The sequence below is a fragment of the Lycium ferocissimum genome, unplaced genomic scaffold, assembly GCF_029784015.1.
Source record: "Lycium ferocissimum isolate CSIRO_LF1 unplaced genomic scaffold, AGI_CSIRO_Lferr_CH_V1 ctg4748, whole genome shotgun sequence".
NCBI lineage: Eukaryota > Viridiplantae > Streptophyta > Magnoliopsida > Solanales > Solanaceae > Lycium > Lycium ferocissimum.
In genome coordinates, this window is record NW_026725762.1 from 663 (window position 1) to 72,751 (window position 72,089).

General features: G+C 38.1%; 3 protein-coding genes across 6 annotated transcripts; 2 read left to right on the forward strand and 1 right to left on the reverse strand.

Annotated features, from left to right (window-relative positions):
* Positions 1–27,840: 27,840 nt before the first annotated feature.
* LOC132044548 (protein TRIGALACTOSYLDIACYLGLYCEROL 3, chloroplastic) lies at positions 27,841–36,944 on the forward strand. Of its 2 annotated transcripts, none has more exons than XM_059435050.1 (10): positions 27,841–28,368; positions 30,520–30,648; positions 31,520–31,615; positions 31,737–31,814; positions 31,922–31,983; positions 32,142–32,217; positions 32,522–32,629; positions 35,720–35,895; positions 35,980–36,064; positions 36,469–36,944. In XM_059435050.1, exons 1-10 carry the CDS (start codon positions 28,144–28,146, stop codon positions 36,508–36,510), a joined length of 1,077 nt encoding a protein of 358 aa, XP_059291033.1. In that variant the 5' UTR covers positions 27,841–28,143; the 3' UTR covers positions 36,511–36,944. The 2 variants fall into 2 exon arrangements, with proteins under 2 accessions (XP_059291033.1, XP_059291032.1); XM_059435049.1 differs by having other exon boundaries at positions 27,842–28,368; positions 30,517–30,648.
* A 1,179-nt stretch (positions 36,945–38,123) lies between these two features.
* On the reverse strand, positions 38,124–40,842 carry LOC132044549 (receptor-like protein CLAVATA2). Its single transcript, XM_059435051.1, has one exon. The coding sequence runs from the start codon at positions 40,663–40,665 to the stop codon at positions 38,455–38,457; it is 2,211 nt and encodes a 736-aa protein (XP_059291034.1). The 5' UTR covers positions 40,666–40,842; the 3' UTR covers positions 38,124–38,454.
* A 7,114-nt stretch (positions 40,843–47,956) lies between these two features.
* LOC132044551 (CBS domain-containing protein CBSX6) lies at positions 47,957–55,606 on the forward strand. 3 transcript variants are annotated; one of them, XM_059435054.1, is made up of 3 exons: positions 47,957–48,889; positions 49,035–49,396; positions 54,459–55,606. In XM_059435054.1, the coding sequence occupies exons 2-3, from the start codon at positions 49,053–49,055 to the stop codon at positions 55,357–55,359; spliced, it is 1,245 nt and encodes a 414-aa protein (XP_059291037.1). In that variant the 5' UTR covers positions 47,957–48,889; positions 49,035–49,052; the 3' UTR covers positions 55,360–55,606. The 3 variants fall into 3 exon arrangements, with proteins under 3 accessions (XP_059291037.1, XP_059291036.1, XP_059291035.1); XM_059435052.1 differs by having other exon boundaries at positions 47,960–48,911; XM_059435053.1 differs by having other exon boundaries at positions 47,958–49,396.
* Positions 55,607–72,089: the final 16,483 nt, after the last annotated feature.

Below are 72,089 nucleotides of genomic sequence, written 5' to 3' on the forward strand. Positions count from 1 at the left end.
AACAGTGGATAGACTAACGAAGAGCACAAAGTATACGATATTTCAATGAGTAAGAAATAGCATTTGATGATCCTAATTGAGATTGCAAAGACATTTGAGGTAAGAGAAGGAAGTTTGCTAAGGAAGGCAAGGTATACGTTATGTATCGGAAAAGATTTACGAGCAACATGTTAATGATGAATTAGTGATGTTTCGTAGAAGAGTTATACCATCCCATAGATAGTTAATAAAGTGTTAAAAAAGTGTTAAAAAGGTTCCATGAGGATTGGAGATCAAACGAACGATGGAGATCATTTCAGGAAAAATGGGGTTGTACGACCGACTTATACGGTCCATATAACATTATACGGTCCGTATAAGGGTCCATATAACATTATACAGTCCGTATAAGGGTCCGTGTAACACCCAGCAGAGATGGTGTTTTCCCGATTGTGAACCACGACCACTTATATGGGCCGTACAATGTTATAAGGACCGTATAAGTGTCCGTGGAAGTCCCGGCGGGCTGAGTTAAGTTCAAGTACTTAAATGTGATCCTACTTCATTCATTTCATTTTCCACACTTCTCCATCTCTCTCAAGATTTCTAGAGAGTTCCACACACTTCTTCCATAAGAATTTAAGAGATATTAATGATCAACTTCATCAAACCAAGAGAATCAAGTGTAAGAAACTCATTAAAGTTCATCCAAGACAAGGAATCCAAGTGGAAGTGGAACTAGGGTTTTGCTCAAGTGAAGTATTACCACCCAAGGTCCATTCCTACACCATCTAAGGTAAGTTTTATGATATTTCCATGTTGTTTAAGGTATTGAGAGTTTGAAAGACTTGGATTGTAGAAGGAGATAGGAAATGGGGCATGAATGTGAGAATAGTTTCATTTTTGAGTAGTAGCTTGGATTGAGTCATGATTCTTGATATGTTACGATTATGATTATGTTATAAATGAAATTAAGAACATGGGATAAACATTTCATATGAGTGAATGTAATAGTATGTTATGACCATGGATATGGATGATTTGAAGTGAATTTAGGAATATAGATAATGTAGGTGAAGGAAGACTATTGCTATGATTTTGTGAATGTTATTATAGATGTTTGGGAGTTGATATATGATATGGGGGAAGTTGTATAAACAATGGGGATGCTGGCCAATTTTCTCTAGCTTTAGTTTAGTATGCAAAGCTATCGATTTTCTAATGTTAGTATATACTCTAATGAAGGTAGAAACGTGAGAATTGAAGGAGAACGTTCAAGTGATAGAATAGTCGAACGAAAAGGTATGTAAGGCTAACCCTTCTTTCAATAAGGAATGGTTCCTTGACCATATATCTATTCATTCATGAGCGTATGATGTCCTCCAAATGATTCTATCTTTAAAAATTACTAAAGCTCATGATTCTTGTTATGTTACGATTCTATGAAATTCCTTATATGATGAGTGATCCTCTACGGATGGATGCAATGAAACGATGATAGTAATGATGTTAAAGATGTTTATGAGTTTTTATGTATATATGTTATGTATGACTATTATGTAACACAGAGCTTATATGGCGGGTATGATATGTATCGCGCGCACGCCCACTACAGTTGGGTACGGATAACCCTGAGCCTTGGTAGGGGCAGGTATGTATAATCACCGAGCCTTGCCATGGCCGAGTATGTGAAACACCGATCCTTCATGGTCCGGTATGCTATGAATATGAATATGTAAACGAATAGGAATATGAATATGGATACGAAATGTAAATGAGTACAGATACGAATACGAATACGGATATAGATGTATGTACACAATCACGCACTAAAAATGGAAGGCCCGTATGAAAAGCAAGTAAGTGTTTATGACGATGGTTCTACTACCTCTCATCTTATGCTATTTCTTATGTCGTCTATTATGCTTTTATAATGATGTTGATTATGCTTTACGTACTCAGTACATTCTTCGTACTGACGTCCTTTTGTTTGTGGACGCTGCGTAAAGAGAGACAGGCTTGATCCATAGCTTTATTACTCAGGGACTACGTAACGGAGCTCCATCTCATTCGGAGCTACTGCTTTTGGTATCTGTTCTTTTGTGTACATACTTATGGGCACGGTGGGGTCCTGTCCCGCCTATATGATATGACATACTCTCCTTAGAGGCTCGTAGACATGTATATATATAGTTAGATGTATTTGGCCTTGTCGGTCTATATTTTGAATATCATTTTTTTAGCCTCGTCGGCTTATGTACATTGTTGTGGGCATAGTTGTCGATGGTAATATAAATGTATTGTTGCCTAATGGAAATAGTATGAATGATGGATAAAAAGTATGATTTATCTATGTGGCTCACCTAGATGTAATGTGAATGTATGATAAGGGGTGCCCAGGTGGAGTTATTGGGTTTTGTCATAGCCCTCCGGTTGGGTCGTGACAAAAGTGGTATCGGAAACGGTTACGTCCTAGGGAGTGTCTACGAGCCGTGTCCAGTGGAGTCTTGATTATGGGTGTGTTGCGCGCCACACTTATAAACAAGAGGCTGCGGGCATTTTAGGAATGAACAACCTTCTTTCTTCGTTAGATCGTGCGATAGAGCTATGATATAAGAACTTCTTTTTCCTTAACCGTGTGTTATGTATTTCAGAGATGCCTGTAAAAGAAAGACTACGACAGCCCAAAAGGGCAAGACAGTGGCAGGAAAGGGGGATGAAAGAGCACCGCCAACAGTTGTAGAGGAAAGTGAGTCCCAGAATGCGGCTCAATCTCAATCCTCCCACTCAGTGCCTATTTTCGAGAAGCATGAGGGAGCCTCAGCCCCAGGTCCAGCACCCCCAGCTCCTCCACCGGATGCTTCGGGCCAAGATGTAAAAGAGAACATTCATTTGCTTACTCAATTGGTTGCCGCTCGGACTCGGCGGCAAGGTACGGAAGCGAGGTGATAGGTACATTGTTAGTGCAAGGGCCGTGATTTTATTGCTTGATTCCTACGGAATTCTTTAGATCAAAGCCGAATGAGGACCCTCAGAATTTTATTGATGGAATGTTGAGGACACTTCGGTTGATACATGCTTCGGACACCGAATCGGTGGAGATAGCATCCTATAGATTGAGGAATGTTGCGGTTCATTGGTACATGGTATGGATGGCTTCACGGGGAGCTAATGCGCCTTCCCCGGTGTGATAAGAATTTGTAGATGCCTTCCTCCGACATTATTGGCCTCTAGAGGTTCGACGAGCTAGAGCCGATAAGTTCTTGAATTTGAGGCAAGGAAGTATGAGTGCTTTAGAGTATAGTCTCCACTTTAATTCTTTGGCTAGGTACACTTCAGCCATAGTAGCGGATATGGGTGACCGAGTGTACCGGTTTGTGAGAGGCCTAGGGCCACATTTGATGGATAGGTGCTTGACTGTGTCCCTTCAGGACAATATGAATATTTCACGCATTCAGGCCAATGCTCAAAATTTAGAAGAAAGCCAACAACAACAAAGAAGTGAGCGTGAGCATGATAAAGGGTATAACAAGAGGGCTAGATCTTCGAGTCCGATGAATGAGTTTAGAGGCGAGCACAGACAGCAATTTTCAAGACATTCAGGCCATTCTATGACTAGTGCGCCTCCACAGTTTACAGGCCAGAGATTTGATAGATCTACTTATTCCGGCCGAGTTAGAGTTTTTCGGGATCTCAGTTTAGGGGTGATTCGGGTCAGGCGAGGCCACCCATACCACGATGTTCCCAGTGTGGGAAGTTACATTAGGGCCAGTGCCAATTGGGTTCAGAGGTTTGTTATTCATGTGGTCGGCTAGGCCATATTATGCGTGATTGCCCCTCTGTTGGTGGTAGAGGTAGGACCCAGCCTTCAGGGTCGGTGGCTGAATCTTCATCATCTACACGCCCTATGGGGCAAGGTTCACATGTGGCAGTCGTCCATGGTAGAGGCAGAGGGAGAGTCCCCAGTTCTAGCGGCCCTCAGCACCGTATTTATGCTTTAGCTGGACGCCAAGATCTTGAGTCTTCTCTTGATGTTGTCACATGTATATTATCGGTATTTTCTTATGATGTATTTGCTTTGATAGATCCGAGCTCCACATTGTCATATGTTACTCCATATATTGCGGGTCGATTTAGAGTCGAACCGGAGTCGATCAAACCTTTTGAGGTGTCTACACCCGTTGGTGAATCGGTAATAGCTAGCCGAGTAAATAAAAATTGCGTTGTGATTTGTGACCATCGTACTATGGTTGACTTGCATGAGTTAAAAATGGTGGATTTTGATGTTATTATAGGCATGGATTGGTTGGCTTCTTGTTATGCCAATGTTGATTGTAGAATGAAAATGGTTCGTTTCTAATTTTCGGGAGAACCAATTTTAGAATGGAAAGGGAATCTTTGCGTCACCAAAAGGTAGGTTTATGTCCTATCTAAAGGCAAGGAAGATGATCACAAAAGGTTGCATTTATCATCTAGTTCGGGTTCAAGATAGAAGTTGAACCGCCAACTGTTCAGTCAGTCCCCGTGGTAAATAAATTTCCGAATGTGTTCCCGGAAGAGCTTCTAGGCCTCCCTCCAGAGTGGGAGATTGATTTTTCTATTGATGTGTTGCCAGACACCAAGCCTATATCTATTCCACCTTATAGAATGGCTCCTGCAGAGTTGAAAGAGTTGAAGGAACAATTGAATGACTTGCTTGAGAAAAGCTTTATTAGACCTAGTTCTTCCCCGTGGGGAGCACCCGTATTGTTTGTCCGAAAGAAAGATGGCTCCTCGCGGATGTGTATTGACTATCGACAACTGAATAAGGTGACGATTAAGAATAAATATCCTCTTCCGAGGATTGATGACTTATTTGACCAATTACAAGGCGCCAAATGGTTTTCAAAGATAGATTTGAGATTCGGGTATCATCAGGTGAGAGTTAGGGAGAAAGATATCCCTAAGACAGCCTTCAGAACAAGATATGGCCATTTTGAGTTCTGGGTGATCTTATTTGGGCTAACTAATGCACCGGTAGTATTTATGGATTTGATGAACGATGTGTTCAGGGCCTTTCTAGATTTATTTATGATTGTATTCATCGACGATATCTTGGTATATTCTAGATCCGAGGCAGAGCATGCGGATCATTTGCATACTGTCCTTAGAGTTCTTCAGACTCGAGAGTTGTTAGCAAAATTTTCTAAGTGTGAGTTCTGGTTGAACTCAGTGACATTTTTGGGGCACCTCGTTTCATCCGATGGTATTTGGGTAGATAGCCAAAAGATTGAGGCCATGAAGACTTGGCCAAGGCCCACGACTCCTATAGAGGTTCGTAGCTTTTACGGGCTTAGCAGGTTATTACAGAAGATTTGTAGAAGGCTTTTCTTCTTCTATTTCGCCACTCACAAGGCGACCCGGAAATCGGTAAAGTTTGATGGACGGATGCTTGTGAACGTAGTTTCCAAGAGCTAAAGGATAGATTGTACGCCCGGTCCGACACTTCCCGGAGGGATTAGAAGGTTATGTTGTTTATTGTGATGCTTCAGGCATGGGGCTGGGATGTGTATTGATGCAACGTGGTAAGGTGATTGTGTATGCTTCAAGGCAATTATGAAAACATGAGAGAAATTATCCAACCCATGACCTTGAATTGGCTGCAGTAATTCATGCATTATAGAGATGGAGACATTATTTGTATGGTGTCCATATGGATATTTATATAGATCATAAGAGCCTTCAGTATATCTTCAAGCAGAAAGAGTTGAATTTGTGGCAACGCCGATGGTTAGAATTGCTAAAAGATTATGTGTTGATATCCTATATCACCCTAGAAAGGCGAATGTTGTGGCTGATGCTCTTAGCCGTAGATCTATGGGAAGTTTGTGTGATGTTCGGCCAGAGAAAAGAGAAATGGCTCATGAGCTTCAGCAGTTAGCTAGCCTAGGAGTTTGAGTAGTGGACTCAGGTAGCGTAAGAGCTACCATTCAGAATTCAGCAGTCTCGTCACTAGTAGTGGAAGTGAAAGAGAGACAATACGAAGATTCCATGCTAATTCATTATAGAGATACACTCTCTCAGAAAGAGAAGTCATCATTTGAGGTCTCAGGAGATGGAGTTCTTCGATGCCGAGACAGATTATGTGTTCCTGATGTGGCAGGATTACGCCACCAAATATTGAGAGAAGCCCATTGCTTCCGTTATTCTGTCCACCCCGGAGCAACAAAAATGTATCATGATCTTAAATTTGTATACTGGTGGAATGGGATGAAGAAGGATATAGCGGAATTTGTAGCTCAATGTCCCAACTATCAACAAGTGAAAATCGAGCACCAAAAGCCGAGCGAATTGTTGCAAGCTATAGAAATTCCAATTTGGAAGTAGGAACTAATTAAAATGGACTTCATTACAGGCTTACACTGTTCTCGATGTAAGTATGACTCTATATGGGTGATTATGGATAGGCTCACGAAGTCAGCTCATTTCTTACCAGTCAGAAATACATGTATGGCAGAAGATTTTGTGGAGAAACAATAACCGAGAAGAAATGACATGGGAAGCGGAAGAAAATATGAAATCCAAGTACCTGCACTTATTCCAGCCCCTGGAAGAGATCCAAGATGAGACATCAAGATTATGAGGTATGTATGTCTCCTTCTTATGCATTTGGGTCGTGTGTGGCCAAACTTTATTGCTATGATGTTGTGGCCCTATGAGACATTGTTATTATGGGCTATTGTGACAGGATGGTAGTGCCATATTACAGGGGAAACTCTGGCAAAATTTTTATAGAATCCCGAAGAACCTAACATTTGAGGACGAATGTTCTTGGGCAAGGACTATGACATCTCTATTATTTATCATGAGAAGCGTTGCTAATGCGTTGAGTCGCGAGGCCTTGGTATCGGGAGTTTAGCCCATTTGGTTGTTTCCAAGCATCCGATTCGCCATAGAGATTTAGACTTTGTATGATTCCGTTCGTCTTGATATTTCAGCTGGCTAGAGTTTAAGCTTGTGTGGAGGCGAGATCATCCTTGTTAGATTAGATCGGGACTCGTCGGAGGTTTGAGGATGCTCGGTTGAGCAAGATTTGGATAGAGTTCGAGAGGTGAGGCCAAGGAGGCCATGATTGATTCGGTACTTTCGGTATTAGGGGCACGTGTGCCTACCTCATGTTGGTGACTTGATTAATTTGATTTTGATTGAGGCTCCATAGCCTTCAGATATTCTATTCGTCCGGGGGTAACTAAGATTTATCGAGATTTGGGGCAACGATTACTCTGGCATCATATGAAGAGGATATGGCCGATTTGTGGCTAAGTGTGGTAATTTTTAGCAAGTTAAGCATGAGCACTAGCGACTCGGTGGTGTGCGTACATGCCCATTCCCAGCTGGAATTGGGAGACGATTGCCATGTGATTTCGTTTTTGGTCTTCCGAAGACCACTCTGTAAATTTTATTCGATTTGGGTGATAGTTGATCGGTTGACTAAGTCAACTCATTTCATTCTCGATTCGGGGGAGATTGAGTCCACGACAACGTAGGCGATATCCTGAGTAGTTTGTCGATTTGGGTACTTTTCGTTCTTTTCCCTTTATCGCTCGAGGATGAGGAATGGCTTAATTGATATCGATGTAACGACTGTTTGGTCATTATAGCCTTTTTCGGTACTTCTAACCCTTCCCCGAGTTTGTTTAGCTCACATTTGACTCGGCGAGACCGTTAACATATTTCCTTAGGTCTTTGGATATAATTTGGGTGACTTTGTGGGAAGTTTGGGCCCAAAGCCAAAAAAGAGTTGACTTAAACTTGACTTTTAGGTAAACGGACCTTTTTTGGGACCTTTCCGTCAATTTTGAGAGGTCCGAATGGTCTTTTAGAACTTGTGTGTATATTATATTCGGTTCCCAACGTATTTCGGTGCATTTGGGATTTGGAGTTGCGAAGTTGGTTTTGAGATATCGGGGATTTTGACTCGATCAACGAGACCTCCGCCGGAAATTCCAAGGTCACGACCGTGTACTTAGCGTGTTTTTATGTATGTTTGCATATGGTATGTGAGAAGATTGTCTCGAGTAATAGTCGGGATTTTGGGTGAAATTTTGAAACTTGGGAACTGCGGTGTTTGGTGCCGGCTATGGGCTCGCACCAAAGACCGCGATGCGGTACGCTTACGGTTACCCTACGATTGTAGTGGCTTATGTAATTTTGGGCGGGGCTGACCGCCGCGCGAACATGGTGCCGCTAAAGCGTCGAAGGACGCGGAAGCGGGTGACGGCAATTAGATTCATTAAAACGAGTGTTAAAAACCCCTAAGTCCTTCATTCATTACCATTCCAAACTTTAGAGCTTTTTGGGAACATTCAAGGCTATTCTTCGTAGAAGATCATTATGGTTAGTTCCTTCACCTTCCTTTACATTCCTTGTTTCATCATTCACCTTAGGAATCCAATAATCATGCTAGTTTCATTAAGAGCTTGAGGATTAAAAGAGGGTACAATGGGTTTTTCATTTTAGGCTATTAAATCTTGATTTATTGATTGGGTTAGCTTTATTAAGCGTGGAATTGATTATTAGAATCCATTATTGCATGACTCCTTCCTAATTAGTAGTTAATTTGTGAAATTGGAAGTTAGGGTTCATACCCCAAATGGTTTGCCCTAGAATACAATTTAAGTGACTTGTTAGTTCTTCTAGCTTATAATTTATCACCTAGAATATTAATTTCGAAGTCGAGACCATAGATTCCTTATTCCATCTTTCTAGTTCATCAACCCCATTCCATAGGTTAGGATTTGGGTCTTGAATAGAAGTAAGGTTTGAATGATGTTTCTTCGATTCTAATTTCATGATTACGATATATTTAGACTTCCATTATCTCGAGGCTCAAATGGGAAAGACTAAGGTCGATAATGGAGACTAAGGTTTGATTATTAAAGACTTTGTTGTTCGGCTCTGCAGGTAGGTTATGGTTTACCTTATAGTGAGACTTCGATTAGCGAAGTGTATGTTTAGATGATATTGTTGGAGAATGCATGTAAACCTTCGGGTATGAAGTTAGTTTGGCTATTGTCTTAGGTTGGGCCTTTTTGTATGATTTAGGGGCTAGCCACCCTATTGTGTTATTGACTTATCTTGATCTATTTACTTATTGGCTCGTTGCCACATTGAGACATTAGGTATTTGTGACTAGTGATATATCATGACTATGATATTATGGTACTTTACTTGATTGATATTAAGATGAGAATTGTGATTCCATTGTGGCTTATTGAGTAACCTTATTATTGATATCACTTGAATGCCCCGTGTGGTACCGTTTGGGATTGAATGCTTGTTGATACAATATTGCATTGTGTTCATAATCATTTCCATGAAACATTGAGATTGCATGGTTATGTACCGGTGATGATAAGTGAAAGTGTAGCCTCCGAGGTCTTTTCCTGTAGAGCATAAAAGCGAGATGATAGTCCGTGATCCGAGGTTATTTTTAAGGTGGAATAAGTGTATGTTGATCGAGGTCTCTTTTCGTGAACGAATGAGTGTGATGCTCGAGGTCTCTTGTCGGGGATCGAGAGAGTGCTCGTAATCCGAGGTCATTTTCGAGAGTGAGTGGTACATGAACTTCGCGGGTCCCCCATGAGTTGTGGTTACCGAGATGTGATGTTCTATTGTCGGAGTATATGTGTACGGTGCGTATGCATTGCCCCATCATACATACATATTGCATTACATTGTACCTTTTGATTTCCGTGTGATATGTAGTGATAAGATTGTGATATACCGGTTTAGAAAGATTATATCGAGACTTGGCACGGTTGGGCTTAGATGTTATAACATAGGTGATGAGTTTTTGTGACATGATTGTGATGTCTTTGGTTCGAGATTAATTATCCGAGACTTGGCATAGTTGGATTTGGATGCTATAACATAGGTGATGACTTGTACGGTGGATATGGATTCGTGTTGACTTGTACTTTGTTGGTTTACGTGTTTATCTTGTTTGTTGTCTTTATATACGTTAGCTAGTCTTAGTTGGCCTATGATACCTATCCTTACTTGTTGTTTGTACTCTCGCACTTCTTTGCGTTCTTTTATGAATGCGAGGAGAGTACCCAGTGGGATCACTACACCTCTTCGTGGCCGATATTCGAGGAGGGCCGATTCGAGTCTCTTCGGGTGAGCATGAGGACGTTCGCTGCCCGAGGACTCTTCCTTTTATTATGTCTAGCTTCCATTCTGGGACGTGTTTTTTTAGACTATTTATGTATTATTATTATACAAACTTGTAGTATTTAGTTAGATGCTCTTGTATGACCATACCGTCTTGAGGGTGGATTTCATTTACTTCCGCACTTATTTATATTATATTTTGAGATATACGTTATTTTACTTTCTTCCGCTACTTTATATTATTTGTGAATGTTGAGTTAATGGTTCGCCTACTGAGGTGAGAAAGATAGGTGCCCGCACGACTTAGTGAAATGGTGTCGTGACATCGGTCACATGCAAGATTACATTAAAACTCGCTACCTCCTCTTTAAAGACATTGGGAGCCGGTAGAGATAAGAAAATGCTCCCACTCTCTAAACCGTACAATCTCATCAATTCTTCATTTCTCGCTTTCTCTCATGATTTCGTGATCAATAACCCTTCCTAACGGTACTTCTCGATTCTTTATATTGTCTTCCCCTTCTCTTCTTTTCATCCTTGCTTTATTTTCATTTCCTGAAGGAGGCAGGTTCCTTCCTATCACATTCTTTTTTTCCTTGGTGTGTTGGGACACACTTTCCTTTTCTTCGGACTCTTCACCTTCATCTAATTCAACAATCTCCTCAGTCAACTTTTTCTCCTTTTCTTTTCTGCTACTTCGGGTGATTCTCTTTTCTCGAGTGGAAAGCGTTCTTTTTTCTTCATTTGGTACCATTGTACCCTCTTCTTCATCAATCAACTTCTTTTGATTTCTTTTTCTAACTTGACCTACGACTTCCTTTTCTTGAGCTACTTTCCCGGAGGTAATTTTTGAGCTACATGATACGCTCAAGTCGCCTTTATTAGCGAAAAGCGGACGGACGTCAATATAGTAACCCAACAAGGTTGGGATCGAATCCCACTGGGAATATGATGTGAAAAGGTTACTAAAATCATAGAATGCTTAATTTAGGTCTAATGTCTTAATCCGATGATTTTTGTAAAAGTTGGTTGTTAATGACTAATTGGGATTGTAATTTATGATAAAAGAAACCAAGGTTGTATCCCCATCAGATAAAGTGTATGATCATGGGTATTGATCTTGATATACTTCTAATGGATCGTTATATGAATGCACTTAACCTCTATATGAATCTCTACTATTTCCCAATAAATAAAGATTATCTCTTTCTATGATTTTTCTAAATATAAGAAAGTAAATATGAAGAACGGTTAATTATGCCAAGTAAATTCTTCTTATTCCTAAGTGAATTTATTAAATAAAGTTTAAAGCTTTGAGTTCCTGTTATTTATTCATACCAAACCCTAATTATTTTCCCAAACAAATCATGGTTTATGGATTTAATCAATGTTTGCAACCATTAATTATGAATAAAGAATGAAGAATAAATAAACCCTAACAATCCATTATGCATATAACAATCACAATTCCCAATCACAAAACGCCCATCTTTGGGTTCACAACCCTAGTAAAGGAATTTAGCTACTCATAAAGAGAAAGAAACAATAATAAATAATTGAGATCATGATGCTTACGAATGATTGATTGGAATTGAAAAGAAAATAATTGCAATTGTTTGTAATCTCAAAGACTTCCAAAACTAAGAGTATTCAATGTTCTAAGTTGAAAGTCAAACTATAATAGCCTCTGAAAATAAATAAAACCTCTACATTGGACTATTTATAGGTTTCAAAAAAACATAAAAATTTTAAATTGCAACTCAGTCCCTAACGGCACCAATTACGACGACATTCAAATTATGGACCGTATTTTTTCATGACTCGGCTTTACGCTAAAACTCGGACAAAATCTTCCTCGAAGTTTTATGGACCGTAATTTGAATTTTCCTACGGACGTAATTTTTCATCCCGGGTATTTTTACTGCCACATTGAATTTTACGTTTTGAATTATGGACCGTAATAGTTGTCCGTAAAGTTGTTTTACTTCGCACCTTCTATTTTCGGCTTATCATTCATTACGACCCAAGATTATGGACCGTCATTGAAATTACGGTCAATAATTCTTCACCAAGGCTAATCTGCAACTTTCCTTTTGTCCTTTTAAATGCTTATCTTCCGCAACAACACTAAAACATATTCAAACGACAACCACTTGCTTAAAAACAAGTAAAACTTAAGGTCAAAAATTATTGAATATGCCATAATTTCATGGCACATCACTACGTCAAGTTGAACCCTACTTTATTGTCTTGTGACGGGTGTCTAAATGGGAATATTGTCCTCGTTTCATGGATTGAGTTCTTTTCCTAGGGTTCGCTTGATGAAGTAAGAAGTGACGTCATCTTGAATGAGTGAGAATTAGGTTCCTTTTCGGAAATAGTTTTTCCCAAGGTACACGAGTAGAGCGTTATATCCAGTATTTTGTACATTGGGACAATCCGGATTAACTATGATAAGTTAGGGACAAAACCATTACGGGATACAAAGTCGAGACTTTTGACCTTCGATTTTGTTTTAAGACATGTTGTTTATGAATTTGTTGGCATGGAACATTTAGGAAAATTTGGGAGTAAAAGTGGAATATTGAGAAGTTGGAAATTCATGAAAAATGCTCCATTTGGCCGTGTGGCATGGGATGGCCCCCACACATTTTTGTGGCCAAATTTAATTGGTCCAACCCATGTGTGGGCCATGGACACTTGTATCATTCACATATGAGCATAAAAGATGACTACTAAGTCATCTTTCTCATTTTCCACACTTAGAAAAAAATCAAGAACCTTGGAGACCAACAAGCTAGGCCATTCGGCCAAACCCTCAAAATTCAAGACCAAGATTTAGCCATCAAAAAAATTATTTCTTCCTAGTAAACCTACTAATTGAAGGGTCCTCGTTAACGTGGGAGTGTTGTTTGGGTCAACAAACCGCTCATTTTCATCCTTGCTAACCCTAGCCAAGTTGTGAAGTTGAGAAGAAAGGTAAGATTTAATCTTGTTTTTATATGTTATGGAAGGTTTATGTATGTGTAGTATGCGAAAATGGATGAAATTCATGAAATATGGCATGTTGGAGTTGAGGCCGTGTGCATGGTAATAGCCGTGTGCATGTAATATTGTGTTGAAGTGATGAATTAATTCTATGTAGCATGTTTAGTTGTGTAGTGTGTTGAAGTGAATGAAAATCATGAAATTTGGTTATGGATGTGTTGGCCGAATATGGCTTGTGAGGTGTAGAAAAGAATGAATTAATTCTATTTAGTAATTTGATTGTTGTCGTTATGAATTCTATGTTGGCGATAAGAGTTTAATGACTCAAGTTGATGTTGTAAGTGTTATGGGCTGATTTGGAGGATTGTATGCATTTAATGTAATTTCTATATTTATGAGAATGACATTGTCAGAGTATGGATTGTTGGTGCAAATCATGATTCGGGAGTTAGGAATGTGTTATGGGTGTTGTTCTCGGGTTTGGGACAGTTTTCGGGTAAATTGGAGCATTTGTTGGATTGTTGGAAATATTGTGTGAATTCTTTAAAGAGTTCTTGAATATTGTTTGAATGGTTTCGGATTGGTAATTGAATATGTGAGCATTAGTGTTAGTTTGATTGTATATTGGTTTGTATGTATGTAATTGTAATGAACAATTGGAATGTTGTCGGAATATGTGGAGAAGAATTATTAATGTTCGAATGCGTTCCGAATTGATTGTTGATGTTGCCAAAATGATTGTTGGTGTTGTTGTTGTTGAATTTGGCCAAGTTGAATTCTCCAGGTTGTGCATTTACGGAAATGCCCAAATTTCCGTAGAATTAAGTGCTAGTTTGGAAATGAACTCCTAAATACCTATAGTTGACATTGGTATTTATTGATGTTATGTAGATCTTGGGGAGTCCGAGACATAGGTTTGATTTGGATTAGCTCTGAGAGCGATCGAGGTATGTAAAGCCTAACCTTTCCTTCTTTTGGCATGCCTTAGTTGTAAATAGGCTATGATACGAGCCTCGAGGAAATTCTATTCATGCGATCCGAGTATGCCTACGATTCTTATTTGCATCTTATCTTTGACATTAGTAATGTGACGGAATAATGGCCCTTAAGTTTTTGGAATAATTGGTTTTCAAATTTTGCATAAAAAGTTTTGTTCTTAAAAAGTTCTACGTCGGAAAAAGGGCCGTAACTTTCGTAGATAGAACCGGATCGCCTCGATATGTTCGTAGGAGGTTTTATAGCTTATGATGTTTTCCATAGGCGGGCCCGGCTTGGGTCGACACCCGTCCGTGGGTCCCGCGTCTTCCCTTTTATGTAATTCTGATGACTTTTGAAAGAATATGATATGACTATTATCCCGATTTCAAGTACAATCAGTTTACTTATCTTTTGAGTTTATGATAATGATTTTATGCATATGGTTACTCACTACTTGCTCGTGCAAATGGTTATTGCATCTTCCGCGAGTCCGGGCCGGTTATGTTATCGTGCGCACTATGTGATATTCTCGGGAGTATGATGTGTCCGGTTCGTAGCTCTCTACTACGGGCGGGGTACCGTGTATATTTGGTGTTATGATGTGTCCCAGGTTTTGCAACTCCTGCTATTGGGCCGGGTACGTGTATATGTGATATGTAATATGTCGGGTTTCGGAGATATGAAATCTTCTGGAGTATGATGTGTTATGGCGCCATTGACGGGCGGGCAACCATATTTTCTGAGCCCTATGCATGATTTGTATTTTGAAAATAAACATTCTCTGTATTTTGGATATGTACTTACTTTACCTTACATTTCGATTATGACTCGATTTGTTTTACGTATGTACCTTTGCGTACTCGGTACATATTAAAACCGACCCCCTATTTTCGGGCCGGCGTTTCATGCGCAAAAGTACGGACGTACGATTTGGTGATTCGCCGGTCTAGGATACCCATTCTGCTTGTTTGGAGTGCTCCGCTTTTTTGAGGCCCACATTTTGGTATATATTCGTCCGTTGCATATGTATCCGTTTGTTCGGGGGGTACGGCGGGGGCCCCGTCCGACCATATGATTACGTTGTTACATTTAAGTACGTAGACGTGCATGTGGGTGTGCCTATACATGCAGTGCGTGTTCGTCGTTGTGTTCCGGGGGCAATCCCATTCGCCGTGACAGCCTTGTCGGCTAGCATCTGTATATATTTTGGGCCGATGCGCCATTTGATAGCCTTGCCGGCTTTTGTGATATGTATATTTTTGTGTTTGAGATGATTTGAGACAGTGTCTAATATTTGTATACGTTTAAGCCATCCGTATGTGCTTCTGTTTGATAAGTGTGTTTGGGTGCCCAGCTAGGACACTAGTCACAGCCTACGGGGTTGGGTCGTGACAACAACCCTTTCCTGGGAGTCATCTACCAGCTCTACTTCTGAGGGACCAGGTTCCTCATTTATCTCTCCTAACTCTGCTAAGATCAGATCTGTTGTACCTACTACCTCAGTTGGTATATCAACATTGATGATACCCATGTTATCTATGTTTTCATTCACACAATCTTCATCAACAACTATATACGCATCCTCTGACCTATTATCACCACTAAGGAGCAGGATTACCTAAACTTGAGGGAATGTCTTCAAAAACTTTTTTCTTTTCAGGAGTCATTGTGTCACCGATGTTTCCCGTGTTGCGCGCACCACTTTGATCAGTCTTTTCACCACTATCACTTTGTTCTTTACCTCTTATCTCCTCAGCATCTTCAAGTTTACTAGACACCTCTGTCCCATCATCTTTTTCACTTAATTCTTCCGTAGTGCGAAGAAATTGTGAAGTAGTCATAGATCGATAGCCATTATCTGAGTTAGACCTTTCATTTGCCTTGTCATTCAGACAAGACTCAAAACTTTCCATGGTAGGATTTTGGGAGGTATTTTGTCTAGGAGCCAAAGATTTTATGGATAACAAAAAGGGCTTTTGGTTTGAGGAGCTTGGAGTGTTCGGAGATGGGTCTGGAGACACTAGGTCTGTTGAAGTCGGATCTTTGGACGGTGAGAGAGTAGAATTAGTTTTTAAGAGTAGTGGGTGAAGAAGACTCATTTGGAGACATTTTCATTTTTCGTTGTTATGGAGTGAGAGAACAGTTCACGCAGAGGAGAGAAAGGCGAAAGAGAGAAGAAGAAAGAAAAGTTCAGGTAAGATTGATTTTGGATGAGAGTAGAGAGAAAATAAGAATTTTGGATTTGAAGAAGAAAATAGAAGAAACTAATCTTGATTAGTTAAAAAGGGTCTTTTCTCTTAGGTTTGAGTCGTTTCAAAAGAGTTAAGACGTTAGGCTTTGAGAGGTTCGAAAAGAAGGTGGGTAACAATTAATGACATGACACTTCAAGCAATTGCTAATTATGTATATGCTAGAAAGGCTACTGACTTTATTCAGAGAGACCAGGTCTCTTAACAAGCTGAAGTTTCGACAATTTACTCTGATTTTGCAATGTCATGTGTGCTTTTGCTATCCTGAAGCTGCCATTTTGTGTATACCTGTAATATTTTAAGAGTGAGTTAGGTACCATAAGGAAGAACTTTACCATAAAAAATCTCTCCTCTTTTCATAATCATTTTGGGAGTCATGGGAGAGTGATTTTCTCATAGATTTCATTTCAGAAGCACACCCTCTCCTTGGAAGCTCTTGAGTGAGAGAAGAAATATTATTCATGACAACCCTTTTCTCACCCAAGCCTTTTGACAGGATTACTGACTCCGTTTAGGAACTAACATCAAGTTGGGTCCCTCGAAGTGATGAAGAATTGAGCTTCCTCATTTTACTTCCTCAAAATTTTACCTCAGATTTGCCACATAGACCACCATATCATCTCTTTCTTGTTCTGCACTGTTAAGTTTCTTGGTTAAAATCTCCTTTTCTGTAATGAGTCCACAAGACTTATTTATCAACTTCTTTGCCAAGGAGCCTAATCCTTTGTGAGTATAACTCTCCAGCTTTACTTGATTATCAAGAGGATTCACTTTATCCTTATTGGTCCTAGATTATCTAAAGAGAGTAATATCTGAATTTTTTGATGAGGATTCATCTTCAGATTCTCTTATGAAATTCCTCCAAGCAGTTAGAACTTACTTCATATGACTTTCAGCTACTTCTTTTCTTCTGAACCCCTTGTCATACACCTGGTTCCTTGCAGCTGTCATGTTGGTTGTATCCTTGGGGTAATTCTGCTTGAGATTTTTGCCATGGCTTCTTTTCCTCCGAGATCTAGCACTTCTTCGGGCTAGTCTTTGAAGTCTGTGAGTGAGATACTCCATTTCTGATTCATCATCATAACTTGAATCTCTTCCACTCTCATCATCCAGACCGTTTCTTTTTTTCTTCCTATACCTCCTCCCTTCTTGGATCTGACTTTCTTATGAGGTCATGTTTCTTGAGATCACTAATGAGTTCATCAATGGTTAGATTTTGGAGGTCCTTGGTTTCAGTAATAACATTTACTTTGTTTAACCATGAGTCTAGGAGTGCATTTAGTAGTTTGTGAACCAGAACCTTTGTCTTCATGATTTCCCCTTGAGATTGAAGTTCATCTATGATTGAGGTAAATCTGGCATGCATATTTTGGATAGATTCACCATTCTTCATTTTGAAAAACTCATATGTTTTGGTGAACATCTGATGAGCATTCCAGATGTTTCCTGCAGATCTGTATGAAGAGTTGCCCCTGTACTCATTTGTCTAACTACATTTTCTCTCGAAGTTTGACGACCATAAGCTAGATTTTCCTTCTTAGTTTGATGAGGCGTCCATGAGAACAATCATTTCTAGGTGTTAACCTTTTAGAAAGAACCTACTCTGATACCAATTGTTAGAAGCTGTGCGTTCACCAAATAGTATATGAAAGATCTGGTTGTTTACTAGTTCCCTGATGTAATGCAGTAAGTAAATAAGACAAGATTTTACCGTGAAAAACTCCTTGCTCAAGGGATTAAAAACCACAACCTACCACGTAGGATTTCAACTCCACTACCATCGAGCAACTTCAGAATAAAACTCTTGCAACCTAAGAATTAACTCACATAATCCCTTAACCCTTACAATATACCCTATTGTAAGTAACTCTTGACTACCTCTAGCCAAGCAAACTAATACACCTAGACCAACTCTAGCCTAGTGTACCACTCAAAAGTTTAAGTACGTAAACCGCCTACAAACAACTTCTGAGAATTCAACTAATATACCTTGACTAACTCTAGCCTAGTGTTCCACTCAAAAGCTACAAACAACTTCTGAGAATTCAAAATACCTACAAACAACTTCTTAGAAGAGAAGAGTAGGTTTACAATTTATAGAACAAACGACAAAGACTCAAACAAACCTAAGGACTTAAAATATCTTCAGTGGTGAGAACTGATCCTTCTGTTTGTTGGAGCTTTGTTCTTGAGAGCACCTCAAGAGGTGGAGACTTGCACTTAGGATATGAACAATTTGACTGTGCAAGAATGAAAATGTCACTTAGGATATGTTGTGCATATATGAGGAGCTTCAAGGTAAGAGTGACAGGTTATACGCCTTGGACCATTAGTCAAGATGTAGTACTATACTACTGTGTTTTGCCCGCAGGTTTACAGCTGTAAAGTTGACCTTTGTACGGACTAAGACCTGATCCCTTACCAGGTCTCTTACTTGATCGCTCATGATGTCACAGGTCTAGAGGAACTTGACCGACTATATTTCCCAATGTTCTCCTATTAGTGTAACTGGCTCTTTATACATATTTGTCAAATCATCAAAACAATAAATGTCACACAGCATAACCTATCACTTATATATTTAGCTGGTTGAAGAATGTGATTATCACTTTTAGTCCTAAGAGGTAGTTATACTGTTTCGTCTTTTAGTGAGCTGATTAGAAGAGTATATGTTGTACTATTTTCATAATTCAGGGAATGAAAATTATCCTTTTAGCTTAACCCTAGTTTCTTCTCTCTTTAGCTGTACTTAGTTTTCTTTTTGTAGCTGTAAATTGGTACTTGCATCAGTGGTAGCAGAGCAATCCTTGGCTCTGTGGTAATCTATGGCTTCCGATCTATCTAAGGTGATGAAGGTGCTTCAGAAATTGTCCATGGATATATTGGGTTTTGCTAGCAGGCAAGATCAGATGGATGGAAGATTGGAACAGGATCGTAGAGCTCAGGGATAGTCGATTAAAGAGCTTCATGGTGCTATCAATGGAGGAAAACGACCGGAAAGGGACAAGAGTACCATCCATGTTGAAGAAGAGTTGTATTCACCCTCAAATTCATCCCTGAAAATAGGTGAATCATCAACACCCTTTTTAGGAGTGCAAACAGCTCTTACAAGAGGTAATCAGTTAACTCATGGCTCACTTGGTAATATTCAATCTGTTAACCCTTTAAATTCGAATTTTAATATGCAATTCCAACTATATACTTCAGTTCCTAACCTAATTCCATCCTCAGCTCCATATAGTCACCCCATTCCATCACTTTCATCTTCTTTTCCCCAATCTCTACCAAATTCTGCATCCATGTATCCATATCAAAACTTCCAGTTCCAACCTACCCAATTTCATTCTTATGGATCCTCACCTTACGGATTACCAGGAGGGTCTAACTATCCAAATATCAACAATCAAAATATGAACTTGTATAGTCACCAACCCACTCACATACCTGTATGTATTTACCACCAGATCCCAGCTGCCTAGTCACCTTACCCAAATTACAATTTGACCAATAACTTACCATATTCCTCAGGACCTAGTAACCAAAGTAATCAACTACCTATTCCATCCTTTACCAAGTACACCAAGATTGAATTCCTTAGGTTATGAGGAGATGATTTAAGGACTTGGTTATATAAGGTGGAAAAGTTCTTTTCAGTAGAGGACATTTTAGTCCATTAGAGGTTGAAGTTAGTGGCTATCCACTTTGATAGTGATGTTTTACAGTGGCACCAAGGTTATATGAGGGGAAGGTCACAGTTACCTTTGCCTACTTGGGAGGAATATTTATATGCTTTGGTTGATAGGTTTGGTGCTGAGTATACTAATCCAATGACTGAGATCATGATGGTCAAACACACTGGAACTGTAAAAGAATAGCAAGCTGCATTTGATAGTGTGATGACTAGAATAATCTGTCTATGGAACATGTTATCAGCATTTTTTTGAACAACCTTAAACCTGAGTTGAGTGATGTTGTAAGGATTGGGAACCCTTGTAATCTTCCTCAGGCTTACTACCTAGCAAGGTTACATGAGTCCAATTTTGCTGCTCAAAGTAAGGCTATTATTGGTACAACAACTGGATCGGTGGCTTCACAACATAGAGGAAATACTGGTAGCAATACCAATAATTCACAGAGAGGTGGATTTGGAGGATTTAAGAAGCCTGTTACAACAAGAATAGACCATAGCAAGAGGAGATGACTCACTCCAGCTGAGATGGATGAGAATAGGTCAAAGTGGTTATGTTTCTTTTATGATGAAAAGTTCGTACTGTGTCACAAGTGTTTCAAGAGGCGCTTATTTTCAACGGAGTTGGAGGAAGGAGATAAACTTTATGGGGCCTTAGAAGAGGAGGAAACAAGTGAAGAGAATGCAATGGAGGCAGCAGAATTGACTGAAGGAGTTTTGGAGAGTTATGCTATCTCTTTACAAGCCTTGAATGGCACCATGGGATACAAAACTCTAAGACTTAAGGGGTTCATTGAAAAGAAACCTCTAGAAGTTTTTATAGATTGTGGATCTACCCACAATTTTATTGATGATCAGGCTGTTAAAAAGTGGGGATGTGTGGTGTTGCAAATCAAACCACAACTAGTTCAAGTAGCTGATGGAAGGGAGATTCCCACTGATAAAATGTGTAAAGGTTTTAAATGGATGATGCAAGGTGCAATGTTTCAAGATGACTTTTTCATCTTTCCTATAGGAAAGAGTGACTTGGTGTTGGGCATACAGTGGTTGTGTCCCTTGGGTGATATCAAATTCAACTTTTAGAAAATTTCGATGGAGTTTGAACACATGTTAACCTTGCATGGTATTCAACCCAAGTTCAAAACTATAGAAGCAAATGCCATTAGTAAGGTAACAGAGGTCAGTTCTCAGATATTCCTGATTAAGGTAAAAAGTGCTGAATCAGAAGAGCTTAGTGAAGTTATAGCTGAAACAGATGAAGAACCAGAAGTGGTGAAGGAACTGCTTGAGGAGTACAAGGATATTTTTGGTGAACCAAAGAAATTACCCCCTTCCAGAAGAGATTCTGACCATCACATTCCAATAAAAGATGGTACTACTCCTGTAAATTCCAGACCCTATAGGTACTCACCTATACAGAAGGATATTATTGAAGGAAATGTTAGATCAAGGCATCATACAATACAACTCAAGTCCTTATGCTTTACCAGTTGTGTTGGTGGGCAAGAAGGATGGTTCATAGAGACTTTGTGTGGATTATAGAGCATTGAAAAAGATGACAATAAAGGACAAGTTTCCTATTCCCATCATAGAAGAATTGTTGGATGAGTGAAGGTTCTCAAATCTATTCCAAATTGATTTGAGGATAGGATATCACCAGATAAGAATGGCAACTGAAGATATTGCAAAGGCTGCATTCAAGATATTTTGGTCATTATGAGTATTTGGTCATGCCTTTTGGGCTAACCAATGCTCCTTCTAGTTTGTGGGCTAATAAACCATATTTTCCAAAAGCATTTGAGGAAATTCATACTGGTCTTTTTTGATGATATACTAATCTACAGCAAACAGTAGATGAACACTTGTTGCACCTGAGAATTGTTGGTTGAAAACCACCTACTTGCCAAGGCAAGTAAATGTGTATTTGCTGCTAGGAGAGTTGAGTATTTGGGGCACTATATCTCAGCTGAAGGAGTAGCAACAGACCCTAAGAAGATAGAAGCTATACAAGGATGGCTAATGCCTGAACTCTTAAGCAACTGAGAGGATTTCTAGGCCTAACAGGGTACTATAGAGATTTATTCTAGAGTATGGTGTCATTAGCAAACCTTTGACTGAGTTATTTAAAAAAGACAGTTTAAAGTGGACTCAACAATTAACAGAAGCATTTGATAAACTCAAGAAAGCCCTCACCATAGCACCAGTTCTAATTCTTCTAAATTTTTCTTTGACCTTTATGGTGGAAACAGATACATGTAACTTTGGCATAAGGGTTGTGTTGACGCAAAAAGGGCAACCCATTACTTTCCTCAGCAAAGGATTATCAGTTCAACATCAATTACTATTTGTTTATGATAAGGAATTGTTAGCTCTAGTGATGGCTATAAACAAGTGGTCCCAATACTTGACGGGAAGAACCTTTATGGTGAAGACAGACCAAAAAGCTTTTAAGCTTTTGCTAGAACAAAAGTTGCACCCTGACACTCAATTGAAATGGATAACCAAGCTTATGCAGTATGATTTCTGCTTAGAATACAAAAAAGGGGAAGGAGAACAAGGCTACGGCTGGCCTATCTAGACTACCTATGGGAAATTTTTGTGCTATGACCTTGTCCACTATTAAAATTAATCTTTTTTTTAAATTGTTTTTATTACATGGGGGTAGGGAAAGGGGAAATGGGAAGGGAATTACAATGTGGGGATTCGAACCCTCACCAACAAGGTGAGAGTTTAGGTAGCCAACCAACTGAGCTACTAGATCCCTACACCATTAAAATTGATCTGCTGCAACTGATTATACAAAATTGGGAGCAGGATAGTGTGTTACAGGAGTTGATAAAGAGTCTCAAGGATGGTCTCAAGGAGGGAAAAGCTTATACCTTCATCCATGAGCAGTTAAGGAAGAATGGAAGGCTAGTGGTGGGACCAGTTGATCAGCTTAGATAGGAACTAATTCAACTCTGGCATGGCTCACCTTTGGGAGGACATTGTGGCATTGCCCATACCTATAGGAAGTTTTATGCACTGTTTTACTGGAAGAACATGAGGGAAGATGTCCAAGAATATGTAAAACGGTGTGATATTTGTCAAAGGCACAAGTATGATAATTCCCATTATCCAGGGTAGATCTAACCTTTGAAGATTTCCAAATTAGTATGAGGAAGTGTGAGCATAGATTTTATAGACGGGTTACCAAAATCTAAGGGAAAGACTGTTATATGGGTAGTGGAAAGGTCAGTTACCAAAATCTATGGAAAGACTCGTTATATAGGTAATGGTGATGTGTTGACCAAGTATGCCCGTTTCTTGGGCCTTTCACATCTTTACTCAGCTACTAAGATAGCAAAATCATTCAATGGAGAAAATTTACAAACTACATGGGATGCCAGAGGATATAATCAGTGATAGAGACCTTGTGTTCACTAGTAAGGTATGGCAAGAATTGTTTGCTATGTTAGGGGTAACATTGAACACTTCTACTGCCTATCACCCACAAACAGATGGACAAACAGAAGTTGTAAATAGGTGTTTGGAAACTTACTTAAGATGTTTTTGTTCTGATTCCCAGAAGGACTGGTTATCTTATTTAGCTGTTGCATAATGGTGGTATAATACCACATATCACAGTTCTATTCAGACTACTCCCTTTGAGGCTCTCTATGGCCAACCACCCTCGATTCATCCTCCTTATGTTACTGGGGATTCTGCTATAGAAGAGGTGGATAGGAGTTTAATCACAAGGGAATTCAAAATGCAGTTACTGTAGTACCATTTAAAGAGGGCACAACAGAGGATGGTGGACCAAGCAAATAAACACAGATCAGATAGGCAGTTCAAAGGGGGTGATTAGATGTATTTGAAGATACAACCATACAGACAGGTGACTTTATCTGGGGGCAGTTTCACTAAATTATCCGCTAAATATTATGGACCCTATCATGTTTTGGAGAAGATAGGGCCAATAGCTTATAAGCTTTCATTACCAGATCAGTTGCTACTCCATCCAACTTTCCATGTTTCCCAATTGAAACCATGCCACACATTACCCTCTGTCATTTCTCATCCTCCTATCATCGACCTGTCCAGCCCTTACTGTCATCAACCAGGTCAAATTTTGGATACAAGGATGATACAAAAGGGAAATAAGGCTGTTCCTCAGGTATTGGTGCAATGGGATCAATTAGACAAAAAACAAGAAACTTGGGAGGACTATAATGCATTGAAGATCAGGTTTCCAGCATTCCTTCCTTGAGGTCAAGGAATTTCTTAAGAGGAAAGGACTGATACGATTTGGAAATTGTTGTGGCTTTAAGAGGTTGCACTAGACGCTTGCAGAGGAGTACTAAGTCGTTAAGTTAGTTATTCTAGGAGCTGTCAATAAGTATTAGTTGATATACAGTTTAGTCCCTCAATAGTTTATTTCACAGTTTTGGTATTTACATATTTAGTTGGTCAAAGAATGTAATTGTCACTTTTAGTCCTGAGAGGTAGTTCTACTATTCTGTCTTTTAGTGAGCAGAGTAGAAGAATATATGTTGTAGTGTTTTCACAAATCAGGGAATGAAAATTGTCCTTTTAGGTTAACCCTAGTTTTCTTCTCTTTTTAGCTGTACTTAGTTTTCTTCTTGTAGCAGTAAATTGGTACTTGCATCATAAACATAAAAAGTTATCACTTTTTTCTTGTTAGTTAGCCTTCAGACTCTAGAGACTTGACCAAAATTCATTCTTTAATATATTGCGGCAAGTAGTTAGATCACATATGGAAGTTAATAAGAAAAAAATGAATGCTAGAGTTGTGATTGTTGGGTTGTGCATATGCATCCATTTTTTTTTTAATTATTAGAGTATTTAAGTTAATAGAGGTGTATTTAAGTAATTTAACTTTCAAGTTAGGGAGTTCATGCTTTTAATATAATATAGATATAATGAGTTTGAACATATAAAGTTTAAATCCTTAATCTGTCTCTGTTTAGATTCTATTTTAAATTTATAAATATTTACAAGTTTATCCACTTCAAAGTAACTTCAGACAAGCGATGTATGAAGTTAAGCTTGACAAAGCCTAATTTCAGATAAAATGTCTTAAGTTTGAATGGCTGAAGTTCAGGCAATTCTGCCTAAAGTTCAAGCACATATGGTTGTTCAGTTTTTTCCCAAAGTTCGGACATTTTTGCTTAAAGTTCATGCACATATAACTTACGTACATCCATTATCTATATGAAAAACTATTTTTGCTTGAACTTTAGCCACATAAGGTTATATCTAAAGAGTTCAAGTGAACAAATTTTTACCCAGGAACAACTTACTGTTTGAATTTCAATAATCTAACATACGATTCAACGCCAAAATCTTCTCCAAGTGAGTTCAAATTTGAAATATAAAAGATACTGGCTTATATTCTCTAACCCTAAATTTGGTACTATATTGGTAGTACATATCGTTTCAGGTTTTCAGAAGGTCGAAGGCTTTTTCTTAGCATTCAGTAGCTTCTGAACTTGTTACATTCAGCTTGTTTGCAAAGGCCAATAAGGCCCAGTTGTCTGGCACCTCAAGTAGCAATATTCTCTCCCATTGAAACTGATCCACGAAGTCCCTAAGCAGCTCAATCGCTCCCTGCTTTATCTTAAAAAGTGTCATCCGTCTATTTCTCTACCTTCTAGGCCCTGTATGAGCCTTAATGAAGGCATATGTCAATTTTGCAAATGGTTCTAATTCTCCTTTTGTGAGCATTTCTTCGAACTTCTTGACCATATTATATCTCTGATCGGTTGTGCAGATTGTGACAGGATCCTCGGAATCTGTGTTTCTATTGTATTTTATGAGATTTGGCATCCAAAATTTCTTTGGTATAGGCGGGGGGGAATACTTGCCTTGCATGTTGTTAGGAGTACCTCTCCACCCCGATGCTTTTGAGCACGAATGGAGCCCTAGGGATCTAATCAATGCGGTTGTTTTGCTTCTTAATTTGTCGCAACAAGTTCTCCAAGAATGGGTTATGTGGCTCAGGGGCAACAACGCTTTTGACTATTACTCCAGTCCTAGAGCCTCTTAACTCCTACTCCAATCCTAGAGCCTCTAACTCCTGAGTTGTCAGGAAGTCTCCCGACACTGGAGCTCCCAGATGCAGTATTAGGAAACCCCTAGCTGGTTCCATTCTCAGTTGTATAGTTCTGTGTTCGCATTTTCGACTAAGGCTAACAACACATCACCGAACTTCCGGTTCTAAGCATGTTGATAGGTCATGAAGTCTTTCAAGGTAGGTTGCACTTTACCTTTTTCTTTGTCTGGACATCTGCGAGGCGAGACTTCGCCAGACTAACGTGCTGAATTCTTGGGAGAATAGACTGTAGTTGATCACGACATTTGTGACCTACTTTGTTTTTCTAACACGTTTGTTCTTCATCCACATCTTGTATTTTGTACCTGTTTGGTATCTTTTACTCCGACGCTCCACTGCGTTTAGGGCCCTGTTTGCGTCGGACTCCATTTACGTTTTGGACTCCAACCAAATGTTCTTCTATCATTGTTCTTCACAAAACTAATAAACACAAAATCAACTAGGAATTAACAGTTCTTTGGGATAATCAAAATTGCTAGGCCTCATGATGGGCACCAAATTGTTTAATCTAAAATTCGTTTATTAGGTCAATCGGTCAACTTATTTAGAATGAGGTCATAAACAACATAATCAATCCAAATTACAATGTAAATTTAATGCATTGAAAGTGACCTAATAAGAACAATAAAGCGTATAATCGAAGTAAAATAACTGAGTAAACAGGAGATAAATAATTATATTGACTCAAATGATGAAAATCTCTGAAGATCAGTGATGAACAACAAAGTTGATAGAAAATAAAAGTAAAGTCGTGTATAATCAAATAACAATTAGATGGTTACAATAGTGGGGAAGTGGGTATAGTATAGCTAATGGTAACGGCTTCTGTGATTCTCACCCATTTTAGCTGTTACGTAGCTAACATTGTGGCGTTAAGTGAGATTAAATAGAATCTCAAATATCTCAAGGCCTGATTGTTAATTGAGTTATCTTCTATCCGGGCGCTCTGAACTTTCCCGGATGGATCCTCCCAGGGTCTTGCTATTCGATGTGAGTAAGACGGGTTCCACGCTATTCTCAGATGGTCTAACGAGTTGTCCAGCTGGTGTTGACGGATTCAACAAATAATTATAGTCCTTTCTGATAGGGTTTTTGTCCCGATTTTTTCTTACTATATTTGAGTTTTACTTTTCTGTTGAAGGAAAGTCAAAGTATTACAATAATTACTTTTACTTTTCCTGAAAGGAAAACATAATTTTCTTCCATATTTGGCTATTTATTGTCTTGGATGAAAAGTTTCCGATATCGATAAATTGAAGACATCCTTAAATTGAAGACATTCTTCCTACAACTAAAACACAGAAAAACATCTACAATGTAATCATTAAAAAATCTTGTTCAGGGGATATTATTGTCTCAATAGATTTATGTTTTTATATTAGTCTTTCCAATATGTAGGATTGTAGGTCAGTTGACCAAATCATATTATAACATTATGCCTTTTTTAACATTTATCGCCTTCAAGGTTTGCAATTATTAGCTTTCGTACGACGCTCTGATTATTTCGATCCCAACATTTTTTACGCTTGTTACGTGTCCGATCAAATGGTCTTTAATTCCGATATAACAGATACAGATGTAATGGTATGTATCATATCATAAAAATAACAACTTACAACTTTGAATTAATATTAATCCCCTTGGATCAAGCCTATAGAGAAAGAAAAAGGAAAAATATACTATAGTGCCAGTGTGCAACATAGGCCAGGGGTCGGTGATTGTTTGATGGTAAAGAATAAGAAGCACTATAGTTGCAAGAAACCAACAAATATATATGCCCCCTTCCTCCGAGCATTCCATAGTGCTGCTCAAGCCTCTTTCTTTCTTTTCATTGAGAGTAACCAATCCAATATCATTTCCCAAATTTATCCTTCAAATTCAATCCAATTTTCATGGTTCTTGACTCCAAATCCAATCTGGGTCAGTGCCAGAATTTCCCATCATAAATTCTCCCAAGTGGGGTTTTTGTTTTGTTTCCCATCACTCAAATGGTTTCAATTGTGGGTTCTGTTATTATGTCACCTACTCTCAACATTTGCAAAAGCAACAGTTGCCCCTCTTCTTACAAGAAAACATATTTTCCTAATTCTAATTTGGAAAAGCCATTCTTGGTGAGTTATAGGAAGGATAAAGGGACTGTTTGTGCTTGTGTTGCACCTCCTAGGGACTACAAAGCTGCTGATTCTGATCGCTTTTCCAACACAAGATTCAATGTAAGATAAAAATGATTCTTGATTTTTGGGTTATGTTTTGTAATTCACATATGCATATCTGTTGCATATGCTATTGTTGTCTTACTTTCTTTTTTAGTGTGTCCCAAAAAGAGTGTCTCCTTTTATAGTTAGTAAGTTAACAATTCAAGTACATTACTCATATTTTAAATTTAGGACCACAAGATTCAAGAGTTTCTTTTTATTCCTTAAATTTTGTGCCCAGTCAAACTAAGACACTTACATTGGGACGGAGGGGTATGGTATTTGATGGGACACAAAGTTTAGGATGTTGAATTGGATTTATAATTTGTATTAGCTATAGCAGAAGAAAATAATGATTCATAATTAGTTTGATATAAAACATCACATCAAAGTTAAAATTTGAATAGTTTAATAATTTTGAATGATTGGGAGTTATGGAACTTTTATAGAAATGGGATGGTGTAGTACATTTTAGGCTACCCCAAAAGAGAAAGGATGTCATATAATTTGGGATAGTGAGAGAACTAGTAGTATGTGCCAGAGTTTCATGAATCATGTTGGATTAAGGTAGTTTCTGAAATTGCTGTGTGTGTCGGTGGATTTTTTGGTTCTCCTAGGCAAGGTGGTCGAGTGTTGAGAATGAAGTATAAGTTGGAGTGCTAAAATAGAAAAGGTCTATCTTTTGCATGCTAATGGCTCCATAATGCTAATGCCTTTGTTGGCACACTTCTCTTTTGGACTCCATTTGGTACTAGAAAAATAGTTTCTGCTGGTGAGCTATTCCCAACATCTGTTGTCTTAAACATGGGAAAATTGACTTCAATCAAATACAGAAAGGTGACCTTTCATAGTGGATGTAATACATATTCCCCTAATTTTCACCGGTTTTCCTGTAAACACTAATCAGAAATACTATTTCAAAATTTTAATTATCTATTCAAAAAAGCACTAATCTGAAATATTACATTTTTCTGATCTTCATGGACAAACCAACATACTCCCTCCGTTTCAATTTGTTTGTCTTACTTTCTTTTTTAGTCTGTTTAAAAAAGTATGTCACTTTCTATAATTAGTAACTCTTTACAATCAACATCCTATGTGGCATATTTAAGACCACAAGATTCACAGGGCACTTTATTTTCTTAAACTCCATGCTGAGTCAAACTAAGACATTCAAATTGAAATGGAGGGAGGAAAAAATAGTTTAGAGGACTTTACTAAAGCATTTTCCACGAGAAGCAATCATATGGACAACAAGTACAATGTTGGTGAAATCATGGTCTCCTAAATTCATCTTTTGGATCTATACAAGTGCTTTAAATAGTTAAGCACAGAAATAAGACCAGAGAGAGAGTGAGAAGCAGAAGCCAGCAGGGAAAGAGTAGAAGGCCAAGACAAGAACCCTGAGTAAGCAGAACACATACTGAACAATGGTGGGCTAAGGGGAATGTGGGTGGACTGCTATGTTGGTCTGGGAGAGTTCCAAATAAGGATGAGGGATTCCTATAATAACTGGTTGAGTCGGGATATGCCATGGGTGCTCAAACAGTGATGAGACTTGATTTCTCATTGCAAAAGTTGCTAATAGTATCCGTTTTGTTAGATACTCAAGTCAAAACCTTTTCCACTAGGGTGTCAAAGTTAATTTTCATGCCCAAAGACAGTGCTATCATGGAGCACGCATTACTTACCTTGTCAGGGTCAATGGGTGATCAAGAAGGTCCATGACCTAGGTTGGTGATCTCCGCTGAACTTGGGAGAGGTACCACTCTAAGATTGGCTCAAGTGGTCGAGCCTATGGCGTTACAGCATTGAAAGAACTCAAGAAGCATGCGGTTTTGGGCTTCCCATTTTAGAGAACTCTTCCAGGATATCTTTTAAATTTTGGAACTTATAAATACATAATGCTTGTTGCTTTTGTTGGAATCTCATTAGATGGCACTTTTTATTACACCATTCTCAACGAGCGAATCTTTGCGTTAGCTAACTTTTGTGCTAGCATGTTTTTTTTTTTTTCCAGATAAATGATTGTCTGCTTGTCTGCTGGATATTTTTTTTATTAGGACATAGATGAATTTCTTTGCATTTAGCAGATGGTGACAACATTTGAATCCTGCGTAGTTTACTGTATCTTCCTTGATTTTGCTCTTCGTCTTGTTTGAGTAGCAGGAATCTGCTAAATCGGAGAATGTGAGCTTGTTGAGAGAGCCTGAAGATGAGTCAGATGTGCTTATTGAGTGTAGAAACGTGTGCAAGTCATTTGGCGACAAGCATATCTTAAGAGGTGTGAGCTTAAAGGTGAACTTTCATTTATTTCCTTTGGCAACTGCTTGTATGCACCTTGGGCATTTAAATCCTGTCTGTTCTACTTCAGCGACTGAAGAAAGGTGATATTATATCAGGGGCTTTCATGCAAACAATGACTGGAAGGTGTTCTAGTGAATGATTTCCTACTTATGTGTTATCATTGGAAAGTTGATATAATGAATAATTTTATTGATGGTTTACACTAAACTTGCCTTGCTTCCCACTTCTTAGGTTGGTTAAAAAGGATCTTTTTCTTTCCTGTGTTTGCTAGTCTGATATTGTATTCTTGCTTACTTGTGCCTGCCAGCAAGAGAGGATGCAAATCTATTTATGTTATTAGAAACTGTTTTATATGCAATCTTTGCATTACAGATTCCAAAATAAGAGCGATAGAGTTAGATTGCATAAGTTTGCTTGAGGTAGCGATTTAGCTGATAAAGATGTGTAAAGCAAATGTGTGATAAACCAGTAGTTTATAATGAATTGTTTGTGATAAGTAAGAGTTCCTAGGGGTGAAGTTAACTTTTGTAACTCTCAATTTGTTTGAGATATTGGGTCTTGCAATTTGGGATACTTTCTAATTGTTCTGTTAGAAGTTTTATGGAATATCCTAGACCCCACTTTTGGGATCACACTGGGCATGTTGTTGTTGTTGTTAAGTTTTATGGATTATGATTGAAATAGCAATAAATGTAGAAGTTAGAAACTTCACTTGAGGAAAGAAACTCGGTTGGCTACACTGAAACTGATTGCTTTTATTTCGTTACCTGAGTTATTGGGTTCTATGTTCATGATTTCTCGTTCTTTGCATTTGTGAAAGTGCTGACAACCTTTAATCACCGCTCTTTACCCTCTGTTACAGATCAGACATGGTGAGGCTGTTGGAATTATTGGGCCTTCTGGCACTGGGAAATCAACAATCTTAAAGATAATGGCTGGCCTTCTTGCTCCAGATAAAGTATGTGTGCATTATGGTTCTCTTGTGGCCTGTGTATTTGTCTCAGAATACAGCTGCGTGATATCTGAAAATTTTGAATTTTGATCCCATTATCTCTGCTAATAGGCTTCACTGAATGCAGGGGGAGGTTTTAATCCGAGGTAAACTGCGTAATGGATTAGTGAGTGATGAGGAAATTTCTGGGCTTAGGATTGGCTTAGTAAGTTACATGTTCCGAGCTCTTTTTTGATGTCCAGTGAAGTTGTACTGTGGAGATACTTCTTGAATTTTTTTGTAATCTTATAAACATATACATCCCCATAACAGGTGTTTCAGAGTGCTGCGCTTTTTGATTCATTAACTGTTCGTGAAAATGTTGGTTTCTTGCTGTAAGATACTCTCAACGCTCTTATTATCCCAAAAAGAAAAGATATTCTCAGCTCTACTGAATTCTGAAGTTTTTCTGTTAGCTATACTGATTAGAAATCAGAAAATCCAGTTTATGCATACATAGATTAACTGGATCTTCTTCTCCTTGGAATTTTAGATATGAGAATTCAACTATGCCAGAGGATCAAATTGCACAGCTTGTAACTGAAACTTTAGCTGCTGTTGGTTTGAAGGTATGGGCAATGATAGACATATATATATAATAATGATGTCCATTTTTTCATTAAATAAATGCATCCAGGCTTCCAACTTAGTGTGTCAATGAAAATAGTTTAACTTTGAAAGTGCTATCTGCATTATCACTTCAAGTATCTCCCACTCTCTCGCAGTAGGGAGATGCCTTCTGCTTTTTGCTCTTCTGTTCTTTGGGTAGAGTGAATCAAAGAAGGGAACAGAGGATTCATCATTATAGTAATAAATTTACTTTATGATGATTGATTTTTGTAGATGCCAATTTTTAGTTCTATTTCTATGCAGGAAGTTGAAGACCGATTACCCTCTGAATTATCTGGTGGTATGAAGAAAAGAGTTGCTCTAGCTCGTTCCATAATTTTTGATACCACGAAAGACGTAGTAGAGCCAGAGGTATGTTACAGGTGCTTTATGACATGATCATCAGTTCCTTTTTGCTAGCGTTTGTAATTCTGCTACATGGATTGTTGTAATCTGGTTAACTCTTTTTTCTTCGTGCTTTCTCTGTGGTCTGAATGCTACAAGCATCTGTGCATGTTAGTCCCTTTGTCCCAAATCATCGTCCACTTTGGGTTTTGGGAGTCAACTTGTAGTGTCTTTCATGTGGTTCTGAATTGGTAAAAAAAAAAATTAAGTGAAGGATTTATTGACTTCCAACTTAACTCATAAAGGTGGTCTAAATGACACGAGAAAATGGAAAAATGGATAACGTATTATGGAGATAGCACTACTGAATTAATTGTCGAAGGGATGTGATGTTTTTAAACTTGAGGTGCCCCCATTCTCCTGGAATACCTTTGCTGAACCTCGTTATAGTTATGTAATCAAGAAAGCATTTATTACTGTTGGTTGAGTTCACTCTTACTCCTTTGACTCTGTTTGTGCTGTTGAGAAAAGGATTGGGTGTACAATTGGTATTGTAATATTGTTCAGAATCATACTATAGACGGAAAAGCAAAGTGAAGTTCACATCTGATCTTCTAGGCAAGTTTAATGATTGATGAATTTTACGCCATAAAGAAGATATGAGTGTAATTTCCAAGCAAAAGGAAAGGATGCCTGCCAAATACAGTTTATTGCTGATTGTGCAGTGTCAAACTGTCAATAAATGTTTTCTGCCATCCCTTTTTACATTACAGATTTTGCAGCTATACAAGTCTAAATGGATGGCATAGTTAGTCAGGATTCCGACCCACCTAGCTAGGGATTGAGGCGTAATCAATGTTGTCGTATTTATTGATAGTTTCTTTGTTGAAAAAATATCAATGGATCTTTATATTTTAAAAAACTATCAGTGGATGTTTTACAAAAATCTGTAATGCAAAAGAGTTATGATGCGTATCCTGATCCTCGTAGATGTATAGACACACAATCGCATATTCATACCTTTCCTAATCCTCGTAGATGTATAGACACACAATCGCATATTCATACCTTTCCTAGAGTGCAAAATAAGTGTTCATGTTTGCCAAAAGATGCAGTGCTCTAACTTAAAAAAATAAAAGAGTCATAACTCTGTAATGCAAAAGAGTTATGATGCGTATCCTGATCCTCGTAGATGTATAGACACACAATCGCATATTCATACCTTTCCTAGAGTGCAAAATAAGTGTTCATGTTTGCTAAAAGATGCAGTGCTCTAACTTAAAAAAACAAATAAAAAACACAGTAACTGTTTTACAAAAATCTATAATGCAAAAGGGTTGTGGTGCATATCCTGACCATGGTGGATGTATTGACGCACAGGTCGTATATTCATTCCTTCTAGAGTGACAAGTACAAAATTCTCTAGTTTGCTCAAGATGCAGTTCTCTATGGTTCTTTTGGGTCGTTTTGTTGTTGTTAAGTTTTGTTTTTCGGAGTTAAGAATACTACATTGAAGTTTTATCATGTAGGAGTAACACACATCCCCATGTGGTTTCAAGTATTTTACTTATACCTATTTTCTTTCATATTTTGTTACACAAGAATCCCTTTGCAGTATGCAAATCCGAAATATTTGCCCATTATGTATGAATTTTGCCTTTTTCTATTAGTTTTGTACCAAAAGTACCTTTTTGTTTTTCTGAAGTCATTAGGAGCGTAAAATCGTTCCTTTCATGTTATTTGCATTCTTTAAATAATACACTTGCACGAATGGTGACCATTAAAACAAATTAAAAAATGGAACTAAAAGCCACAAAGTGACCAAGCAAAGTCTATTAGTTTGATCATTTTTAAGCTTGTATTTGCCTACTCATCATGTAACCTCTTTAATTTTGTTTTTCTTTGGAAGTATAAGAAAATTATTTGAAGAAGTTTAATGAGGGATTGTAGGATCTAGATTCATATCCACCAAAATAAGAGAGGATATATTTATTATACAAAAGAATAGGTTAATTTATAAGGAGCAAATATATCCGATTTGTTATACGGACTTGGAAGGAGGAAGGTTTATTCAATATTTTGAACTTCAAGGGAGACCACGGGATGGTATGTGTAATTAACTCTGTTATTTCCTTTTCCAATAAGTAGAACCTTTCCTGTCTTTTAACTTCACAGTGCACTGGACAATTTAATTGTTGCACGCTTGATAGACCTCTATCTCTGGTAAGCCTGGAGATCAGCCTCCTTAATTCAAAGTTGAGAGATTCTTTTTAATAATGTCCAGATAAAGATGGATAGACGAGAGGTCAAACTGAAACCCTTGGTGATAACAACAATCAGCGGGACTGCTTTAGGTATTGAGTCTTCTAGGCTGGACATTGGCTCCTCTGTAGTAACATAGTGGACTATTCCAATAGAACAGTGTAGTCAAACCAGCTTTGTCCATATCATTGAGCATCCTAGTTTTTATAAAAGGTCCATCATTATTAATTCAGATCAATACATGCTGTGTTTATGCATCAGCCAAATTAACTGTTAAAAGTTGGGGCTTCTTTATTAGGTTTATGATATATGCTGCAAATCAACCATTTACATAGGACAGGATGTTTAACAACTCAAAGGGACTTGGAAAACAAAAAAAAAAGCACTCAAAAGGAAGGGAAGGGGGGGGGGGGGGGGGGGGGGGTTGGGTTTAGTAAACATTAAACCAAGAATATGAAATGAGAGGGCACATAATGTGATCTCTAGGTAACAGAACACATCGATGATTCTATCCTTTGGAAACAAGTATTTGGTATATATGGTGGGGTGCTCATTGTCTCCTGATGGAATTTGTTTAGGGTACCCCATGATGGGATAGTTTGATAGCAAGCAATGTTGTTTTCTACTTTCTTCATGATGTCACACTGTACCCTATATAACCTTTTTTTTTTGTTTTGTTTTGGATGAAAAACCATGCCGTTGCGGTTTTATGTATCTTATTTCTTTTTCATTGGAAAATTCTTTGTCTCGCTGGTTCCCTCATGTTTTCAGGCTGGTTGGAAATGAATGGTACTTTTGGAATATATTTACTGCATGATCAACCAAGTAATCTCAATTACATGCATTGCTGAGTAGGTGCTCTTGTATGACGAACCAACAGCTGGGCTTGATCCGATTGCATCAACTGTTGTGGAAGATCTCATTCGCTCAGTTCACGTGGCAGGCGAGGATGCACTTGGGAAGCCTGGGAATATTGCATCTTATGTTGTTGTCACACATCAACACAGTACTATTAAAAGAGCGGTTGACAGGTTCGGATTCTTCTTGTTTTTAGACATGTTTATTTGTTGCTTATTCTACAAACCATTATTAACTTCGAGGTTCCCTTTGTGCAGGCTAATATTTCTTTATGAAGGGAAGGTCGTCTGGCAAGGCATGACTCATGAATTCTCCACATCAGCTAATCCTATTGTTCGGCAGGTAATGATGGTCATGGTTAGATTTTGTTTTAGTAAAACTGTATGCTGATTTCTTATATTACAAGCATGGAGTAAGATATAACTTACCGTGCCATCTGAATCAACCTTCTGTTTACGAATTAGTCCTAATCTTCTTTAACTTAAAATCTCAATATTTAGAAACTATACAAAAGGTAGTATAAGTTGAAATTGTCCGTATCGAAGTAGTGTTAAGTATACACTTTAAATATTGCTACTCAAATTTCACTTAACAGAAAATTTCAAGCATTTTGGGAACAGAGGGAATATTAATTGATTGTTTGAATGGATAAAGAGATCCACTGATGGAAAATTTACATGGTTTCTTCAGTTATTTGCCTCTTCTGGGTGCGATTTTAAGCCGTTCTTTGTTTCATTGCTTGTCAGTTCGCATCAGGGAGCTTGGATGGTCCTATTAGATATATTTAGCTTCGGCTGCCACATCAAATACAAGAAATACATGGTTTTACTCGTGTAGAGTTGGTATTACTTATTCGTACACCAGCTTGCTACTTTAAGGCTGACCTTGTCAGTTCTCAAGCTACGGTGGAGATCAACGCGAGGTGTTAGCCTGAAAAGTAGTCGCGTTTGCAGTTCTTATTTTGCTGGGCCTTCTCCCGTGAATCTGCACGTCATAGAAGAAATTTATTGTTTTATTTCACTTTTCTTCTTCCCTCTTATTTTCTTCACATTCATTTTTGTAATTGGCCTCCATATTTAGAGTATTGAGAAATCCAACTGTGGAATCATGTTATAACAGGATAGCAACTTGATAGTAGGAATCGTGTTGAAACGACTTGCGATCTTTTTCTTCTTTCGATTTGGTTATATAGATTATAGTAATTTTGATTACGTTATCATTAGTACCAAATTGTACAACATAATAGCAACTTTATAGCAAGGAATTAGAATAAATGACTCTGATCTTATTTCAGCTTCGTTATGTACATGATAGCAATCTTTGATTCCTTTTATCACTACAAATTGTATAACATGATGGCATCTTGATAGCAAGGAATCAGGTCGAAATGGCTATACTTTTTTTAATTTAATCATATACATAATAGAACTTTTATTACTTTATCTCTACTTCCAATTATTCCATGGAGGACAAATTCTTCCTGCAACACTTTAAGGAATAAGTTCCATGACACTACAAAAAGGAAGATAAACTCCATGCTTGAAGACCGATGATTTGATATGCTTGGAATCATGTAAAAATGCTTGGAAGCCATCTCGAAAAAGTTTATGTTTGTTTAAGATATTGAGGTAAAGTAGGAATATATGACATCGAACAGATGTTATGCAATTGAATTGGAAAGTTGATTTGGAGCCATTAAATTCTTTACAACATGACAATGACTCCTAATACATACATATGAAACGTTCGAATGAAGAAATAGAGTAGGGAGCATTTCCCCTTTAATGAATTTTACGCAGCGCAAATTTGAATTACTCAAGCCAGTAAAATTCGGATATTAGATGGTTATACCAAAAAATCAGAATACTCTTTGGACTTTGGTGGTTCAAGACCTTCCATGTCCTTGATAATATGGCAGCTCAAATAAGAATATTGTCAAGTGTAGGACGCCTGGTGCCCGCCCCTAGATTATGTCTTTTTATGCGAAGTGAATCTACCCAATGCAAATTCATTGGTCGAACCAGTGAGTTCCGATTATTGGATGCTTAAAGCGAAAAAAAAAAAAAAGTCTGAAGGTGCTGTATAGATGATAAATTTGCAGAATGAAATCTGAAATCTTTTTGGAATTACTTGTTTGAAAAACACCAACATGAAATGTGTGTGATATCAAAAGAACTGAAAAATTGATGAAATTCTAGTTTCTGTATCATTAAGCAATCCTACTTGTCTCAAGTTAAAGTGACAGGAATAAAGAGTAAACAAAATATTTCCACTTATCAACTAGAAGTCTCATAGCTGGATTAATTTTGCATACTTTCAATTATTCCCCTGGTTCTGATTGTTCTCAATTAGACAAAGCCATAGAAAAACTGTTCATCCTAAGTATCATAGCAGAAAATGATCCAAGTCAAATATATAGTTTCATAGAATTTTGCATACTTGATTTTTGCTTCAAATAACATTACAACTCCAACAGCTCTAAGATTTCATGTGCTAATTAACACACAACTCTGAACATTAAGTTCAAAGAGAAACTAACGGTTAGTGGCACCGGTTCCTTGCTGATTTCTCGATGAAACCAGTACGATACAAGCTGTTCCAAGGACTAAATCAACATGAACCATAGTTAACTACTAAAAACAAAGGGCTGGTTAGTAAACAAGACAAGCTTGAAGCAGTTTTTGCTATATGATACAATTCATAAGTTGCTGTACAGTGATCTCTTTTCACTTTCAACCTGCTAAACTTTTTGTCTGCAGAATACAGCTTCTTGTTCGAGATGAACAAAATAAAGCAACGACGCCAACATAGAAACTAACTAAAGCACTTATACAGAAAACCCAAACTGACAATGGTCCCTCTTCCATTTCCTCTTCATATTTCTTCCCTGGCTCTACTGGAAAAGTTCTCTGACAGACATTACCGGATGATTCCATACATAGGTTTGGATTGCCAGCAAATGCTCCGGGAAATTTTGAATAACCCCGCTTTGTAGGAACAACACCAGAGAAGAAATTATATGACAGATTTAAAACTGTCAAATTTCTTAGGACAGTAATATTTTCAGGGATGTGGCCAGATAAAGAATTATGTGACAAATCAAGAACCTTTAGCTTCTGCAACTTGCCTAAACTCCCGGGAACCGGACCATCAAGAAAATTGTATGACAAATTAAGGTATTCCAAACCATGTAATCCGAACAGACCCTCCGGAATTTCGCCATGAAGCAAATTGTCAGACAGATCAATTCCAATTGTGGTTGTGAGGTTATAGTTGAAGCTCAAACTAGTTCCATCAGCAACAAGGGAAAGTTTGATATCTAGGCTTCGAGCTGAAATTGATGGTACTGCGCCAATGGTTTTTCCAATGTCGCCATTGTAGAAATTTGGACTAGTGTTAAAGTTACCATCCGGTATATATCCTGAGAACTTGTTTCCAGAAAAATCCAAAGTATGAATAGCCTGAAATGTAAACAACCAAGTTGGCAGAGATCCACTGAACTTGTTCCGAGAAAGGGAAAGGAATTTGAGGTTCGACCATTTGGTTATTGCATCATTTAGAGATCCTGAGAGATTGTTAGAGCTCAAATCAACAACTTCCAAGGACTTGCACCCTGCCAATGTCAGTGGGATCTCACCAGAAATCTTGTTGTTTCCAATATCAAATATCTTTAGACTATCCAACGCGTCAAGAACAGGCTGAATTTCACCGGAAAGATTATTACTGTTTAGTATCAGTGCCAATAATTGGAAACAACCTACAATGTTCAAAGGGATCGAGCCAGTGAGGAAGTTATGTGAGAGATCAATCACTTGTAGATAGGTCAAATTACCAATCCTTTCTGGTATTTCGCCCGTAAGAAGATTGTAAGACAGAAACAATGCTTGCAAACTCTTCAATTCTGTTATTGTTACAGGAATATCACCAGAGAACCGATTATGAGAAAGGTCAAGAAGTAGAAGTCCAGACTTCTCTGATGCCTCGACAATCCTACTTGGAATCCTCCCCGATAGCTCGTTATAACTCAAGTCCAACATACACAACCTCTCCGAAAAAACCAGTCTTGGCGAGATACCATACCGCAATTCATTATGTGACAAGTTGAGCTGTGTCAAACCCCCAAGACTGGAGATACATGTCGGTATACCTCCAAGAATCGAATTATTTGCTAAATTGAGAACGGTAAGCGATTCCCTTGACGAATATAGACAAGGCAAAGTACCCGATAACAAATTAGACTCAAGGTTAAGCGACACCAACGCTTGGCGAAAATCACCCACATTTCCTGTTAAACTATTTTGAGACAAATCCAGATACTTCAAAGACATCAAGTTTAACAAGCTCTTAGGTATATCCCCATTAAAACTGTTAAAACCCAAGTTCAGTTTCTCAAGTGCTATTGAGAAATGGGTAAAATTCCCTATTTCACCACTCAACATGTTATGACTAAGGTCAAGCTCAATTAACTGGCTCATAGGTGCAAATGTACTACTACTAGGAAGATTAACATCAGTGAACATATTATAGCTAAGATCTAAACTCCTAAGACTCCACAACTTCCATAAACAAGATGGTATTTCACTATTAAAGCTATTATGAGACAACACAAGTGTTTCAAGAAAAGTGAGATTACACAAACAAGGATGAACCTGCCCTGATAAGTTGAAATGAGTGAGGTTGAGTCCAGTAACTCGGCCTGTCTGGTTGGACCGGGTTACACCAGTCCAGTTTGAAACAGGAACATTAACATCCCAACTTGATAACAAAGGGCTGTTGTCTTGGAAGTGTAACTTGAAGTGCAAAAGCAAAGACATGTCACTGTTTACAGGTTCAAGATTCACAACCCCACTTGCATTAAGTGGGTTCAAGAAAGGGGAAAACAACAAGAATAGCAAGAAGATTGAAACTTTGAGCTCAATAAGTAAACCCCATGTTTCTGCCATGGAGGAAAATGAGCTAAGATTTGTGAAGTGTGTGTGTGTTTTTTGTGGGTGCTAAGGAAGGGGAAAGTGAGTTACTGTAGTGTATGTAGATAGAGAAGAGAGTGAGCTGAAAGTAGGTAGTTCATTGAGAGTCACCGCTAAAGAACCAACATTCTTTCTTGTTTCTTGTTTTCTTTTTTAATAATATATGGGTGCACTCTTTTTTTATCGAGGCACACCTTTGATAATTTCTATACGGTCAAATGTACCGTAATGCCCTTTCCAAAATTAAATACATATGTATCATCAATATTTCAGGAGGAAAATCCCATTTAACCCTCAATCTTTTGAGCGTGGGAACAGTACTTCATTCACCTTTTGAAAGAGACAATAAATCCTCCTGATCTTAAATCAATGCCAAAAAAATGAATTGAAAGCATATGTAAAATTATTGTTTGTGAGTTAAAATATTTAAAATTTTAATATACTTTATATATTTTTGTGTTATTTTGCTGTTTTATTAATTTATAAAATAAATCTAAAGATTTCCAAGGCTTGCGCTCATTGTCTCGAAACTTATATCTTACTTCGTATTAATTAAAGCGCTTCGTGTCAAGCTTCCGCCTTTTAAAATACTGTTCTAAAAGAGGCAATATGTTTTTATTCTGTACATGTACTTAAGCAAGTCAATTACAATCAGCTGTGGCTATATAGTCTGCTGTGCAATGGCTTAAAATTCAGAAAATGGATCCATAGATGAGATGGTAATAACTTTTAATAAGCATAGGTTCTTTCTTTCATGAGAAAAAACAAAAGCTTAGTGATGAAATGGGGGTTAATAATGTCATTTCAGATAAGGTTGTGCTTCTGCCAATATTATGGACACGAAAATACCTCTTTGGAGAACGAAAAGAAAAGAAACAGTCCCAATGTGAGAGAGAGAGAGAGAGAGAGAGAGAAACCAAAGGTGTTTGCTGCTGACTGGAGAAGTGTAAAGCTAAAGTAGACAACTTATTCACTTTACTTTTCTTTTCTTTTCAACTTTCTTTTTGAAATTCTCTGTTGATGCCCCTTCAAAGACAGCCTTTATTACCTGTAAGCGAGCGTGTGAAAGCACAAATCAAGAATTATTGTTTTGAGGGTCGTGTTCCTTTCACTTTCTCCCTCCATTTCACTCCATATTAACTGTACTTTAGCTCAGAAAAGAATTTCTTAAAATAACTTCACTTTATACATTCAAATTAAAATTGAAAATTGCTTTCAACCCTACCCTTAACATCAAAGAAGTAGTTCCTTTCTGTCACGACCCAATATCCCTTAAGTTGTGATGGCATCTATGCCCAACTAGGTAAGCGAACCAATTTTAGTTTTATTCAAATTCCATTAATTAGATGCAAAGTAAACGTAATCAGTGATATGTCATAAAATATGTCTCGAAATAACATAAGTGTGACAATATACAATGGAAATACCCCCAATGACCTGGCGATACGAGCGAAGAGCATCTAAGACTGAAAATAAGTACATAAATCTAGAATAATATGTTGTCTAGGACTAGAAAGAAAGATATAATGAAAAAAAAAAAAATCAGAGTCGGGTGGTGCGGATCAGCCAGCAGCTCACCCAGAAACTCCAAGTGGCAACTCCCTAGATACCTCCGCGTGCTCCACTAGTACTCACATCTGAATCTGCACGTAAGAGTGCAATAAGTGTAGCATGAGTACAAACACAACACGTACCCAGTAAGTACCATAGACCGACCCTAACAAAGTAGTGGCGAGCCTTTAGAAAACTTATCGTTAATATGTCTTACTCATATACATCAATAATAAATAAGATCAAGATAGGATACAAGATAATATTATCTGAACAACAAGTAAAACTCAAAATCAACATATAAAGATATTATGCACAGATCCAACCCATCACTTAAAATCGAGTTTCATCGAATTCACAAATTCAACATATATAGATGATATGCACAAATTCCATCAACACAACATAATAGATACACCAAGTCAGAATATATGGATGATATGAATGAACCATCGCAATATACAATGCATGTGATGCACGTTCTTACCATAACTATCTCAAAGTCCGAAGCCTTCTGTACCAACCCTGCGTACACACTAATTCTACGGAGTGTCCGAGAGCATGACCCACGGGAGAGAACCACATTGTCCATACGCCACATGAATGATCTCCATGTGCTGTACAGACAATCTCAATGTACTTATCAAACTCTCGAAGATAAGTAGAAACGTCTCTATAGCGATCCACAAGACTCTACTAGACCTTGCTCAAGACTCATAAGACCGATGGACATGGACCTAGAGCTATCAATTTGTCACAGCCCACAATCTCCTAAGTCGGTAGGCCAATCAATTCCATTTTTAGTCATTTATTCCTTATTAACAGATATAATGAAAGCATACGTGAACAACAATAATAAGTCTCAAGTCTGAATATATCAAATGCGCGAAAATCCAACCAAAATACGTTAAGACTTGGTGTATGAGTCAAGAGCACCTAAGACAAAAGTAAATACAATAATTTGACACATTACATTGTATATAGAGACAAGTAAAATAAAAGAAACAGAGTCGGAGTCCTGTGTTACGGATCGACTAGTAGCTCACCTCAAAACTCCAAGTAGCAGGACTCTAATCATCTTCGCTTCTTCCGCTAGTACTCATATCCAAACCCATACATAAAAGGGCAACAAGTGTTGCATGAGTAAAAAAACAACTCGTACGCAGAAAGTATCATAGACCGATCCTAATAAAATAGTGATGAGCCTTTAGAAAACTTACCTTTAGCTTGTCTTACTCATAGATTTCAAAAACAAATAAGATCAAGATAGAATACAGGATAATGTTATCCCAACAACAGACAAAATGTGAAATCAACATATAAGGATGTTATGCACAGATCCAACCCAACACTTAGAATCGAGTTTTATGAAGTTCACAAATTCAGCATATATAGATAATATGCACAATTCCAACCCAACAACATATAGAATGCAGCACTATGTACATTTGGATCTGCTGGGGGTTGCTCGGCCAGCGACTCATAAAGGACTTTCCATACGCCCGCACAAAATATCACATTGTGCTAATAATCATCATATATCTGTCAGAATCAAATGTCACCGATCATAGTCATACCAATCTGCCCAAAACAAGATTTTATTGGGCCATACTCAAAACAGTATGAGAATATCTGAATATATATGATATGGTATGACCTGAAGTTCATATGATGAATAAAAACTATGCAACTCAGGCATCGATAAGTACAAGAATATATTTTCGAAATGGTACACTAGCATGTGAACAATGCTACAATCATCACCTCAATCATTTAGGTGTGCTCAGCTAAGCTTTTAACACATAAGTGAAATAAAAAGTAGGCATATAAACACAAAATACCAGAACCTGGTCCCTAATACCGCACACGTTCTCGTCACCTAGCCTATACCGTATCCCCTTATCCTTAATCCATCCAAGATACTTAATTAAGAAAATGTTTACCTATTAGAAGTCAAGGTATGAACTTACCTCGATTCGAGCAAAGCTAGCTTTAGTCTTCTAGAACAAGTCCAATCAATTTAAAATAGTACTCTACAAGGTTAAATGTCATGCCCCGAACCATGGCCTGGGCGTAACACGACACTCGGTGCCTGACTGCATGTGACCGAGCGAACCACATGGCTTGCTGAATCAACATGGGATATGTATTAACGCGAAATATGAGTTAAATCATGAAAGTCTAAATGAAACTGAGATTAAGTGATCATGAGTTAGAAAATAACGTTTTAATCATGAGTTCCGAAATAATATGAAAAACATGATAATGTAGCCGACAAGGCTAAATACAACTGAGTATCTAACATGACAAGCTAAACTAGTCTATGAAACCTCTAAACGTGAATCTAGATGCTAAACTGTTTACTGGGACAAGGCTCCTACGATACGTCTATTGCATCACATGACATAAACATGAAATAAAGATAACACCCCAATAAAATGGGGCTCACCAATAGCTGATACGAGGAATACTAGCGAGTAGATCTGTCGTCCTGTAAATCGATGCCTGCATTTGGGCAAAAGGGACATAAGTACACTGAAATTGTACCTGTATGTAAAGCATCTGAATGAAAAAATAGTAAGTGGGGTACTCGGGGAATGGGAAGCCCAAATCAATAACATGGATACATAAGTAATCTAAAACTGAAATCGTAACTAAATACTGTAAAGCTGTAACTATAACTGAAACTTGGACATGACCATGATCTGCATGATCAAGCTGTAACATGAGTAAAACATTTTTAAGTATATATATCTATGGGAGAGTCATAGTATAATCGACAACATGAAATCACCACGTGAGCACGTGGAGTCTGGTACCTGGCCCAACCAGCAGAGCAATCCCAGACCTTGCCGAGCTATAAGACATGAACATGACATTAATGGATTCAATCAATAAACATAAAGGAATCGTCCTAACTGGGCGGAGCGATCCTTATCCTATGTTGACATACGTAGTTTCAGGTGTTTAAACCTTCTCGGTAAATAACATGAACATGGTTGGCTTAAAAGCCCAAGGATTTCATAAACATGATTTGTGTATATATATATATATATATATATCAAATGTATTTTCATGAGACATGGAAAACATGTAAAATCCTTGGAGTAGAGTAACATGGGGTCATGACTTGAAATTAAGAACTCATGGACTTCAAATCATGAGTTTACATGGATTACAGACGGATTCATGGAAGTCAAAATGAAATTCATGAATATAAATACTGAAACATGTTTGACCATGACATATACTATATATCATTTCATAAAAACGTGTATCTAGAATTTATCATGAATTGAGACCAAATGCCCTAGAGATCTGTGGAAAAATGTTGTTCATGAATCAAACGTAGTGTGGAAAAGAACAAAGATGTTCCCACACATGGATAGAAGCCCTACATACTTGTAAACGCTCCAATCCAATGAATCATCTTGCTTCTCTGACGAAGAACACCCAAAACCCAGCTTTGAATCTTTGGAGAAGAATTACTTGTTAGTCCTATGTTTTTGTTTAAGAATCATGTATTTAGCGCTAGGATTGATTAGGAATCGTAGAGATGTTCTTACCTTGATATGGGAGGTTGAGAGGAGAGAAAATTCGTCCTTTAATGGTTTTCTGCGAAGTTGGAATATCTAACAAATGAATTTTTGAGTTAGGTATTGAATTTATAGGATGGGGCATTTTGGATCCTACACCTCGCTGAGCGAGGTCTATAGCATGACCCTTGCCCGCTTTGAGCTTAGCTCAGTGAGCTCCGAGGTCCATTTTATACTTAGCCAATTTTTCTGAATTTTGCATTTTGAAATCTTACACCTCGCTGAAGTGAGGTCTATAGCATGACCCTATCTCGCTTTGAGCTTAGCTCAGCGAGCTCCTAGGTCCATCTCACACTTAGTTAAAATTTCACATTTTTTAACTTTATCAATAGTGTTCAGTAAAATGGTCATAACTCCTAGCACAAATCTCCGTTTGAGCTCCACTATATATGGATGGAAACGTATTTCAAAGCGCTACAACTTTCATGTTTTAAGTTTTCTCAAATTCCAACAGATTGTTTCGAAATCAGCCTTGAAGGCAGACCTATCGTAACTTAGTCGATTCTATTGAATCTTATGCACTTCACTATTCGCCTTGATTTTAAAACCAACTATTTCCACCCAAGTTCATCTCGATGGGATTTCATATGGCTAAAATGTCACACTAATACTCATTTAACATATTCACACCTCACCCGAATTTACGGAGTGTTACAGGAAATGACTCTAACAATACCCAAATTGATATATAAAATAATTCGAACTAAAAAGTCAAACCCGAACCTCGGGGTTAAAATCGTAACTTTATTTCAAAAACATGTTACCCATACTCATACGAGTTCAACTACGCTCAAAATTCAAATCCTATATAAAAACGTCCTTCAAATCCCCAAAATTTGTACTTTTTATACTTAGGGTTAAAATCTCAACTTTCCCATTCAGATTCATGAATCTAAGCATGAAGAATAATGATTATTTTGACAAAACGATCAAAATTGATGTAGAATCACTTACCCGATGTTTATACGAAAAAATCATCTCAATCCGAGCTTCTTAACTCCCAAAGTGTAGAAAATGCCAAAAATTCCAAAATGTGCCAACTTTTATACAAAGGGGTCTTCGCAATTGCCACCCAACCTACGCATTTGCTGTCTTTTTTTCCGCATTCTTGAATCCCTTTCGCTTTTGTGGGACCGCGATTGCTGACCAAACTTTGCAATTGCGGTTGCACTAGATTCAACAACAGATTTTTGTGCTAAAATCACCATAACTCTCTCATACGACCTCGGAATTCGACGATTATTGTTGCCATGATTCCGAAATCACAAAACGGATCTAATGGTTCAATAAAAGAATAATTCATAGCTCATTTGCTTCGTGTGGTATTGTTTATGCTCAACACGACGTTTAAACATCAAATACAAACGTAATACGATCAAAGCCCGTCCAAAACTCATTGGAATCTAACAAAAACTTGCGGGCAAGTCCAAAATCACCATATGAACCTATTGGAACCTTCAAATCATGAACCCGGGCTCATTTGCCCAAATAATATCACCGTGGTCAACTCTTCACTAGTTTTCAACTTACTCGTCTGAATCACTCTCGAGCCCCTCGGGACTCGTCCAAACTATTCAACTAAGTCCCAAAACACCATAAGGATCTATAGGAACTTTCAAATCTCGATTCCGAGTCTGTTAACCCCAAATGTTAACTTTGATCAACTCCTAAGTTTCAACTTCAAGTTTTTGGTTTTCTCCTCTGAAACGCTTCTGAGTCCCTCGGGGCCCGTGCCACATGTTTCCGTGAGTCATAAAACACACGTTGAACCTACAGAAAGGGTCATTTTGGGGGAAAAGATTTCTAATACTCAAAACGACCGGACAGGTTGTTACAAAATTAAAATTTAATCACTCCCATAAATATAAGATTATCCGTTTGTCTAGGGTTGAAGCTAAGATCAACTGACTTTCTAAAAAAATCTTGAAAAAAACTCCAAATATATATGTTACCAAACCGTCTAAAATAATCCAAACAAGATTTCATGGTATATCAAACAATCTCACGAATATAAAATCGGGCATATCAAAACAAAACATCTCATAAACGGTCTTAATCGGATGCTGACTTTATGAATTTGTCTACGATCACTCAGATCAAATCAAATTCCTGAGCAATAAACCCGTGTCAAAATTCATACTTATCTTTTCCCATTTTAGGACATCTGAATAATTTCTGTGATTACCAATTATTGAGACACACATCTCAGTCTGTCTAGACCACTAGACCTTACCTCATCTCTAAACTCTCTCCACTAATAAATAAATAAATATACCCTCTTCTAATATCTCCTTACATTCTTCCACCACAAATCACTAACTAGTTTCACTTACCCAAAGTTCTACCATAAATTACAAAATCTGTTCCTAAAGATCAAGAATCTTTCTTTTTTCTTGTTTTCATGGGCTTGGCTTTTTGCCTTGTTGAACTTCCATTTCTTCTATGGCCAATTTTGTAGCTTTATATGTAACTCCTCTTAGTATTGCTAGTGTTGTTAGATTCCGCATTACACGTTTCTATCTTCTCCTTATCTTTCTCCATTCACTCTTATAAGAAAGGATATTTCTTTTTTTTGCTGTTCTTTGTTTGGTTACGTGGAAAATTCTCCATTCTTGAATTTCCTCTGACCCAAGTTAGAAAAATTGCACCTTTTAGGATACCATTTATCAAAGTTTGAACTTTTCTTTGTCTATCACTGAAATCCGGATCTTTTTTTAGAATTTTTGAAAAGTTTCAGATAAAGCTTGAAAAATTAAAGAATTTTGAACTTTTTTTTATGGGAGTTGTAGGAGGTTAATGATCATTCCTTTTTGAATTTCCTCTGACCCCAGTTGAAAAAATTGCACTTTTATTATATTTGAACTTTTCTTTCTCCATCAGGGAAATCCGGATCTTTCTTGAAAAGTTTTGGTAAAGATTCAGATAAATCTTGGGAAATTACAAATAAAGCTGTCACATGCCTTTAAGCGATCGTATTCAAAACACTTGGTGTAGTCAGGTGATAAATAGTTGGTGATAGTTAAGACAGGAGACACAAACAGCTGGTAGTTTAGGTAGGCAACTCGCATAGTTCAGGTGTGTTTTTTGATCATTATCTCAATTTTAGACCTTTTATTTGTTGCAATTTATGGGACTTGTAGGAGATCAATTATCATTCCTTTACTGATACCTTGATCTATTATCTGTTTGGTTCAATAGAAAAGCAAAAAGAAGCCAATGGCATCTGTGTTTTTGTACCATGTGGTGGGGGATCTAACAGTGGGAAAGCCTGAGTTAGTGGAATTTACAGAGACACAAACAGTGGAGGCAGCTATAAAGGCTATTGGGGAGTCTACAGAATGTGGGATACCTGTGTGGAAGATGAGATCTCAAAAGAGCTTGATTGAGAATGCGGAAATGAGGCGAAAACGGTTTGTGGGTATTCTTAATTCCCTTGATATTGTTGCATTCTTGGCTAGAGAGGAATGTTTGGCTGATCAGGAGAAAGCTATGAAGACTCCTGTTTCTGAGGTTGTCGTTCCTGATAATTCTTTGCTCAAGGAGCTTGATCCTGCCACAAGGTTAGAATTAATTGTGTTCATTGTTTATGCCAATCCTTTATGTTTGATCAGGGAGTTGTAGGAGCTTGCTTAGGAATACTGATGTGCTATATACTGGATTTTACATAAAGTTTAAGATGCTATTGTCTTATAAATTCTATTATGGGTCGTTAGGTAGGGTGTATAAGAATAGTACTGAATAGGTTGTATTTGTAATGCTGGATTAGTAATGTTGGGATTAGTTATGCTAGCATTATATTATCGTTTGTCTGGTTTGTTGTATTAAATAACATGCATTGCATAATTTCTAAATGGTAGTGAATAGGGTATATTAGAGTAGGAACAGTAGTGGTTTTGCTAATGACATGGTTTACTATCTATAAGAATAGTACTGAATAGTGTGTCTGAGGTAGGGGTGTGTATATTTCTGGTGTCTACTTGGCCAGATAGATCTGCCAATAGTCAATTCGTTGACCGGTGGAGCCTTGTGTGATTTGTAAGTTAGGGATTAGGCAAACTTGGTTCAACTTTTGGAGAGTTGACTGATGCAGTGTTTCATGTGATTAAATTTGAATTTATCTATGTCTCCTCTACAAGACTACAACAGAAACGCGATATGGCAAGGTTAATTCACACTTTAACTAGGTAAAATATGTTTCAAAGAATCAATTTTAAGGAATTATGTTTCACTGATCAAAGTAACAATTTGGTTGAAGAAAGTGAAAGGCCTCTCTCTCTCTCTCTCACACACACACACACACTCTCGATTATGAGATGTCTCTTTGTTTAGAACCCGAGCAGAAGTTCAGAGTACTTCAAGATTTGGGATTCTCTCTTTAGCAAAGTAGCTACTGGGCTGGAAATGGGACGTATTGGTTGCTGTGTTGTACTCTATGACATGGATATTGGAGACCCCAAGCCAGGTATTTGAGTGGAGAAGTGTCGAGGGGTAGGCCCATTTCCACCACATTTTTTAAAACTGGAAACTTCGGATTACTTCATTATATGAAAAAAGATTCTAGATATGGAAATCTAAAAGCATCAAGGGGGAACACCTGCTGCATTATTCTGCTGTTCAAGTTTGGTAATAGCCTAGGATGTTCTAGGGGACTTTGTGCACCTCTCTTTCCTTGTGCCTTCTGACGTGAGGTTTTCCATGTTTGCTAGTTTTTTCCAATGATCAAGAAAAATTATTATTGAATGATTGAGCACCAAGAAGGTACTCCAAATGCACATAAGCAACTGGACTTCTATATGGTAGACATTGAGGGAACCTAATAAGCCTATAATGATATTACAATCATCGCAAGATTCATTCTACACCAAAGAGTCAAACGTTTAATGCACCTAAACTTCACAACAGCTATGGGGCTGTTGCTTTCCCTTTAAAACATCTTTGATTATTATCCAACCACATAGTTCAAAGAATGCATAATGCGAAGGTCCTCCATAAGTCTTTGCTCTTTCTTTGTCTTCATATGTTGGCATGCCAGTGTTGTTTCTCTGGGATTCCTTTGAAAGCAACCATTGCATGCCAAAGGATCTAGGAAATTCTCCAAATTTGCCTTGTTACCTTGCAATAGAAAAGTAAATGTTCTCCAGTTTCAGGGCTATATCTTTGCATAAAAGGCATCTATTACATAGATCGAATCCACTTTTCCTCCTCAGATAGCTTTACTATGAAACCATCCATCCAAACATATGACTTTTGGTGGATCTTGTGTCTTGAAATCATCTTCGAGCAAGCTGAATTGCTTCATCTGTACCACTCTTCATTGATCATTGATAATATGAGCGAGAATATGCTATCTTTATTGAATTCCAAGGCTCCTGTATGTCTTTGTTTCCAGAAGTTGCACGTTCTCTAACATTTCCAACATAAGAGTTATACTTCCCAACTCCGAATCTTTGTATGTATCTCCTTAAGCTCAGGTTCCGGATTCTGTCTTTGTAAGTTTATGCAGCTGTACATATCAGAGCATAAATTTCGGGAAAGATGTCCTTGAGTGGGGCCTTGTTTATCCATATATCATGCCACATTTTGGTCATGATGTCATTGCCAATCTGTGCCGTTGTCAAACTCCCCCAATAAACCTCTTATGTGCTTCCATATACCTGTACCATATGGGGTCATTTGGTTCTTTGGTTAGAGTTATGCAGGTATTAGTAATGCAGGGATTAGTTATGCAGGGTTTTGTTATTCTTGTGTTAGTTATTCCATCTTCTATCCTGCAAAAAATTAACACATAAATTGACTCATAACATATAGATGTTTTATTTATGGGGGGGTTGTAGAATGATAACCAAACACCGTATTTGGTGTGCAAAATTTTATACAAAGCAACTAAAAAGCTACCAAACATGGTATTAGCTATGCTAATAATACATGGATAACTTCGTTCCTAACCAACAACCAAATGACCCCTATGAGCTAGTAACAGGTTTGGAGCACCATTGATCTTCCATGCCCGTGTCTCCTCTAATGACACTTTCCATTTCAACCTTCTCATCCCAAATCTCCTTAGCCGGTTTATATAGTAAGCTTTTGTTGTCTAGGCTTAAATTTCTGATTCCCAAAATTCCCCTTCCTTTTTCTTTTTAATACATTAGGCTACTAATCAAATGAATCTTCTCTCCTGGATGTCATCCCATGAGAAGTGCCTTCTTATGTTGGAATTCCGTCTAAAGCACTTTCATAAGTATCATTCATCCACTAAATGATAGGTCTTCTTCCAGGGTGCTAGCTTATATTTTCTGTTCTTAATCACTCCTTGCCCCACCTTGCAGTCTTTGTACTTGGAGCCTAGTGGAAGACCCAAGTATGTTCCAGTGAATTCGACCATTTGTCAGCCAAAATTTCTAGCCAATTCAGAAATTTGGCTGTCTTCATTTCGCTGAGAATATGCTGCTTTTGGCCAAGTTTATGTGGTGTCCACAAACGGCTTCAAATGTCTACAAGTTCACTTTTAGATGTTGTAGTTGTTCCTTCTCAGCATCATACAATATTAATGTATCATCGGCATATAGTATGTGTAAAACCTCTAACATGTCCCTGCCATTTCCTTCAATTCTGAAGCCTCTTATCCAGCCATGTGCTGCAGCTGTTTTAGGCACAAGACAAAGTGTCTTCATCACCAGTAAATAGTAATGGTGACCGGAGATCACTCTGTCATGGCCCTCTTTGGGGGACAATGTTGCTGGTTGTTACATGATTACCTTCTCTTAAACAGGGTACCACTATGATTTGGGTACCTTTTGAATTTGCATGTGAAATTTTTATCCTAAGATTCTGTTCCCTTGATTGGTGTAAACAGAAAGTTCCTTGTTGTATAGAGGATTGGGTGGAGTTTGTAGAGAATCATAGTTTGTAGATTCTTGATCTTTTGGTATACCCTTTGTATACGGCTGTTGTGGCAATGTTTATGACGGAAAATACTTTTACTTGATCCAAAAAAAAAAAAAGAAAAAAAAAAAAAGATTCTGTTCCCTTGACTTCCTCTATAGTTACTGCTTTTTTAGCTTATAAGGTCATTGTGAATTGTTTTGTGAATTTTTAGTAAGGGGACTAATTCTCTATACACCTCTTTGGCTGAATCGGAGTATCTGATATTAATAAATGTAAACATAAAAACAAAAAAAACTTGAGAAACAAGTACCTGATGTCAAATCCTCTTTCTTCTTTTGAAAAGTACCTGATGTCAAATCCTCTTTCTTCTTGACACACTTACCCGTATGTTGAGAACACATTACCAAAAACTAATATTCTAATTAGGTATTTGAACTTTCTAACTTTGCTTTTTCATGCTGGAAAGACTGATTGTTTATATTCTTCTCGGACCGCTACGACTGGATAGCTTTAGGTATGTACGTTTTTAATCAGCTGGTTATATCATTATTTAATTCTGGGTCTCTCTCAGTTGTCGCATGGTTCATACCTGGAGAATGAAGAGTAGAATGGAAGCTTTCGGTTTCGTGAACCTTGTTCATTCATAATAGAATGTAAAATTGTGAGTTTTACACTTAACTTGACTAGATTCTATCTAGTAATAAATCCAGCCAACTGGAGGAGTCTTTCTATCTATCTTGTAAATGGTCCGGGAAAATTTTAAGAAGAGTACCAAAAACTCTTGTTGAGTAACTTCTCCTTTAGTACTTTTGCAGAGTGTAGATTTAGTCTCTGTTTTGTAGTAGCATACGACCCTACTTCCACCCCTTAAAATAATTATTACTCGAAGAGAAGAAACGTAAGAAAGAAAAAGATCTCCTGAAAAGAAACTAGATGAGGAAGGATCTTGATCCATGAGTACTCTGCACTCAACCAAAGAGCTGCATTAACCTGTTTGGGAAGGGGGAAGAGGAAGAGACCGGGAGGGGGTAGATGCGGGGGGTGGAAGGGGTGGTGGTTGTTGTGAAAGAATGTGAACATCTTTGTATGGAATTTGTGTAATTGTTTTGCTGTAATCTCCTGCTTGGGATTAAGGTGTGGTTGTTGTATGTTTTTGTTGTCAGTTATATATCTACAATCTAAGGACGACTGGGAAGGGGAAAGAGGGAGAGACTGGGGGGGTGGTTGGGGGAGGGGGGGAGGAGGGGTGGTGCTTGTTGTGAAAGCATGTGAACATCTTTGCATGGAATTTGTGTAATTGTTCTGCTGTAGTTTCCTGCTTGGGATTAAGGTGTGGTGGTTGTATGTTTTTGTTGTCAGTTATATATCTACAATCTTAGGACGATTGGAGATCCTAGTCTCGACTTCTCTGTGTGCAATCCATTTTTCCTTGGCTCATGAAATCACTGATTAAACATTACATTGGGTTCCTGATGTGCATTTGCGTCCATACCTATAAGAGTCAACTAATATGTGAAGTAGATCATCAAGGTAATCTTCATTTTTGTTTCATATACAAGGTACAAAAGGAAAGAAAATAATAAACAATTTTGCACGTATTTGTATCTTTTCTTCCCTGTGAAGGTAAGAGGACAGTTAGATTATACAATGAGTTTTCTCCTGGAAAGTGAGATGATAATGGAAATTTTTAGGAACTATTCCTTAAACTGGTATATTGCTGATCCATTGTTCTTTCAGGTTGATAGACGCACTGGAGATGATGAAACAAGGTGTGAAGCGGCTCCTAGTTCCTAAAATTGTTGTATGGAGAGGTATGAGCAAGAGATTTTCAATTCTTTATAACGGCAAATGGCTAAAGAACATTGATACTTCTAATCCTGCTGCCAATGCCAACCGACCATCAACTTCTTCCCCTACGACCATTCGTGACAAGTTCTGTTGTCTGTCTAGAGAAGATATCATCCGTTTTATTATTGGTTGCCTTGGTGCATTAGCCCCTATACCTCTCTCCTCTATCTATTCCCTTGGAGTCATTAACCCAAACTACTGCTCAATAGAAGCATCACGAGCAGCGATGGATGCCACACAAAAACTGCCAAAGGATCCCCCTGCAGTTGCAGTCATCGAGCCTATGGGAGATGATTACAACAAAATCATTGGCGAGATTTCTGCCACTAAACTGTGGAAGTGTGATTATTTGGCTGCCGCATGGGCCTTGGCTAATTTTTCAGCAGGACAATTCGTGATGGGTGTTGAGGATAATATCACCTCAAGATCCTTACCTGATTTTGCAGTCAATAATCCTATGGTAACAGATGCAAATACTGCCAATAGGCCCGGTCCAGCTAGGTCAAAAACATTTAGCAGCAGAAGTATTGGGTTCGTCAGCAATCCAACAAACTCATCTTTAAGTGCTTCTAGGAGCATGTATCGTGGAAGAAGTGCGCCATTGACATGTAAGGAGACAAGCTCACTGGCTGCTGTTATGGCTCAGATGTTGTCACATCGGGCAACTCATGTATGGGTTACTGATGCCGAGAATGAGGACTGTTTAGTTGGAGTTGTTGGTTATGCTGATATCTTAGCTGCAGTTACTAAACCCCTTCCTCCCACCAATCCCGAAACTCAGACATCTTGAGTCTCCATCATCATTTCCTGCTCATTTTCGGTTGTTCCTGCTCCATTATGCTGATTGATCAGTGGAATAATGTTGGCACGTGGGCGGCCCGTTTGTATTTATGCTTCTTTTCATGTTTTGCATCTGCTTTGAGGTTTAGATTTGTTAATGTGAGAACTATGTGTTGTACACTCTAAATGTGAATATGCGATATGATTACTAGTTCAATAAGTTGGAAGGATGGAAATTGAACAATTTGTTCTTTTCACCTTGTCTTTTATACAGGTTTTCTTGTTCACACAATAATTTTGATTCACGCACCTTTCCATCTCTTTTACTGTATATTTGTACTATGGAAAGAAGAATGAGATGACTTAGATAATTTACAGACCCCTTCTACTGTGTATAAATAATACTTACTTTCCTGATATAATTGGAAGTTCCCATGACTCAATGGCTTTTGGAAGTACATATACTATGTAATTCTTTCTTGACATTATTGTAAGAGGGTCGTGGATAACAGGCCTAGGATCAGATGGGGGAGTTTGACCATGACGGGTGCCTTTGGAGATGGGGGAGAAGCTGAGATCTATGGGAGCCTGGGAGAGTAGTGGGGAGGCGACCAATATGTGGGATAGGACGGCCAGTTGCATTAGGGAAGTAGCTAGAGAGGTGCTGGGGGTCTCGAAGGGTAGCCTTGGTCGGCACCGAGGGGACTGGTGGTGGAATGGAGGAGTTCAAGAGAAGGTGGAAGCAAAAAAGGTGGCGTATGCCAAGTTGGTAGACAGCAAGGATGATGAAGAGAGGCGAACAAATAGGGAATTGTACAAGATGGCGAGGAGGGAGGCAAAGTTAGCGGTTACGGCGGCAAAGACAGCAGCTTTTGAACGCCTGTATGCACAACTAGAGGACAAAGGCGGGGATAAGAAGTTATACAGACTAGCCAAGGCGAGGGAGAGGAAGGCGCGTGACTTGGATCAGGTGAAGTGCATCAAGGACGAGGATGGTAGGGTACTAGTGGAGGACGCTCTCATTAGACGGAGATGGCAGTCATACTTCCACAAACTCTTGAACGATGAAGGGGACAGAGATATTGTTTTGGGAGATTTGGAGTACTCCGAGAGGTGTCGGGATTTTGGATATTGTAGGAATATAAAGGTTGAAGAAGTTAAGGGCGTTGTTCGTAGGATGAGTAGGGGAAGAGCGACCGGGCCCGATGAGATTCCGGGAGAATTTTGGAAGACTAGGGCAGGGCAGGTTTAGAATGGTTGACTCGACTCTTTAATGTCATCTTTAAGACGACTAAGATGCCCGAAGAGTGGCGATGCAGTACAATGATTCCATTGTACAAGAACAAGGGCGACATTCAAAGTTGCAACAACTACAGAGGTATCAAGCTGCTAAGCCACACTATGAAAGTGTGGGAAAGGGTGGTGGAGATGAGGGTGAGGAGAAGCGTGTCTATCTCAGAGAACCAGTTCGGATTCATGCCGGGGCGCTCAACTATAGAAGCTATTCATCTTGTACGGAGACTGGTGGAACAATATAGGGAGAGGAAGAGGGACTTGCACATGGTATTCATCGACCTAGAAAAGGCATACGATAAAGTGCCGAGAGAGGTTCTATGGAGATGCTTGGAGGCTAAAGGTGTACCTGTGGCGTACATTAGGGCGATTAAGGACATGTATGATGGGGCCAAAACTAGGGTAAGGACTTTGGGAGGAGACTCAGAGTACTTCCCAGTGGTGATGGGGCTGCATCAGGGATCAGCTCTTAGCCCATTTTTATTCTCCTTGGTGATCGATGGATTGACGCGGCAGATTCAAGGTGAGGTGCCATGGTGTATGTTATTTGCGGATGACATAGTCCTGATTGACGAGTCTCGCAGCGGGGTTAACGCTAAGCTGGAGGTTTGGAGACAGACTCTGGAGTCCAAAGGGTTCAAGTTGAGTAGGACCAAGACAGAGTACTTAGAATGCAAGTTCAGTGATATAGTACATGAGGATGACGTGGAAGTGAAGCTTGGCACCCAGGTCATACAGAAGAAAGATAGTTTCAAGTATCTTGGGTCTATTATACAAGGAAATGGGGAGATTGATGATGACGTCACACATCGTATTGGTGCGGGATGGATGAAATGGAGGCTTGCCTCCGGAGTGTTGTGTGACAAGAAGGTGCCACCGAAACTTAAAGGCAAGTTCTACAAAGTGGTGGTTAGACCAGCTATGTTGTATGGGGCGGAGTGTTGGCCAGTCAAGAAATCTCATGTTCAGAAGATGAAAGTGGCGGAAATGAGAATGTTGCGGTGGATGTGTGGGCACACTAGGAGTGATAGGATTAGGAATGAAGTCATCCGAGACAAGGTTGGAATAGTCTCAGTGGAAAACAAGATGCGGGAAGCGAGGCTGAGATGGTTTGGGCATGTGATGCGGAGAGACGAAAATGCCCCAGTGCGGAGGTGCGAGAGATTGGCCAGCGACGGTTTCAGAAGAGGTAGAGGTAGGCCGAAGAAGTATTGGGGGGAAGTGATTAGACAGGACATGGCGCATTTCATGCTTACGGAGGACATGACCTTGGATAGGAGGGTATGGAGGACTCATATTAGGATAGAAGGATAGCAGGTAGTCGCGTTTATCCTCCCTCGCAGTAGTTATGTTATTCTATAGTTTCTTGTATCTTGATTTCTGCGAGTATCTGTTGGTTTCGAATGACTTATTTACTTTCATTGTTTCATTCTCATAGTTACCTATAGCAGTTGATACTCCTTTTACCATGACTTTCTGGTTTTGTTATTTCTTGCTTTCATATTGTTTTCATTACGCTTGATTATATCTAACCTTTTGTCTTTTCCTCTCGTTTTACTCCTCTCTTGAGCCGAGGGTCTTTCGGAAACAGCCGCCCTACCTTTCAAGGTGGGGGTTAGGTCTGCGTACACTCTACCCTCCCCAGACCCCACATAGTGGGATTATACTGGGTTTGTTGTTGTTGTTGTTGTTGTATTGTAAGTTCCCACGACTTAATAAATTGATGACTTTTGGAACAAGAGGCAGAATTGCGTGAAATCATTTCATAAAGTCCATTGATATCTTCCATTTTTGAAGCAAATTAATTTGATTCTTGAATAATACTCTAATTTCCATAAAAGCTGATACAGGAGTGCAGAAGTGGATGGAGCATGAGTTCAACCGAGATCCACGCAAAACATAGATATATAGTGTAAATTCATCATACTTCAACAAATAGTAAATTATAAACACATAATTGCACATCTCCAAAATGGGTACTTTAGAGGCAAGAATCTCAAAGCAGAACGAACAAGTTTAAATTATGAATCCGCTTATAATAGGATTTGGAATTTTAGAAGAATCAAAGGTTCATGGATGGGAAAAAAAAATTGCTTCTACTGAAAGTAACTTAGAATGACTACTTAATATCGTGGAATATTCAGAACAAGAAAATTATAAGAATGGGAATGAATTAAGATCGACGGGAGTTTTACTTCAATACCTATTCGCAAAAGATAAAAGGTCACAGTTCTTTTTTGTGTGTTCACAGTTCTTTTTTGTGTGTGTAAGCAAACATAGCAGAATCATTGTTTGGGCCGCCCTGGGCTTAGTGAGGAGTATAAAAGTAAATTATATCAAGATTAATTACAACTCTTGTTTGACATTTTGCTAGCAAAAGTAATTCCTAGTTTGTTTACCCAGACGTACATGAGGAACTTCATCCAAAAAGAGGCCTTCAGTCCTTCAAGCGCCTATCTGCCACCCGATTCTGCTCCATGTAGCTATGGCTAACAGATCTTGCCTCTTGAGATCGGTTGTTGACCGGACAAACTGCGATGAGTCGGTGACTCCCTCCGTCGGTTGAAATCCTATTCTATTCTAATTGTAACAGGTTTGGTCTATTTATGGTGAATTTGTAATTATGGTAATATAGGATTTGTAGTTCTATTCGAATAGGGTTACCTTATTAGACTAGGGTAAAGGAAGACCTTACTTATATGTAAGGAGGTCATTATGATTAATATAGTCGAAAGAATTCTCCCATAATTATTGTCTCTCTAAATTCTCGTCCCTGTCTTGATTTTAACATGATGTCAGAGCCACGTTGAAAAGAACACAAAAACCCTAAAACCATGGCAGGTGCGGAGAAACCGACAATAAAGGCAAAGGAATTGCTGGTGAAGAAAATAGAACTCCATGAAAAATAATCTCTCCCTATGACATTACGTCGAACGATAACCCTGGAATTGTGGTGGCACAAATCCAATTGAAGGGTGAAAATTATGAATAATGGGCTAGATCCATGAGGACAACTCTAAGATCAAGGAAGAAATTCGGCTTCGTTGACAGTACGATCAAGAAGCCAGAAGAAGAGTCACCGGGCTTAGAAGACTAGTGGACTATAAAGTCACTGTTTGTGTTGTGGATTCGCAACACCATAGAACCAACGCTTCGCTCAACGATTTCACATAAAGAGGAAGCAGAAAAATTATGGACGAGCATCTGAGAGCTGTTCGTCGTTCTTAACGGCCCTCGGATGCAACAACTAAAGGCAGAACTTGCCGAGTGCAAGCAGAAAGGAAGGACCACAGTGGATTACTATGGAAAACTCACTAAGATGTGGGAGGAATTGGCGAATTACGAACAGATTCCAACTGGTACATGCGGAAAGTGCACGTGCAATCTAGGAACGGCCCAAGAAGCCAAAGAAGAAGAAGAAGAAGAAGAAGAAGAAGAAGAAGAAGAAGAAGTGCATCTCTTCCTTATGGGATTGGATGAAGCAATGAATGGAACGGTGAGGTCGAACATACTAGCCCAGGAACGGTTTGTCACGCCCCGAACCATGGCCTGGGCGTAACACGACACTCGGGCCTTGCTTGCATGTGTCCGAGAGAACCTCATGGCTTGCTTGTCAACATGGGCATCAAAACAATATACTCTATATGATGCAATTTAAATGAATCATGAAAATGTAATTTGCGGAATAAAGTCTTGAAATTATCTCATAGCATGAAAAATCATGAAAACGTAATAGTCTGCAAGCATGAAAACATAACTGACTCTGTGAACTAACATCTGTCTATGAAACCTCTAAAACATGTCTCGAATACTAACTACCAGACATGCCCGGACTACCATAATCGAATACTAATGCAAACTCCATGTTGAACCCGAGAGGAGTGGGGCTCACCAATAAGCTGATAACTGAGGTGATCCTACTGCGCGGTGTATGCTCCTGAAAATCCGTATCTGCACCGTGAAGTGCGGGCCCCGGGCAAAAGGGACGTTAGTACATGGTGAATAGTACTAGTATGTAAAACGAAATGAAGAACATGGCACAACATAGGTATAGGACATGAAGCGAAACGGAATGTAACTTGAACATGAGCATGAAACGTGAGTAAAGTCGAAAACGATAAATCAATGGAAATATATGTATATAAAGCGCTTGTAACGTGGAGAATGCTATAGTATAACCGACAATATGATGCGGTACTTGCGTCTACCCGCGAACACTCACACCTTGTCGGGATATGAGATTTAAGTAATAATAAGCATGTAAGGATCAATGCATAATGAAGGTGTTGCCTCCTTGCGACAACCCTTATCCTACGGTGGCTACGTAGTTTCAGGCTATCCGAGCCTTCTCGGTTAACTAAGAAAATCCCAAAAACATGAACATGATATAGTTGGCTAAGAAGCCCATGATTTTCGTGAAATAACTTGTAATCATGATTTCACGAAATAACTTGTAACATGGTTTCATGAAATATCTTGTAATATGGTTTCATAAGATAACTTGTCATAGTCTTGCAAACATGTTCTTGATTCATGAGTAATAACAATAGTTCATAATTATATATATATATATATATATATATAATTGACTTGAAAACATGCTTGTAACTTGCTAGATAAAATCATAAAGTTTCATATAAACATAATGAGAACACATGAGGAAGAATTCATGATTCATGGATTAAGCTAGGGTTCCTAATAACCGTAATGGAAGATTAGGAATACAATAACGAATATAGATACAAAATTCATGTACATAAATACATAAATACGGGCTACCAATATGTTGGGTTTAATGCCCTAGGATTTGAACTTCATGGATATCAAGAAACGGAGCATGGGGAAGAACGTAGACATTCCCACATGTGGATGGAAGTTCTACATACCTTAATTGCTCCAAAACTTGAATTAAAGACTTGAATTTTGGAGAAGATTTCCTAAATCTTGATCCTTGAACCTTGAGATGGGTTTTCTTGAAAACCCTAGTTTAGGAATGATGATTTCTTATTTAGATTACAAGGATATGTATTAGAATTGACTTAGAATAATTAGAGTAGGCTTACCTTGGTGTTCTTGATGATGGAGGAGGGTAGGAGGTTGTTCTAGGGCTTGAAAGAATGAAAAATAATGATTTGGCGATATGGACGAATATATCGTTCGGAAAATTAAATTTTACGTCCAGCAAAATGCGCGTATTTTGAAAGACGGGCCGTATTTTGAAATACGGTCCGTATTCCGTATGGACTGCACTATATCGCTTCAATAAAATGGCCATAACTCTTTGCACAGATGTCCGTTTGACCCTTATAATATACCGTGGAAAGGTATTTCAAAGCTCTACAACTTTCATCAAGGAAATTTTCCCAAATTCTAAATATGTTTTGAAATACGGGCCATATTTTAAAATACGGGCCGTATTTAATGATGTAATCTCTAAGTGTCAAATTCCAGAATGCTCAGAAATCTTTGGTACCAGTTTACGACTTGAAATACGGGCCGTATCGAAATACGATGTTTGTTCATGGGCGTAAATCACCATCTTACTGACTGAAGAGGAAATTTCAAATTCCCACATTCTTTATCTGGTTTTCTAAGTCTAGGATCATGGTCAAAGCTTAGGTTAAAGGTACGGGGTATTACAATATCTCCCCCTTGGGATCATTCGTCCTCGAATGATGGGTCATGGTTAAGAACATGGCTGGACATGGCTTGCATACATGAACATGAAAGAAACATGACGTAAAACATAAGAGCTTGACATGGTTACGTGGGAACATGGTCATGGATCATGAGAAGCGAATACGTGATTACATGGAAACATGTATACATGGGGAACATGAAACCGAGTAGCGCCTACATGAATGAGAATCATGAAACATTTGTCCTCGATTTATGACTAGTGGTTAAGAATCGCTACTAACTCGGAATCTACAAAATTTATGGCGGGACTTCCTTCATAATTCGGACCCTCACGACATTTCTCAAACGCCTGTCAACTAACTAAAGTACCAACACACAACTCACATAGCATCTTAATACGCATGATGTGACATAACGTGATTACTGAATCTTGAATGTATCTAACATAAATACTGAGCTGGCTTGAACACACGAATATTGGTTGAATGATTACATGATTACTATACATGGGGTTTGGAAGAAATGCGTAGGCACGAATGACATGAGTACTGGAAATAGGCACGAACATGACATGATTACCGGGCGTGAGATGCATGACGTGGGACATAAATACACGAAGACTGGATGACATGAATACATGAGTGCTAAACTATCATGAGATACGAATACGTGTAAACATGGATATCGTAACATGGGATCTGAATATCGAAAACATGATTGTTATAACATGGGGGTTGAATACTAAGCGCGTGTAGGATTTGGATACTTAGAGACTTAATCATAGACGTTCGTATGTCACCATGGTAATATGAGATAGGAGTATGACTTAGGCTTTGAATGTAAGCGCAACTCGATGTGAATGCGACAGACTTGAGTCATATAACAAGAATATGATCCTAACATAGGTGTTCATAAATCTCTAGCATAGGCATGACATGAATACGTCGAATCTGAGTAGAATACTCCCGAGATAAGTACCATAGGGTACATGAAAAGATATCTATTTGAATATAGGAATGCACCTTACTTCTGATTATCTTGTTAGTCGTTAATCATGATTATGAATACCTTAGCTCATCTTGCTCATTCTCGTGAGCGAATTATAGAGGACTGAGAGAAAAGGAATTATTGGTACTATTCATATAAGATACTTTGCTTTAGAGAACAGACATGACATGGTGCATTGTACATGGAGGACGTAACGTGGAACATGCGTACATGGGAACGTGATTCATATGGCATGAAACGTGAATAGCATGACATGGGGCATGGGACCATGAAAAATATGGCGTTTATATGAGTACCTACATACCATGGCGTATGGACTTGAGTTCATGAGTATTGAAGTAAGACTAAGGCATAAGTGTGACTTGCGTGGAGTACAATTGCAGGCTAACTCTTGGGTACTCAGAGACGTAAGGCATGGATAAAACATTACCTTTAGAATTTAGATATACCGAAAGAATAGGACATGGTTCAACATAGCTTACTCTTATCACCGTGAGTAAACGCCCTTGTTATAAATAAGGCACATGAAAGAATGGATTATAGGCATGTATAACTCGTTCCTCGAGCATCTAAGACATGGGTAGAAAGTCACCTTGAACATAACGAGGCCTAGATACTTAGCGAAAGGAAAAAGGAATCATGTCATCATGATCGTAAAACATTAGCTAAAGGAACATAAGCACGAATTACATAGAATCATGGGTAGGACATCCATCTTGGTTCACCTTCATTATTATCTCACAAAAGCATTGTTATAATCTCACAAAATCATTGTTACGATACCGCTATAAGTGGAATGCATAGCGAAATGAATTGGGGCACGAGTATGTGGTAACATGGATAACATAATCATAGGGGTCAAGATCATCATCAGATTTGAAAAGCACTTAGATGCTAGAACATGGACATGAGTATAAAAGCATGATAGATACGTGAGACCTGAATGCGATTTTTTTTTTTTAAACTTTAGACACGAGCACACCTGATGTGCAAAACATGAAAGGACATTCCCTTGCATACCTTACTATCGTATGAAGTCTTAATTCTTGTATCTTAAGCGCGGAGTATCAATCTCTAACATGGGAATGATATGGGTACGAAAGGCACGAGTAGAGTACGTCTGGGCATTAATACCACATAGTATATGAATTACTCTGGAATTAGAACCGTTATACCCTTAAAACCCGCTATTCGATCTAGAACTTTATCTCATAACATAATTACCTAGTACTTGATCTCAACAGCATGACAAAAATCACATTTTACGCATCTTATCTTGGCTACATGAAACTGTGATCCTCTAACATAATCTCCTTAACACCTATCAACTTACGAAACACATAATCTATATCGGCACCTTATCACATGATCTTCCCCTTAGTTCAAAAAGTCGACATTTAAAGCACAGTGGATCTCTCGAGTTAACGATAAGTGGTCATCTAGTGGTTCGCTAATTTTCTCTAAAATACCGACGACTCATTTCTTCCCTTACTTCAAGCAAGTCTTACTTATCGGGAAAATGGATTACTTAAATGAACGGGTTTCTAATGTACATAATCGGCATATAAGCTTTGTCAGTCTTGGGGAAAACTCTTTTTTGATAACTCTTAAAGACTCTTCTTCTGTAGCTTGCTCTCTTACTGCTTAGATGGTTTTCTTCTTTCACCAATTTCTATACCTCAAATTTAACTTAAACCCTTTGGGTTCTAACACGCCTTCGGTGTATTCAGACAGTTACCTTAGTAGTGCTAACTTGACTAAGTAACTCAAATCGTACTTCTACTAACTCTGCTGAAAATTTCTAATTCATTATGTCTATTCAAACTTACTCACTATGCTTCTATTAACCACTTGCAGCATCATATTCTCTAATTCTTCTCTGAGTGCTAAAGTGAAGCATAAGGTTATTTCTAACTTTTCCTCCTTATCTGACTCTATTCTGGGGTTATATACTATCTTTCTGAACTATAGACATGAATCACACTTAGGAAACTTCATCTGTCTCAAACAAGGAATTGGAACAACAAACCCCAAACTCCCTATACACTTTCAAAATTATATCATACTATATACATCAGGGATAAATACTTAATTGCATAACCTAAGAGGGAATTGTCATATCTTTTATCTCATAGTAATATCTGCTTCTTGTAGTAACTTACTAACGTCATACTCTCTAGGTCTGATCTGAATAAGCTTAAATAATTTAAAACTAACCCTACAAAAAATTCAATATCGTCTGCTCGTGGTTTTCTTATCGCATCAGTCCCTTCCTAGTCATGTGCATAGATCATATGGCAAAAATATATATATCCTTGAAAAAGTCGAGACTTTCTAGTATTACAGGTGGTTGGCTCTTAGGCTATTTCCTGCTCAAAACTACCATGGACAATTTATGCCTGCTACGGTTAACTTCATAACATGCTACCTCGTAGGGTCTTAAATATGAACCATCACCCTTATACTATAGCTCCATGGTCAAAGAGTCCAAATAAACTTACTCTATAGGGTATATAACCTACGTGTGCTACCATACCGAAATTTGTCTTTCAAATGGTACTAACACCTGATAAACACACCATGCACTATTTGGCAAGTCTTGGGTCTCGAATTCTCTTCTTGCCGCTTACACATTTGATACGTTCAGAATTCGATGGAAAAAGAATGTTACTGCTCTAAACTTCCTGGCACGAGTTAGAATAATTCCTGATGACTCCATCTGAAAGAAACACATCGATAATGATTAGATTTATATCTTTCTCATCCATTGAGACGTGGCGTATTCGGTAGAACGGGAAACAACACACGAGTCCGAGTGATTTCTGAGAACATAGCTCTATTGCACGATCTAGAGTTGAAAGAAGTGAGACAATCTTAAATGTCTTGGTGGTCAACTGTTTATATGTGTGGGCGCCACACACATATAAAAGTGACCCCACTGGACACGGTTTCATAGACTCCCTAAGACACTTGAACCTATGACTCTGATACCAAGCTTTGTCACGCCCCGAACCATGGCCTGGGTGTAACACGGCACTCGGGCCTTGCTTGCATGTGTCCGAGCGAACCTTATGGCTTGCTTGTCAACATGGGCATCAAAACAATATACTCTATATGATGCAATTTAAATGAATCATGAAAATGTAATTTGCGGAATAAAGTCTTGAAATTATCTCATAGCATGAAAAATCATGAAAACGTAATAGTACGCAAGCATGAAAACATATCGACTAACGTGAACTAACATCGTTCTATGAAACCTCTAAAACATGTCTGAATACTAACTACTAGGACATCGCCCTGGACTATCATAACTGAATACTAATGCAAACTCCATGTTGAACCCCGAGAGGAGTGGGGCTCACCAATAAGCCGATGGCGAGGTGATCCGCGTTGTGTGTATGCTCGAAAACCCGTATTTGCACCGTGAAGTGCGGGCCCCGGGCAAAAGGGACGTTAGTACATGGTGAATAGTACTAGTATGTAAACCCGCTCGAAATGAAGAACATGGCACAACATAGGTATAGGACATGAACCGAAACGGAATGTAACTTGAACATGAGCATGAAACGTGAGTAAAGTACACACAAAACACACATAAATCAATGGAAATATATGTATATAAAAGCGCTTTGTAACGTGGGGAATGCTATAGTATAACCGACAACATGATCTGGTACTTGCGTCCTACCCGCAAGAACACTCACACCTTGTCGGGATATGAGATTTAAGTAATAATAAGCATGTAAGGATCCAAACTGCATAATGAAGGTGTTGCCTCCTTGCTGACAACCCTTATCCTACGGTGGCTACGTAGTTTCAGGCTATCTGAGCCTTCTCGGTTAACTAAGAAAATCCCAAAAACATGAACATGATATAGTTGGCTAAGAAGCCCATGATTTTCGTGAAATAACTTGTAAATAACTTGTAATCATGATTTCACGAAATAACTTGTAACATGGTTTCATGAAATATCTTGTAATATGGTTTCATAAGATAACTTGTCATAGTCTTGCAAACATGTTCTTGATTCATGAGTAATAACAATAGTTCATATATATATATATATATATATATATATATATATATATATATATATATATATATATATATAATTGACTTGAAAACATGCTTGTAACTTGCTAGATAAAATCATAAAGTTTCATATAAACATAATGAGAACACATGAGGAAGAATTCATGATTCATGGATTAAGCTAGGGTTCCTAATAACCGTAATAGAAGATTAGGAATACAATAACGAATATAGATACAAAATTCATGTACATAAATACATAAATACGGGCTACCAATATGTTGGGTTTAATGCCCTAGGATTTGAACTTCATGGATATCAAGAAACGGAGCATGGGGAAGAACGTAGAGATTCCCACATGTGGATGGAAGTTCTACATACCTTAATTGCTCCAAAACTTGAATTAAAGACTTGAATTTTGGAGAAGATTTCCTAAATCTTGATTCTTGAACCTTGAGATGGGTTTTCTTGAAAACCCTAGTTTAGGAATGATGATTTCTTGTTTAGATTACAAGGATATGTATTAGAATTGACTTGGAATAATTAGAGTAGGCTTACCTTGGTGTTCTTGATGATGGAGGAGGGTAGGAGGTCGTTCTAGGGCTTGAAGGAATGAAAAATAATGATTTGAACTGATATGGACGAATATATACTGTTCTGGAAAATTGCATTTTACGTCGGCAAAATATCGTATTTTGAAAGACGGGCCGTATTTTGAAATACGATCCGTATTCCGTATGGACTGCACTGCGTCTCTTCAGTAAAATGACCATAACTCTTTGCACAGATGTTCATTTGACCCCATAATATACCGTGGAAAGGTATTTCAAAGCTCTACAACTTTTATCAAGGAAGTTTTCCCAAATTCCAAATACATTTTGAAATACGGGCCATATTTTGAAATACGGTCCGTATTTAACGATGTAACCTCTAAGTGTCAAATTCCAGAATGCTCAGAAATCTTTGGCACCAGTTTACGACTTGAAATATTGGCCGTATACTGAAATACGATCATTGTTCATGGGCGTAAACCACCATCTTACAACTGAAGAGGAAATTTCAAATTCCCACATTCTTTATCTGGTTTTCTAAGTCTAGGATCATGGTCAAAGCTTAGGTTAAAGATACGGGGTGTTACACGGTTGCCATCATTGGACAAGGTCTATTCGAAGTTGGTGTAAGAACAGCGTGTGTAAGGAGTCACACGAAAAAACAGAGGACTGGAGTAAAACCATATCTATTACCGTACAAGGGAGAAATTCTTACCGTGACCAAGGTGAAGAGAAAAACAATTGTGAATTCTACACACATTGGAAGAGACCCGGACACGCTGTTGACGGATGTTTTCGGCTCATTGGCTATCCGGATTGGTGGCCCGAAAATAAAAAAAGAGACTAAAAAAATAGAGGAAGAGGACAAGGACAACAACAATAGCCAATGGGCGGGATCGGGATCCAATCGTCGAAGAGACAACTATCGAGCTAATCTTTGTGGTTGCCAAAGAAGGAACTCAGGAGAAGATAGGACCGATGAACACAGGTGGGACAAGACCTTATAATTTGAGCGATGAGATCCGGAAGACTGTGATTCACGTGTTGAATTTTCAAGGAACAAACCCGAACGGCAAGATGAATGGTAAGACTGAAAACCCATCCTGTATTATTGACCCCCGGAGCTACCAACCATGTGATAGATAATTCGGAGGAACTGAGCAATCAACGGGACAGTCCGGAGTGTCCGGTTGGGCTTCCGGATGGAAGTAGCTCGGTGGCCACGAGAGAAGGAACAATCAGGCTAAATAATAGAATTTGGTTGAAGGATGTTCTTTATGTTCCGGATTTAACATGCAATTTAATTTCTATGTCAGAACTTGTTGAACATTTAGATTGTAATGTAAAATTTAACAAAATTATGTGTTTTATACAGGACCCCACCACGAGGAAGCTGCTTGGAATGGGTGAGCATCCAGGTGATATTTACTATTTTCGAAATGTACCGTGGATACGAGCTATGAAGGCAGAGGCAGTCGATTGGTTCGATCTTTGGCACAAACGGTTAGGTCAACTTCTGCACAAGTAACGAAGACCATTACGGCATTAGGCCTAAAGGAGAGTAGTATTAGATTAGATAAAGAATGTGATATATGCAAAAGGGCAAAGCAAACAAGAAGTGATTTTCCTTTAAGTGATAATATAGCTTTGGATATTTTTGAAATGATTCATTGTGATTTATGGGGACCGTATAGAACCCCTTTTTCTTGTTGTGCTTCATACTTTTGTACTGTTGTGGATGATCATTCGTGAGCCGTGTGGATTTTTCTTTTAGTCGATAAGAAAGAAGTGTCCCAAACCTTGAAAAATTTCTTCGCCTCGGTGGATAGGCAATTTGGTAAGAGGCTGAAGATTGTTAGAAGTGATAACGGAAGTGAGTTCACATGTATGAAGAGTTACTTCTTCGAACATGGAATTTTTTTCCAAACATCTTGCACAGGGACACCATAGCAGAATGGAAGAGTCGAAAGAAAACACCTTCACATTCTTAATGTGGCGCGAGCATTGAGATTTCAGGATCATCTTCCGATCAAATTATGGGTGTTACGGTTCACTTTTACGGGGGTGCATAAAAGCTACTACGAGGTTGTTGGTGCTCTAAATTGGATTTTAGTATTTTAGAGTTGTCACCTAATTTATTTAAAGGAAAACTAGCAAAAATGGGTAAAGGAATTTTCAAGCAAGAGAGAAATCTTTTTGGTACCAAAGTTTGAGGTAAGGGTTCTGGTAATCCCCTCGGGAAGGTTTTACGCACTCCGGTATTAAAGATCCGTAGAATACGGTTGACCTACGAGTTTCAATTTGTGACTAATGTATTTATTTGCTAAAATGTTTAACTTTCCGCAAAAATGTCATTTCATTTATATCATAAATTCAAGAAAAAATTCGGCAAAAAATCCCCTTAGAAAAGAGGTTTTTGGGTTCAAAAATCTGCAAAAGTGTTCAACTCACTTTATTGTCGAACTAGGACATACCCGAGATTTCTCTCTAGTAGAGTCACTACTATTCTAGTCCAATAAGATGAGTTTAGTTCTTACGGGTTTTATTATACGTATAAGAAAATATGGAGTATTCTCCTATATATATATATATATATATATATATAAAAGTAAATACAACTTTTGCTTAAGTCCAATTCCTTTTATTTGAAGCTCATAATATCACCCATATTCTAAGTCCAAACCATCTCAATCTCAAACTTGCCCAACAATTTTTTTTTTTTGGTCTAAGATCAGTACTGGGCTACCAGGCCCAAAATAGCCTTTATTTTTCTCAAAATTTCATTCAAATCCAGATCCAATTCTTAAAATTGTCTAGATTAGCTCAAGTCCAAAATTCATTTTTGGTACACAACAAATTACACATTTTTACAATCAAGTCATTCTTTAAATCAATTTTTTGGAAAACACATAATTATCCAACAGTTTATCATTCGAATCACGGGCTTGAGGCCCAAAATCTGTTACTTAATATTTGAAGAAATATTCTGCCTTGTTTTTGAACTAATTTTAAACTTGACCAAATCCCGTTCTTTATTCTTTATGCTTAACCTTGCCTTTAAAACAGTTTTAGACTAAAAAAATTGTTGTTAAGCTCCCAATTCATGCGAAATAGTTATCATCCGAGTTTTCTTTGAAAATCATTTGGCAACTTCCTAAATAGTACGTGTTTTTCCTAGTTCTACACGCATAAGGGTTTCAATATTTCACATAATTGTTTACATATACACTACATATACATATATGATATATAAACTGAAATTGAAAAGAAAGAAAATTAAGCTGGTGGGCCTACCAGACCCACCAGCCTCCATTTTCACCCAATGGATGGGCTTTCATCATATTTGCTTCCCTTATCATCTCTCGGACTCGATCAATGAAAGGTTTGATAGAAGGGATGGCCTAAGTGGCCCGCAACATTTTCACATGTAAACACAACAAAGAAAAAGGGAAATCGATGGTTAGAGAGTAACTATACTACATTATGAGGCTAAGAAGAGATTTAAAGGCTATGTAAATACTAGAATGAGCACAAACACTTAGCCATTCATACATGGTCCATATGTGATATTGATGAATTTAATCAAAGATAACAATACAGTTTTCTCAAAGCCCAAAGGAGCAGAAATAAATAGGCCCAAATAAATCTAGGGCTGAAAAAAGAAAAAGAAACAAGTTTAATAATATAACATCAGGACGGACCCATAAAACATATTTCAAAGAAAAGACAAATTTGACCCAAACTTAACATAAATACTCAATCTCCTAATTTTTATTCAAAGAGTATATAATGTATACTTCCTTGTATACACCATGGTGTATACAAGTCATGTATACCCTGGATACACTTAACGTAGCAGCATGGCATCAATCACAGTATAGAAGAAAGCATAAATGAAATCTATCCAGTATAACAGATTAGGATAATTCAGATAGTGATACATATCCAAATTAAATACAAATTAGTATTGTGTATTAAGCCATTAAGACTCAACAATTTATCCAATTGCATTAGTGTAAACAAACCAGCCTTAGATTTGTAAACCAGATCCCAAAGATAGCAAACATGAACTGAACATAACACAATAGACTTAAAAGAAATCAATAGAAAAAACCACACAGACTCATAATGTAAAATAAGATCAAACTACAAAAATAACTTTGCTAAGCAGGTTTCTGATTATACCCGTTAGACATTATACCTTCTGATTCTA

Excerpts from the sequence above, each read along its gene's own strand:
- LOC132044548 (XM_059435049.1), top strand. The coding sequence starts at position 28,144 with ATGGTTTCAATTGTGGGTTCTGTTATTATGTCACCTACTCTCAACATT. Across the intron at positions 28,369-30,516 it reads TTTCCAACACAAGATTCAAT|CAGGAATCTGCTAAATCGGA; the intron begins GTAAGATAAAAA and ends TTGTTTGAGTAG. Across the intron at positions 31,815-31,921 it reads CTGGGCTTAGGATTGGCTTA|GTGTTTCAGAGTGCTGCGCT; the intron begins GTAAGTTACATG and ends TCCCCATAACAG.
- LOC132044549 (XM_059435051.1), bottom strand. The coding sequence starts at position 40,665 with ATGGCAGAAACATGGGGTTTACTTATTGAGCTCAAAGTTTCAATCTTC.
- LOC132044551 (XM_059435054.1), top strand. The coding sequence starts at position 49,053 with ATGGCATCTGTGTTTTTGTACCATGTGGTGGGGGATCTAACAGTGGGA. Across the intron at positions 49,397-54,458 it reads GAGCTTGATCCTGCCACAAG|GTTGATAGACGCACTGGAGA; the intron begins GTTAGAATTAAT and ends TTGTTCTTTCAG.